This window comes from Pollicipes pollicipes, unplaced genomic scaffold, assembly GCF_011947565.3.
Source record: "Pollicipes pollicipes isolate AB1234 unplaced genomic scaffold, Ppol_2.1 Scaffold_7231;HRSCAF=8579_pilon_pilon_pilon, whole genome shotgun sequence".
Lineage (NCBI taxonomy): Eukaryota > Metazoa > Arthropoda > Thecostraca > Pollicipedomorpha > Pollicipedidae > Pollicipes > Pollicipes pollicipes.
Genome location: NW_023597034.1, coordinates 14,652,448 through 14,712,299, shown reverse-complemented (window position 1 = coordinate 14,712,299; position 59,852 = coordinate 14,652,448). Strand labels below are relative to the sequence as shown.

The 59,852-nt window shown below is 51.8% G+C and overlaps 1 protein-coding gene across 1 annotated transcript; it reads left to right on the top strand.

Moving 5' to 3' along the window:
- Window positions 1–17,693: 17,693 nt before the first annotated feature.
- Window positions 17,694–52,213, top strand: LOC119109753 (potassium voltage-gated channel subfamily H member 2). Its single transcript, XM_037233504.1, has 10 exons — window positions 17,694–17,718; window positions 18,599–18,748; window positions 29,981–30,041; window positions 30,103–30,180; window positions 37,408–37,603; window positions 40,293–40,434; window positions 45,596–45,664; window positions 49,136–49,263; window positions 50,637–50,808; window positions 52,131–52,213. The coding sequence occupies exons 1-10, from the start codon at window positions 17,694–17,696 to the stop codon at window positions 52,211–52,213; spliced, it is 1,104 nt and encodes a 367-aa protein (XP_037089399.1).
- Window positions 52,214–59,852: the final 7,639 nt, after the last annotated feature.

Here is a 59,852-nt window from a genome sequence, read left to right as displayed (position 1 = left end):
TCGGCACTGAGCTGTGCTCGTCGGCGCTGGGGTGTTCTCGTCGGCGCTGAGCTGTGCTCATCGGCGCTGGGGTGTTCTCGTCGACGCTGAGCTGTGCTCGTCGACGCTGAGCTGAGGTCGTCGGCGCTGAGTCGGCACTGAGCTGTGCTCGTCGGCGCTGGGGTGTTGTCGTCGGCGCTGAGCTGTGCTCGTCGGCGCTGAGGTATGCTCGTCGGTGCTGAGTCGGCACTGAGCTGTGCTCGTCGGCAATGAGCTGTGGGCGCTGTTGTCAGTCCCTGGCCTGTATTCGGTGGTGCCGTGTCTCGAGTGGTGCCCAACACCATCTGCCTTTCGAGAAGTCCTGTCCACTGCTCAGACGCCCTCCTCACACGCTGCTTAGCACAGCCAGCCGCGTATTTGAACTGGAGTGCGGTCCTTACGTCATGTGTGCGCGGACGGACGGCCCGGCTTCCCACAGCGAACTGGATGTAGGCTGCGCCGCCGTACTCCGGTGCTCTGTGGACAGTCGCCCTGTTCAGGAGGCCTGCGCGGTTGTGCTGCATGATCCGCTGCCTTGGTCGCGAAGGTAGCATTGAAGGTGTAGGCATGCTTTCGACCGTTTCGTACAAACTGCTGACCCTGAAGGGTTTCAACCGATTCGTCAGCCGCACGCCGGCTGATGAAATAATTGATGTGAAGGGTGACAGATGTCTTTTATCAAGACTAAGAAGCCCTTCGATTGCTTTGTTGTCGGTGCTTTTGCCTTATAAGTGCCCGGGAATCCCAACTGTAACGGCTCCCTTGCCTTTTATAGCAACCGTCCATGCCATCACAAATGCGGCTTGCGTCGCAACAATTAAGCCTTCTGAAGTATGTATTTGATATCAAGAGACCATTGCTTCGATTTCAGTAAGGCATTTTTTGCATGTCGCATTGTCGTATATTATTTCAATCGCTGCGACATGCCATAAGTTATTCATTTGGGCACGCTCCAAGGTGCCTGGGTACCTCAAACCAGAGCTCACTTTGGAGAAGTGGCCTTTAAGTAAACGCGATTGATAATGTGTGGTGATTTCCTATGACACGTACAAAGACTTCCAAAGCTACAGCCAGGCTTACGCACCTGGTAATTAGCCAGATACATGGTTTTAAAAAAGTTCTTGGTTTCCACAACTACCTTCACACATGCTACAAATTATATTTCCGTTTGGAAGGTTCCAGTGAATTTTACTTGAACATCCATGCCAGTTAAAAAACAGTATTTTCGTATACACACACACACACACACACACACACACACACACACACACACCCACACAACACACACCACCACACACACACACACACACACCACACCACAACACACACACACACACACACACACCACACACACACACACACAACAACACACCACACACACACACACATACACACACATACAACACACACACACACACATATATATATATATATATATGTATATATATATATATATATATATATATATATATATATATATATATATATCTCTCTCTCTCTTCTCTCTCTCTTCTCTCTCTCTCTCTCTCTCATCTCTCTCTCTCTCTCTCTCTTTCTTCTCTCCCCTCTCTCGCCAGATATGAAGAGTCATTTTTCCAACGTTAATGCCTTATTTGTCTTAAATCAAAATGCTGCACGAAGGTGCCTTTAATTGATGTGACATGTCATTCCTTACAAAGTTTAATTTAATTAAGTTTAATATATTTTAGCTCATTCTTTACTTGGAGTAACTGCGCGCTGACTACATAATGTTTGGTCCGAGAGGCCAAGGATGAGCCCAATTGAACCGAAGTTGGAAGCTGAGCTAGCTCTTGAATTTCATTGCAGCTAGCATTCGATAGCATAGGAAGCGGGTATTGGTGTCTAAATTGTATGACTTTGGCGTGAGCGTCCCCGTTAGTAAAAGGCAACCACCATTTGCAATGCGTAGGTCTAAGGACGTCGTATTGGGGCTTTACGACGCACTCAGCTGCTGAGGCTATATGGTGCCAACGCTCTCACACTGGCAGGAAGGGACGGACACCGCGGGGAATCGAACCTCCTGTCTCTGGTTTCCCAGACTCGAATCTTAGCCATTACACTATCGATGCTCCCAGGTATGAGTCCAAACCTCTGAATCTTATTTCGATTCCAATTCGATTTCTGTTGTCTGAGTGCGGGCTGAAGTCCCCGGATCAGCCTTTACACCTGCGGTATTTCAGGAGCAATCTCAAGAGCTTTTAGTGTTGATAGGATTTAAGCCTTTTTGTTTCTACGTCACACGGCTGCGAGTCTGAGTTTGAGTTCCACGAGATCGTGGCTGAATCCACCTTCAAGTGCATACACTTTTACGGATCATACGGAACGACTGCATTTTTGGCATCGGATTGTCAGGGACGGAGATCGCATAGGATACAATCGTAAGATACTACCATTTGTGGCTCTTGGTAACTCTTGATCCAGTTGAAACTAACCCAGCTTTATTTTGATATAATCTATCAATACCCTGGCATCTTGCCAAGTCAGCAGCTAAAACCTAAATCACTGGCCGTACCAAGTGCCTTCGGTAAAGCCGTCTCTTCCATACCATGTCTTTTGTCTAAAGCGAAAATCATACATGGAATGTTCAGCTTAAGTGGAAAAGTAATTCCAGCTCTGACTTATTCTGTGTGAATTACAACAAAGGTTACACCTTGGGGGCCTAAGGATATGCTGCTCTATCATTGTCTTGGAATGCCTTCAGCTCATTTTACATAAGTTTAGCCACACATTCACGGCCTATTAAGTAATCAGTCGACACAATGTGTCAAAAAAGCATTATTTCAATGCCGGTCAACGCCACTGAAACATGCCATTAGTACAGGCTTCCATCACATCAGGCATACCAAGCATGCACTAGACATATCACTGTTTGTGGTTATACAGGGAATAATGCATGGTTTCCCTTCTTGTTTGCATTGCTTTGACGCAATGCATGGACATACTTGACTGAGTTCCAGCCGGTGCTAATCCTAATTCATGAGCTCACAACAGGTCACAAGGTAATAACAGGCTCAACGGGCCAGGAGGACGTATTTGGTCAGCTCAAATGGGCGAACCAGAATGGCTTGTGCCATCCAATCGCAGTCATAGTTTGCAAAATAACCACATTTTCCCCACCATTGGCTGATAACCAGATCATGATAAGTCACCACAGGCCCTGTGACTCAAGGCCGTGAACAATTCATGCCCAGTGATCCGATCTGACTTGATAAGACTTGGCACTGGCCTGACAAGACCTTGTTAATGAGCGTTATCCTTGACCTGTGCTAATATGATAGTAAAGCTCTGACGGGGAAGGACGCACTCTTGTTAAGTGCCAATTAAAAAGCGTGACGACTTAATGATGGTAACCGTAACGACAGTCAAGCGAGCCAACGCTCCAATCGTTATGTAAATCAACAACATTGTCCAGAACAATTACCGAGAATTGTCATGCATTCGAGAAACTTACATACAAGCTTGACATGTCTGCTAACCCCTTTCACTCGGCCTCACTCCATCCTCCCGCTGCTGTCTGTCCTCTTTTATTTCCGTCCTCCCCCCACCGCTCCCCCCCATCCTCTGTCTGCCCTGCATCAGTTCTCCCTTCCCGCTTGTCATCCGTTCCTCTCCCGTCCCGGTCCACCGGGGGAGGGGGGGGGGGGGGGGGCGTCAGTCCAGCCGGGCTTCTGTCCGTTCACTCCTCTCCCCTCCCCGGTCCGCTGAAGGGCGTCAGTCAGCCAGGCTTCGGTCCGTTCGCTTCGCTCCTCTCCCCGGTCCGCTGAAAGGGCGTCAGTCAGCCGGGCTCCGGTCCGTTCGCTCCGCTCCTCTCCCCGGTTCGGCTGAAGGGCGTCAGTCAGCCGGGCTCCGGTCCGTACGCTCTTCTCCTCTCCCGCGTCAGCTGAAGTTCATCAGTCAGCCGGGCTCCGGTCCATCCGCTGCGCTGGCCCAGCCGGCCCTGTTTATGGCCGACCCGACCGATCGTCGACACCCGACTGCGCCGACCGCGGCTCCGTTTATTTAGGGGCCTCGTGAACCGGTGCAACATTGCCGACGCGCTCGTGGTGCCAGCTGTGGCCGGATGTGCCCGGCGCCCGGTGCCCGGTCGTCACAGTACCGGGAGCGCCCACCCCTCTGTCCGGTTCCGCGGGTGGAGGGAGGCGGCTCTGCGCAACAAAAAGTGCTTCACCTCTGCGCTGCTCCAGAGACAAGAGAACAATCTTTGCTACCGAGAGCTCGTCCAGGTCTCCCTGCACCAGGGTCAGAGGACAGGGACTCTCCTGCCAAAAACAGCAGATCCCTCTTCCCTTCAACAGAGTCGGGCGGAGAGAGTTTCAGTACCGGGAACACCCCACCCCTCCCTTGATCAGAGTCGGCGAGAACGATTCACCGAATCGTAGAAATATCAACACCCTCCAGTAGGGAAATTGCCATCCGTACGCTCTCCTTAATAAGCTCACGCTTAAATTGGCTGCTATTCCTTGGGATTCGGCTTGGTGCTGTTGTTTTTCACGTCCGGGGCTACAAAACAGCTGACGTTCAAGCTTATATCCTTGCACGTATACCATCCCGGCGCTGCTCTGCCAGGTCCGGTTGTATTGAATAGTGCCCGTCGACATCAGGAAACCTACAACTCCCGTCTTCCCGTCAAAGTCTGGGGCCGAGTGATTCTCAGAACTGACAGTGATAGGAACTCTCCACAGACACTGACCCAGTGTTCAGTTCAGAGCCCACCGGCTCAGGGTTCGGACCGGACTCGTCAGTCTGCGCACAGTCGTGCGCAACAGGTGTACTCCCTGCCCGAGTCTGGTCACCCGGGCCGAGTGTCTGGTCGCCCGGCCCGAATGTCTGGTCGCCCGGCACAAGTGTCTGTTCGCCCGGCCAGAGTGTGTGGTCGCCCGGCCCGAGTGTCTGGCCGCCCGGCCCGAGTGTCTGGCCGCCCGGCCCGAGTGTCTCGCCGCCCGGCCCGAGTGTCTGGCCGCCCGGCCCGAGTGTCTCGCCGCCCGGCCCGAGTGTCTGGCGGCCCGGCCCGAGCGCCCAGCCGTGCGGCCAGAATGCTCGCCAGGCGCCCCTGACACGTGTTTGTGTTGTACCGGTGCCTGCACCCCTGCCGCGCGGCCCGCTCAGCACTGATTGGTCCTGCAGCGCGCCGGGGCGCTCCCAGCTCCGACGACTCGACTCGCAAACTAGGCCAATTTGAGAGCCGGTGAATATGCGATGCACGTCCCGTTGACAGCATAGCAGGGGTTTTAATGGCGACCCGCCGTGCGGATTTCAGCTGTCCCGCTGACGTTATAAATGTCGTGAGGCAACACGCTATCAGCTGTCAGCTGAGATTTGCTGACAACGTCCCTTCAAACGGATAAGACCACCTTTGGGACCTATCACAACCAGGGACGGTGGAGCATGGGCGGGTGCAGAGCGGGCAGTTGCCCCCTGCCTGCATGCATAGGCACAATTATGTTTTGCCCCCTCCAAATTTTAGGGGAATCCCTGTGCCCAAACTGATGGTTGCGTAGCTCACGCAGATTACCAAAGGAGGCGCAGTACAAAAGGCTCACGCAGATGACGATCGAAGAGGTCCCAATAACCGAAAGATCCTGAAGAGGCCTCAATAACAAATGACTAGAGCCGGAGCAGATCCAGGATTTCGTCAAGGGGAGAGGGACGGGGGGCACGAAACACTGTAGATAAATGGTATGCAACATATCTATGTATCTATATGTATATATACATCCATATATGCTTAATAAAACGGGAACACATCCTACTGTGCGCAGCCCTATTAGGCTAGGCGTGCTACGTTTGCACATGACTGGAGCTCATTCATTTTCTACAGATGATGCTAAGTCCTGTGATTTTAAAGCTAACTTTCGAAAAAACAGGCAAAAAATCTCAAGTTGGCTGTTACATACCAACAAAACCAAGAATGGACTTCATTTTTAGCTTATTTACGGATAGCCGGCTGGGCGATGTAATCAGTTGTTGGCTGATGACTAATGCAGAAATTTTCCTTTGTTACAAAAGAAGTGCACATTATCCCAACATTCAAAATATGTTAATGAACGTGATGCACAACTATGACAAGTCACACACTCATTACCCAAAGGAAACGACACATACGATGTCGGCGGCACATACAATTTTGGTCGACTTTTGCGCGTCAAAGTTCATCGACGCGAATTTGAGTGCTGCTCTAAGGCTAGGGTACCAATGCCAATAGGGACGCAACCTGAGCGATCATAGGTGCTACAGGAGGCAAACAAACAGGATCCTGTCAACAAGTGTAGGGTCCTCAGAGCAAGCAAAAAGAACCCAAGACCAATGTGGTATGTGCCTAAACGGCCGGTAGTGTCCCGGCAGGCCGGCATATAAGGCCCCGGCCACAGCACAGGACCCTTTGAGCAAAGGGGAATTACCCAAGACCCCTGTGCGATCAAGAGCGCCCAGGCAGGTTAACAGCAAGGGCCTTGACGTGAGCGAAAAGTCCTCCGAAAATGAGATCAAAGGGAAAGATCCCTTGTTCAAAGAAGAGGGGTCCTGAGCACCGAGTGTCTCGGCGTCTGACCTTATATGACCCCCGCACCAGCACAAGGCCCCCGGACAAGTGGAAAAAACCCGATACTAATGTGATGGGCCCCTGAGCAACTGAGTGTGCCCTGGCATTTGAGGCCCCGGAAAAAGTGTACAGAGCCTTTCGGGAGAACGGGGAAAATCCGTGGAGGAAGACCTGACCGATCAAAAGTGCTCAGGCATGGAAGCGGATGGCGTCCCATGGGCCCTACGAGAAAATCCAAAGAGATCAAGGGCAACGTGGAAAGCTCCTTGGCGATCAGATTGACCCGGCAGGGTGACATATGAGGTCCGGGCAACAGCGTAATGTCTCTGGACAGGGTAATCAACTCCCATCCTCCCCCAAGCAACACTGTCTCAATCAGCGAAGAATTAACTTTATCTGTTTATGAATTCTTTACTTTTGCCAGCAACCGTTCTCGGTCATATATAAGTCAAAAGACGTCCAATTGTGTTGTGTGTAATGTTTTGATATAAAACTGCGTCCGTTCGACCGGTTGTGGGCCCCTTTAGAGCCTATAGGTCCCCTCGGCATGGTTCATGGGAGGCATGGTCCCGTGCCCTCCCCCTCCCCGTCTGTATCCACCACCGGCCCGAACACCCTAACACGCGCCCGGGTGGCCGGCTAGATACCCTTTGCTCGGGTGGGAGGGGGGGGGGCGGCTTGGTCAATTTGACACCCCCTGAGATCTCGGGAACTAAGAGAGCTAGAAACACCAAATTTACAGGGCATGTTGACCTGTACGTGAACTCACTTCGGTCAAAGTCTGAGGTTCCTTGGTCATGATCTTTGGGTCAAATAAGGTCAAAAAGGTCAAATTCCAGGTTGGTCTCCAGTGCCCCAGAATTTAGGTTACCGTTTCTAAGCAAAAGTTTACATGCTCAGCGTAGGCCAGTGACCTTGTTTGACCTTTTGAAGGTCATGGTGATCAAAATCATAAAAGATTTCTCTGAGTTTTGCATTTGAATAAGCGACAAAGATTATGCCAGGCAGCATGCTCCTAACAAAATTATGCTGACCTGGGACATTTCAGGTCATTGCCCTATTCTGATCTCTAAGAAGTTCATGGAATATGTATAATGCGGTTCCTGCCATCAATAAACTCAAATGAGCACCAGCAACTGTCTCTTACAGCAAGCCATAAAGTAATAAAGGAGGTTGGTTTTGACCTTGGTCTGACCTTCATACCTGATCTTAGGTCAACGCGATTCACTCAGTGAATATTTGTGTTGCCTAAAAAAGCATCTCAGAGATGCATGGCTTTGTCTAACACTCCATTGTTGCATCAGATTGAACGATTCCATAGGAATTGACTTCGCTGAAACCATGGCCTGACTTTGACTTGCCATAGGTCAACGACCTTACAAGGTACATCTCAATTTGTGATGCCAAACGATCCGCTATTTAACTGCCTACAGCTATGCAAAATTTGGCGCTGCTGCGCCACGCCGTTCGGAAGTCATTCTGGAAAAACCTTCGAGGGAGATCAATTTGCCCCCCCCCCCCCAACCGAGCGCGTGTTAATAGATGGGGTCCGCCAAGAACATAGGGCTATCCATTCAAATAAGAAGTAGCCAAAACACGGAATGGAGAGCCTGGAAATGAACGAGCGTCTCTGGGCAGTTAACAGATGGAGGCCCCCGACAGGAGCGTGGGGTCAGTTCCGAGCGGGTCATTACATAGGGATCCCGTTAGGAACGTAGGGACCTCCATTCAAACTGGATGTCCCCAAAACCCAATGTAGAGTGCCCCCGAATGATCGAGTGTGTCCGAGCAGGTTAAAAGATAGGGCTTCTAACGAGAGCGTAGGGCCGTCCATTGAAAAAGAAAGCACCCAAGAACCGATGTAAATGATCCTGAACGATTGAATGTACCCCAGCAGCTTATCAGAAGAGGCCTGACAAGAGCCTAAATCCCTCCATTCAAATAGGAAGCACCTAAAACTCTGTGCAGAGGGTCCCCTAAAGATGGAGTGTGCCCGAGCAGATTATCAGACTACCCCAATAGGAACCCAGGGCTCTAAATTCAAACACCAAGACCCAATGTGCAAGGCCCCCGAACAATCCAGTGTGGCCCAACAGTAAGGCAAACAGGGGCCCCAGTTCAAAAAGGACGCACCCTAAACACGATGTGGAGGGCCCCCGATCGATCGAATGTGCCCGAGCAGGTTATCATATAGGCCCGACAAGAGTGTAGGGCCCCCGTTCAACTAAAACGTACCCAGGACCTAGTGTGGAGGGCCCCCAAAAAGATCGAGTGTACCCGAATAGTCTAGGAGATGGCCCCCGATAAGAGCGTATGGCCCTTCATTAGAATATTCAATATGCTGGGCTCCCAAACAATCCAGCGTGCCTAAGCAGGCTAACATATGGGGTCCCGACAAGTGTGTAGGGCCTTTCATCCAAATATGAAATACCTACGACATGATTCAGAGGGACCCCGAATGATCGAGTGCGCCAGAGCAAGTTAGCAGATGGGGCCCCGTCAAGAGCGCAGGGCCCTCCATTCAAACAGAAAGTACCCAAGATTCGAAGTGAAGGTCCCCCAACAATCGGACGTGCCCGAGCAGCGTATCAGAAGGGGCCGGGACAAGAGCGTAGGGCCCTCAATTGAAATAAGCAGTGCCCAAAACCCAGTGCGGAGGGCCCCCTAAAGATGGAGGGTACCCGAGCAGGTTATCAGATGACCCCCATGGGAGCGCAGGACCCTAAATTCAAACACCAAGACCCAATGCGCAGGGCTCCCGCACAGTCCAGTTTGGCCGAAGAGGAAAACGGAGAGGACCCCCATTCAAATAGGACGTACCTAAGACCAAATGTAGAAGGCCCCCAAACGATCGAATGTGCCCGAGCAGCTTATGAGGCAGGCGCCCGACAAGAGCGTAAAACATGCAAATAAAACGTGCCAAAGACCTCGTGTGGAGGGCCCCCCAAATACTGCGTGTACCCAAGCAGGCTATCGGACGGCCCCGACAAAACCGTAGGGCTCTACATTAACATACCCAATGTGCAGGGCCCCTAAACAATCCAGTATTCCGGAGCAGGTTGACAGATGGGGCTCCGTTAAGTGTGCAGGGCTGTCCATTCAAAACAATTACCCAAGACCCAATTTAGAGGGCCCCGACCGACCGAGTGTGCATAGCAGGTTCACAGATGGGCCCCCGACAAGAGCGTAGGGCCCTAAGCAAGTGACAGAATTGGAAACGCCCCAGACCAATGCAGAGGGCCCATAAGCATATCGTAAGTGTGCCAGTAGGTAAACCAAAACCAACGTAAGGGGCCCCCCGAGCAACCGAGAGTACCCCGGTAGGTTAACATATGGGTTAACCCCGGCTATAACCCAAAGAGCCTTTCTGGCAAATTGGAAGCATCCGTGGAAGGCCCCTGATTGACAAGAGCGCCCGGCACGCTAGCGGAAGGGCACGGAAAAGCGCAGGGGCGTCCGAGCAAACGCAAAGAAGTCAAGGCCAAGGTGGAAGGCTCTTTAACGATCGGAATAAAGCCTGCAAGAGGCTGTGTAGGCCCCCCGGGAACAGCGTTGGGCCCCTGAACAGCGCAATAAGGTTTAAAATCTTCAATCGACAACTTTGTAGTCATTGATTTTTCTCTCTCTTCTTGTTGGCCATTCATTTTTGCTTGCAACTGTTCTCGGTGAGCTGGAAATCCAAATATGTCCAATTTTGTTGCGTTTTGTGTTAAAAAATTGCGTCTGTTCGGTCGACTGTGGACCCTTCGAAGCTTATGGGCCCCTTGGGGGCCCAAGGTAGACATAGCCCCGTGGCCACCCTCTCTGGCTTCGCTCCTGACTAGAGGGCTCTAAATTGGGCTTAGAAGACCTTTAAGAAGCCCCAGGAGGTCGCTTTTCGTGAACAGAAGACCCCTTCCTTGTATAAGATAAACACAGTTTCGGATCATAATGTCCGGTGCTGGGATGACGATGCTCTTTGCTTGTTTTGGCGACCCCTGCGTAAATAGGAAACGTCCTGTTTTAAGTCCGGAAGTGCCTCCTTGCATCGGGAGGCCCTTTTCTGGAACAGGAGGCCCCACTTTGGAATAAGAAGGACCTTCTTAGGTCGATAATTTTCTTGTATAAGCCAGAAGGCCCCTGTTCTGGGTGGTTCGGTTATGTATCAGATTTCTGACTGCTTGAGTGATAGTTATACTGGTTAAGACCCCGCTGGTGCCAGCCTTTCTCACGAGTCCGCCATAAAGAGATCTTGTCAAACACAGCCTTTATTTTCTAGTCACTTACACGCACTAGCACTCACACCACAACGTCCACCTACACAACCAGCAGCAGTCTTGGGTCTTCGAGCCCAGAGTGAGTATGAACCTACATGGCCACCAGTGATACGGCTTGTAAGTATGCTCGTCGGAAGTGGCTCATGGTCACGGCATCCAGAAATGATGTGATAGCCAATGAGAAGCGAGTATGGTCGTACCATCGTACCATGGTCGGCTAAACCAATAAAGAAGTAGGGCGTCACCTCGCGATCCCAGAACTATCTGATGCAACTGACAGGTGGTGAGGCGCTGAAGGCGGCTTTTTAAAGGAAATACCGAACTGAGTTACGGAAGCCAGGCATAGTTCAGATTCCGACGGAACGGATGGCATGTGATAAGAGAACTCTTTCCCGGGAGGTTTGAATGTCTTCTGGTGTTTTTCGCCTCAGAGGCTTTTATGGTTGTAGAGAACTTGTCCTTTAAGCGTCTAGAGTGTTTTTAATTCCGGAGATATTAACTGTCATGAAATGTGACTTTGTTACAGGCTGCAGACATTGGTTTCGGTGGATATTCATATATGAAATAACTTTATAATAATCGAGCACGTGCCCTATAGTGCCATCCATATTAAATGCGACACTGCTCAGGAGGCAGCCGTGTGAGAAAACCCTATTTTGTCCAGGGACCCGCTGGAAAATCTCCCCCTATTTCGGAATCCGTGGCGCCACCCCTGACCACAAACACCCTTTATAAGGGTGTTTACAAAGCAACTAGCAACTAATATAACTAGTCGTTATCGTATATGATACCAGAAGCCAGACTTGTAGATGAATTCACGGATGGACTGAAGATCACATAGCGCCCCGTGTTAATGCGATTCTGTAACCGGGCTATGTGCATCTTTTTGGGGCTCCTGGGGCATATCTGTCAAAAGGTGTATCTAACTCATCCCTAAGTATGAAATAAGCAAATAGTTTTGATTAATTAAGGAGCAGACTACCTTCTTGCCGCTTCCTCCCCAACAAGCCCTACCGATTGGCTCCCCCAGTGCCCACTTAAGAGCAACGGAGTAAGCTTTTTCTTCGCTTTGAGGTGAATAAAACGATTGAATGAAATCCTCGGTACGCGCATTGCAGGTGGAAGATTTCATATTCTTTCATACGAAACATTCCATATCCTTTAAATTTTCGACGCTTTGTATAAGACGTGAGGCCGTCGTTGTGGGAAGTGCAGATCTGAAAGAAAAACGTCCGGTGTAGGCAGCATAGTACCCAGTCTGCACAGCCTGTAAGTTCACTTGGCAAAGGAACCGTGTGCGTTGGAATGCGTCCAATATGGTGTGATACACGGGGGGGAAACCTTAAGCGTGATGACGCGCGACAAGATGGCTAGGCTATGGACTAATCTAAGGCTAATGGGTAACTCTTTTATGACATTGAATTTCGCACTATAACAGCTGGTGTATGTAAAAGTTTAGGCATCATGCCGATGCATTCATTGAAATGTCATCCCTAAGCCCGATATCATGGTATCAGATCATGGTCGTATAATTTCATAGGATATAAAGCATGCACCTATGGAGCATGTTAATGTCTCATGCCTATCAGCGTACTCATACATATGCATATTTTCATATGTAGGTGGCTTACCGTGCTTTTTTACTTGCACCCGGGTGGATGGTGGTGGGGTGGGGTGGGGTGGGGTGGGGTGGGGGAATCAACTTCCTCTATGGTTTTTCCGAAGTAAAAAACGAACGTGCGCAGCATCACGAAGTTGTGAGCACCTGTTTATCGGTTGATTCAGCATTCCTTGTGCAAATTTGAGGTTGCGATCTACCAATATCAGTGACTTAGTTCAGGTCAAAGAGGCCCGTCTCTAATAAATTTTGGTCATGCATAACTTGTTTGTCGGCCATTCACCATTGCTGAATTTTTTTCTCAAAATGGAACATCATAGTGCCTACAGTTAGCATATTTCTGATTTTTTTTTTGGAAAACGCGAGGCCAGTGACCCGAAGTCAGGTCAATTTTTGCTATCTTTCGTAAAAATGCAAAAGTTACGCATGTTGTGTTGCTGTGGTGTTTGCGCGTCAGAAAAAGAGTACCAACTTACATGCGTAACCATAATATGACCATAGAGCAGGCGACCTTGGCCCAGGCCATGACCTACATCTATGGGTATCTATAGCAAAACGCATGTTGAGCTCAAAATAGGGAGTTTAATATGTAATTCTGGACGCAGAGATCGAATACTCTTCTGCCGACATGTTTTAACATTCTAACGCATATCAGGGTCACAATAGGCCACATGAGGACATGCTAGTTCCTATGAAGCCATCCAAAGTCAATGACCTATTTTTCCAGTAGCGGAAAGGCTAGTGTGGAGTTCTTGTGGTGGGCGTTCGTGCACTACGCTGCTGCCTGAACGCCGCTGGATGTTTGTGCGCCGTCGGCTGCTGCCGTCACGCCTCCCCCCACTCCCCACAAGGGTGAATTTATATTGAGGAGCCCATTGGTCAGCATACGAGCCAGATGATGTTAGCGCACGACTCGGCACGTTGTGACCCCGATACACCCGACATCAACACACACTCAAGTGAGTCACATAGTTAGGATGAAGCGGGTGACAGGGGCATTGGCGGAATGGTAGGTCCGGTCAGGCACGATGAACGGATGTCTCCCCGTGCATGGCTGTGCGCCTTTAACTACGATACCCCAACCCCACCTTTTCAGCTCATGGTAATATTTAAATGGGGCAAAAACAAAACCGGATGCATTGATGGTATGCCCAACTGGCAAAGGTCCCACGCAACTGGCGATAACGTTGGCAAGGGCCGCTGGATAGCAACCCTGGGAGCCCCCTCACCCTCAACTAATCCACGCAGACTCCACGCATTCGGCGCCCCACCACACTCACTCCAAGCATACACATCCGCTGGCACCCGCGTCATCCCACTGATTCTTGGCTCGCACACGGATGCGACCCCCCCCCCCCCCCCCCTATCCAACGCCTTTGCACTATAGTTGGCTCGCCTGCGTGAGTCCTCGTTAAGCTTAAATTTATTTATCACATGCCAAAGCCATATTTAAAATATATCATGATGATTTGTCAGCTCGGCACCGACGCAGCCACTGGGCCGACATCATGTGTCCGAAGCTGGACGGCGGCTCGTTCCCTCGCCCAACCCCCAGTGTGACGGCTGCCTGTTTGGACGACACTTCCCGCGTTCCGTCCATGATGGGCGGCCCCACCATTCATTGCGCTACGCCGACCGCTCGCAGCTTGCCGCTGCCGCGTACGCGCCCTAGACGGCGCCTCGTCCAGCTCGGAGGCGTCGCCTCCGGCGCTTCTGTTCCATCGCCTCCGGCCTGCCGGAGCGAGCTTTGCAAGGCAGCGCCCCACGGCGCGTCCTTCAGATGCCTGGAGGTAGACAGCGCGCCCCATGGAACGGTAGAGCCCCTCGGCAGACGACGAACGCCCGGCTTGACCTGCGTTCACGCCTTACGGAGTCGCGCTACCCACAAACGTACCTGTGCGTAAAAGCAGGACTGCGGTCGTCTGGCCCCTCAACCCTGCCATAACAGAGCCGTGCTGCTCAGGCACATTCCGCGCCTGTCGTTCTTCGGCTACGGTTCCCACATTATTCGACTTTCGGGAGAGGACGGCGTGTTACATATGGGACGGAAGTCTGCCAGTCCGGCGGAAGTCGGCCCCGTCGATACCACAGCAAAATGCCCCGCTTGAAACGGGGCAGTTGACCACTAAACAAAAGGAAAAAAAACAAAGAAACAGAAAAGAACGAAATACACGCGTACGAACACCATGCAAAATCAGATAATCAATCGGGCCGGGACAGCGATAAAGTAAAGGGAAGAAGCGCGCGCATGCTGAAATCATTGCGGGTATGCTGGGGAGGGTTCGGCAAAGGTTCCGACGCCCCGAGCAATCGGAAAACAAATGAAGAGAACGAGAAAAGCCAAACCGTCCAGCTAGCCAACAGACTAACGTCACAGCGAAAGGAAAGCCTTTATAGGTATGGTACGGTGGCCTGCCCCGTACGCCGCGCCTGACTGCGACACGGAAAAGATGAGGGCCATGGCGAGCCACTGCGCCTCCCCAGACCGCTTCCAACGACAAAATCAGGATAGCCTCGACGCGGGCTAACGGGTGGCCCGTCGCGCCGAAGCGCGTGTTGACGGCCTCTGTCACCATGCCTGCCCGCGCCGGGCGCGAGTGTCCTGTCGCCGTCTGACCGAAACACTCCAGCCTCGCTTCCACACTAAACGATGTAAAACTCAGACCGCTACCTCATTTACTAAATCACTAAGACATGGACGAACCACATGACCCGTCACGCTCCTTCCTTCCTTAATATGGGAGTGGGCCAGAGGCACATTGCTCGTCCGGGAGGGTCGTATGGACAGTGCCACCCCTCCCCCCTTCCCTAACCACACAGGAGGGAACAGGTGGCCGTGGCTCGCGTCCGCCCGGTGGGGACGCGATTCCGCTCGCGTCCGCCCGGTGACACGGGAGCACCAGCCGTCCGTGGCTTGATGAGGGAAGGGGGGGGGGAGCCTATTGACTCATACGTGTATTTTGTCGACGGTTTCTCGTTGTCCGCAGCGCTAGATGTCGCCGCCTGGTTGTCATCACCCTCCTCCGCGTTCCTCGCTCCTCGGAACTCCCCGGGAGACCCCATTCTCAAACGCCTTCCCTGGACTCTCCCGAAAGATTCCCCTCTTCTCCAGCGCCTCCTGCGGACTTTCCCGAAAGACCTCTCTCCTCCAGCGCCTCGCTCAGGACTCTCCACATTGACTTGGTCAGAGAGACTCCCCCGAAAGACTCCTCTCTTGTCCTCTTGCACCATCCGTAATTTTCCGTGATTATTCCAACTCGGTTGGCCCGCCTTCGTTTTTGCGCATGGGCCAACAGATTCGCCGCCTCGCCCCCTCCGTCCAATGTGTTGCCAGGTCGGTCTGCGCTGCTTCCAGAGTTCGGTCCCGAACGTGCTCCTGGGCCGGATCTAGGACGCTGCGTCGCTAGCGACGACGCAAGGCCCGCCCGCTCTCGCCTCGGGCGGGCCCTGCGCGTCCCCTCTGACCCAGTTCTCACGTGGCGTAGCGCTTCTGACGCCAGCTGGAGTGACGGCGGCGCCGGCGCGGCGGGGCTCTTGGAGCGAAACGGCAAACATTCCCACAACATGTCAGTTGAACATTCCTATGTGCATGTTGCATCGCCGGTGATCTGGCTTTCGCATCCATCAATCTTGATCGGCCGGCGGAGGGCAGGCGTTCCCCTGTGGCGTGATGGCCCATTTTAGTAGAAGAGACCACCGTCATAGCCGTTTCGGAGAAAAAAACGTCGGCTTACCCCACCTGGCCGGGCGACACACACCGTTTTCCGTAAAGATCCGGTCAACAATATGGGCCGATCGGCTGGAGCGTCGGACGGGTCCGCATTCAGCTCTCAGGCCTCGCTCGGCCTTATGGTCACGTTTGGTTAGGTGGCCGGATAAACATTGTACTGGTCACATAATCCCGGTTAGCGCTTCTTTTCTAATTTGGATGGTTTATAAATTGGGCTACCGAAGCTGACCTGAAATGACTTCTAGGTCAGCCTGAAAGGGCACTTTGGTGTCTCGAATGTTTTTATCTCACAGCTGCACCTAGAGTAATAATTTAGTCAGACGCGCATTGTGAAAAGTACCGTCCTTGTAGGTTACTCGTAGATCAATGTTGAACGGTGGCCTGATCTACCTGACCCTTGTGGACGACCACAAATGATCGGAATGAACTCCTCAAGTCTTAACGCTTATTTCCGTGCCCTAAATATCCGTCTTGATATCTTCATATGCGTTTTAACTACATCTATCGGGACGACCGTTTTTTAAGATTCATTACCATTAGTGACCTTACATTTGACCTAATACAAAAAGACGTAGTGTGCTTTCTTCATGGATCGACGAGACCTTCAAAACTGTGCCTTTGTTTTTCTTACACGGCTTCTGAAAGTTAGAGATCCCATGGGAAGTTAACTTGCCTGAACCGGCTGCCTCAGACCCGCGAGCTAGGCGCCAATTGCCTCAGACCCCTGGGCCGGGCGCCAGTTGCCTCAGACCCCTGGGCCGGGCGCCGGTTGCCTCAGACCCCTGGGCCGGGCGCCGGTTGCCTCAGACCCCTGGGCCGGGGCCGGTTGGCTCAGACCCCTGGGTCGGGCGCCGGTTGGCTCAGACCCCTGGGTCGGGCGCCGGTTGCCTCAGACCCCTGGGTCGGGCGCCAGTTGCTCGGGTCGCCCGCCGTTGCCTCAGACCCCTGGGCCGGGCGCCAGTTGCCTCCGACCCCTGGGTCGGGCGCCAGTTGCCTCAGACCCCTGGGCCGGGCGCCAGTTGCCTCAGACCCCTGGGTCGGGCGCCGGTTGCCTCAGACCCCCGGGCAGGGCGCCGGTTGGCTCAGACCCCTCGGCCGGGCGCCGGCTGCCTCAGACCCCCGGGCCGGGCGCCGGTTGGCTCAGACCCCCGGGCCGGGCACCGGTTGGCTCAGACCCCTGGGCCGGGCACCGGTTAATCGTGTACTCAAAATTGGTACAGTAATGGAACAATTAGAATTCATAATATGCAATAAATCTGTTGGAATCCCGCGGCATCCAGGGATGCCGGCATTGGTTTTACTATCGCGGGTTTTCGGAATGAGCATTGTTACCAGGACTGAAGTCTGCTTTTCCGGCCCCACCGGCGTCCGCTGAGCGCAAACTGTGAATCGCTTTGTCCTGCCGCCGAGCGCTGCCATGTGGTGCCCAACGTGCCAAGGCCACCCGATGGCCTGTCTGCGGTATGAGCTCAGTATGCTTAGCTTCCAAGACACCACGATTTAGCGCTAGTTATGCTGCCGCGCGGTCTGAAGCCCGGTGTGACCGCTGACGAGCTGTTTAGGCCCTGCCGGCTGCTTGATACCTGCGAGCACATTGCGCACGTTTCGGACTCACCTTGACTGCCAACAGCCTCATACTGTGGTGAGGTTTCGGGTTCTCATTGCGCGACTGATGGCTCTGCCGGAGTGTGGTCTCAGGTGTACCGTCTCGGCTAATGTAACGTGTGGTCTCAGGTGCACCGGTCAGCTACTGTGGCATGTGGTCTCAGGTGGACCGCGTCGACTAATGTGGTGTGTGGCCTCAGGTGGACGGTGTCAGCTAATGTGGCGTGCGGCCTCAGATGGACCGCGTCTACTAATGTTGTGTGTGGTCTCAGGTGGACCGTGTCAGCTAATGTGGGGTGTGGTCTCATGTGGACGGCGTCGACTAATGTGGTGTGTGGCCTCAGGTGGACGGCGTCGACTAATGTGGTGTGTGGCCTCAGGTGGACGGCGTCGACTAATGTGGTGTGCGGCCTCAGATGGACCGTGTCAGCTAATGTGGCGTGTGGTCTCAGGTGGACCGTGTCGACTGATGTGGCGTGTGGTCTCAGGTGGACCGTGTCGACTGATGTGGTGTGTGGCCTCATGTGGACCGTGTCGTCTAATGTGGTATATGGCCTCATGTGGACCGTGTCGGCTAATGTGGTATGTGGCCTCATGTGGACCGTGTCGACTAATGTGGTGTGTGGTCTCAGGTGGACCGTGTCGTCTAATGTGGTATGTGGCCTCATGTGGACCGTGTCGACTAATGTGGTGTGTGGTCTCAGGTAGACCGCGTCGGGAAATGTAGTTTGTGGTCTCGGGTGGACCGCGCTGGCTAATGTGGTTTGTGGTCTCAGGTGGGCCATGACAACTAATATGGCGTACGGTTGCAGGGTCGCGATTTCTCTGCATCCAAACGATCGCGCCCGTCTCGAACGAGGGCGGAGAGCTGCTCATGTTCCTGCTGAACTTCGATGACCTCTCATCGCCGCCCGAGGAGGACGACGACGTTGAGAAGGAGTTTGGACACATCCTCACCAAATGTACGTATACTTAGATAACATGTGAGGAAGTTACGTCTCTTTCCTGTGTGGGGCTCTAAAACGCACCTCATCTCTAACGCATTCTGGGTACGACCGAGCCTGACTGAGTGAAGCCTACCCGAGTGCACTTCATTGGGCTTGGATCATCGATACACTGATATATCACTGAAGCAATTCGCGAAGTTCGAAATACCAATGCTACAAAATATTCTGATGCCAATCCAACTTGAAGATAAGAGGAAATAGGAAGGGATTGCAATGGGACTCTCCCCAAAATATGCCAGAAGCCACGCCCCCGTTCCTTAACCTGGTGTACAGTGGACTAAATTTTCCAAAATAGGCCTCGGAGTGAGAGGCAAGAAATTCTCAGCGTGCGGTGTGCCCTCGGATGTCACAGCATGCGGTGTGTCCTAGGATGCCACAGCATGCGGTGTGTCCCAGGATGTCAAGGCATGCGTTGTGTCCTAGGATGCCACAGCATGCGGTATGTCCTAGGATGCCACAGCATGCAGTGTACCCTAGGATGCCACAGCATGCGGTGTGCCCTAGGATGCCACAGCACGCGGTGTGCCCTAGGACGCCGCAGTATGCGGTGTGTCCTAGGATGCCACAGCCTGCAGTGTGCCCTAGGATGCCACAGCATGCAGTGTGCCCTAGGATGCCACAGCACGCGGTGTGCCCTAGGACGCCGCAGTATGCGGTGTGTCCTAGGATGCCACAGCATGCAGTGTGCCCTAGGATGCCACAGCATGCGGTGTGCCCTAGGGTGCCACAGCACGCGGTGTGCCCTAGGACGCGCAGCATGCGGTGCGCCCGGGAATGCTACAGCGCTGCAAAGGCAAGTTTACGTGAGAAGTGGGGGGTACTTTTTATATGCTTATTTTCATGGAAAAAAGGAAACAGATGCCCATCTCAATAAAAGCAAATACGCATTAGCAGCCACATGAAAAAGGGCCACAAAAATCGGTGAATCGGAGCATTGGAATGCGGCATTCATGATGTTGGCAAGTATAAGTGCATACACATAATGCGACATCGTGCACGAAACACCACGCCAAGCGTTATCAATGTTATGGAACTAATTTTGCTATATTTCTTCTATTAGCTCCGTAAGAGGTATACACAGACTTACTCAATGTCAACAAAAGACCATCTTTTGTTGAACAATGGTCTCACTCATGTGATAACACTCGGTTCAAACTTAATCACGAAGAACACGCGCTCGGGTGGGAGCGGGTCAAATTGAACCCCCAAAGGTTTTTCCAGAATGGTTTCCGAACAGCGCGGCGCAGCCGCGCCAAATTTTGCATAGTCGTAGACAGTTGAAACAGCGGATCGTTCGATTTGCAAAATTTAGATGTACCTTGTAAGGTCGCTGACCTATGGCAGGTCAAAGTCAGACCATGGTTTCAGCGAGGGCAATTTCTAGGGAATCCCTCAGCCTGATCCAACATGGAGAGTTAGACGAAACCATACATCTCTGAGATGCTTTCTTAGGAGAACACAACAGTTGAATGAGAAACTAAATTGACCTAAGGTTTGGTATGAAGATCACACCAAGGTCAAAGCCAACCTGTTTTGTTGCTCTAGGGCTTGCTGTATAGGATAGTTTCTGGTACTCATTTCGAGTTTATTGAAGACAGAAAAACGCATTATACGTCTTCCATGGACTTTTTAGAGGTCAGAATAGGTCTTTGACCTAAAATGACCTAGGCCAACATTTTTGTTTTAGGAACATACTGCCTGGCGTAAATCTCTGTCGCTTAGTCAAATGCAAAAGTCAAAGCAATCTTGTACGATTTTGGTCACATTGACCTTCAAAAGGTCAAACAAGGCCACTTATCTTGAATGAGAATGTAGCCTTTTGCTTAGGAACGGTGATCTAGGTTCTGGGGCACTTTGGAGGACCAACCTGGAACTTGACCGTGTTTGACCTTTTTGACCCAAAGGTCATGACCTAAGAACCTAAAACTCTGACCTAAGTGCGTTCACGTGCAGGTCGACACACCCTGTAAATTTGGTGCTCTAGCTTTCTTAGTTCCAGAGATCTCAATGGGAGGGTGTTAAACTGACCCCCACCCGAGCGAAGGGTATCTAGCCGGCCACCCGGGCACGTGTTAAAGTATGATGAATGCATCAACATGAACAAAATGCTCAAACCTCTAGATATGCTGCACCAGTCAGGATAATTTGTACTCATGAGAGCGAACCGATTAGGACCAGAGATTAGGCAGTGCGTATACAGGATGAGAGGCCATATCGTTTGATAGCTGCAGTTATCTTGCTTTCGTCTAATGAGCAAGTGACAGCATATGCTCGAATAGAAATTTCGCCTCAGGCTAGCAGACAGATAGCAGATCTGCTCGAGACATGCAGGGATGAAGGAATGACAGAAGCGAACAAAACAAAAATAAGGTATTGGTTGTTAAACACAGCTGCCGAAACTTCATCCTCACTGTTTGGCGGTTTGAAAACCATTAGCATCGTAATAAGTCATTAACTTTACACTCAATCTTGGCACGCCTCCAGTGATTTCACGGCTGACAATCGGTACGCAAAATTCGGCAACAAGCTCAAAACTTGATCCACTTATGCCACCTGCAGGGTTTTGTTTAGCTGCATGAATAGTTCGCTCAGCTGGTGGTCAAATACTCGCTAATAGGCCTATTACAGGCCTAGCGCTATTGGTGGGCGCCAGAAGCCGTGGACTAATAGCCTCCATTTGAGCTCGCAGTTGGAGGGACCAGAACTGTAACGCTGTTTCAAGTGCTGTTCGAGCGACTGTTTGTCCCTTCGAGCCACCGCTTTTGCCCACGCTCCGGTTGTCCTGCAATATCAGCCAAAGAATCCTAGACATCGGGCGCAATTTGCTCCACGTTCAAGGGCGTCGTGGCTCATGATATAATGCTGTCCTTAAGTCTGTGTCTTTATATCATGACGTTGTTGTAAAATACCATCGGATCAAACTTCAGGGACAGCTCAATGCATATTTAACTGCGCAAAAAATTCATTTATGAGCACTGTGCCTCAGTTAGGTCATGCCAGGTCAGCCTTCCTTCAGTGGCGGTCCGCTGTGAAATATGCCTAATTACCATAACAATTACACGGATATGCCATTTGCTTACCGTATGATTGATAATTCAATTTTTTATTTATGTTCCTAGTTCCCTACCAATATGTAACCTATATACCTGTGTCATATACCAAGTGGGCCATCATGGCTGTCGGACAATGTGTCCCGATTTACGCTTCAATACCCAGGATACTCTACATTTGCAGCCTTCAGGTTGAGTGGTTGAGAAATTCGACATCGGCGTATTGTCTGTATTACATCTTACTGTTAACGTTGATGTCAGCAATAATGTTGATGTTTGTTAATTTTTCTCCGTTGGTCTTAAACAAACTATGTCAGTGACCACACTGACCTTTTTAATGCCTCAAATTTTTCAGTTTGCTATTTTTCCTTTTACTGACGTGTGGCGCGATCAGTGGCATTGAGGTCTTCGCGGCCGGTGCCACCTCACTACGGCTGATTTGTCTGGTGCGGAATACTCTGAACTGCTCAACCGATGCGAGTGCTGTGGTACCTGATGGTCGTTTGACTTAGTGCAATCGCCTTATGGCTAACGCAACGCCCGGGTGGCCGGATGGGTGACCTTCGCTCGGGTGGGGGCTATTTTGACCCTCCTAAGACGTCAGGAACTAAAAGAGCTAGAGACACTAAGTTTACAGGGTGTGTTGACCTGTACGGGAACTAAGTTAGGTAAAAGTTTGAGTTTCGCTAGATTATGATCTTCGGGTCAAATAAGGTCAAACAAGTTCAAATTCCAGGTCTGCTTCAAAGTGTCCCCAGAACCTAGATAACTGTTCCTAATGCAAAATGTGCATGCTCATTTAAAGTCAATTACCTTAAGCTTGACTGTTGAAGGTCACGGTGACCAAATCATAACAGACTGCTCTGACTTTTGCGTTTGAATAAGCGACAAAGAGCCAAGGCAGTATGTTTCTAAAACAAATGTTGACCTGGCTCATTTAATGTCATTGACCTATTGTGATCTCTAAGAACGTTCATGGAAGATATGTAACGACGGGTGTCCTGCTCGATAAATTCGAAATGAGTGCCAGAAACTATACCTCACAGCAAGCCATAGAGTTGATGATGTTATATATCTATATATATATATAGATATATATAGTATATATATATATATATAATATATATTAAACAAACTATGTTATAAATTTATATATATAAATTTATAACATAGTTTAGTTCATATAACATAGTTCTATATGCCATACATGTATTTATATTATATATATATATATATATATATATATAATAGTATATATATAATATATATCTCTCTCTCTCTCTCTCTCTCTCTCTCTCTCTCTCTCCTCTCTATCTATCTATATATATATATATATCTATATATGATATATATAATATTTATATATTATATATTCTATATATATCTATATATATATCTCTCTCTCTCTCTCTCTCTCTCTCTCTCTCCTCTCTCTCTCTCTCTATATTATATCTATAGCTATATCATATCGATCTCTCTCTATATCTACTATCTATATCTATATCTATATCTATCTATATATACTCTATCTATATCTATCTATATCTATATCTATATCTATCTATCTACCTATCTATCTATCTATCTATATGCATACATGTATATATATATATATATATATATATATATATATATATATATATATATATATATATATATGCATAATATAAGATGTAGAGTGACAGGCTATTTTTGACCTTGGTCTGACCTTAATACCTGACCTTAGGTCAACGTATTTGCTCACTGAATATTTCTGTTGCCTAAGAAAGCATCTCAGAGATGTGTGACTTTGCCTAACACTCCGTTGTTGCATCAGATTGAACGATTCCCTTGAAATTGACTTCGCTTAAACCATGGCCTGACTTTGACCTACCACAGGTCAGCAACCTGACAAGGTACATCCAAATTTTTGATGCCAAACGATCCACTATTTAAATGTCTACAGCTATGCAAAATTTGGTGAGGCTGCGCCTCGCCGTTCGGAAACCATTCTGGACAAACCTTCGGGGGTCAATTTGACCCCCACCCGAGCGCGTGTTAAGAGAATACAAGTGTGGACAATGATCGCCTCACAGTGTGTCGCACGCGGAAACTCGTCCGCGTGCCCCGGCTGGGCCCCGCATTACACGCCTGCCTGCCGTCTCGGCCACGTTGACACGCTGGATGGAGTGAGCATCGTGACCCGATGGCATGACCCCATGACCCGGCCGTCTATCAGCCTGCTGGTAGCCGCGGCCGGTGCCACCCTCTTGCGGCTGACGCGTCACGCAGGCCGTGGTCGGGTAAGCTTTTAATGTTATTAATCCGGCAACAGTGTCACAATTGGTTGGATGATCGAGTACGTGCAAGTCCGTAGCGGCGACGTAGCAACTAATCCGTTTTTATGAGGGAGTCTTTTTCTGCACTGTGCACTGAGTTCGCAAAAAATTCAGAACGCTTCTGTGTGAATAACATGTAGATACATGTAGGATTGCCTAAAAAACGCGACAGCATTGCTTTTTCAATATCAGGAATTCTGCAGGCCCTTATTTCAAGAACTGTTGCGTGCTTATGACACAAGAGATGGGAGAGTTGTTTGACATGATAACGCATAAAGAGGAATACAAATTAGGGCGGCATCATTCTACTGTCATTTTGAGGCAAAGAAAATTGTGAACCATGTCAAAAATTGGAAACAAAGAACCAGCGGCACCAACCAGCCAAACGATACCCAGACAGTTTACTACACCATTTGTTGGTGAGGGTCATGTCAACGCTCAGTGGAAAACGGGAACAGGTGGGGAAAGGGACACCATCAAGTCTGCACTGCAACAGAGTTAAAAACGACCTTATGCTGAAGCCACAATGATGGACAAATATCAATTGATTAAAACAAAATGATAAGGCAACAAGAGGAGCAGATGCGATGCACCACTGCGAAAAGAAAGGCAAGCGTGTAAAATTAATGATTTAAACTTGGTTATCAGATGAAGGTCAGTTTCACTTAAATGACATTGTGAATTCTCAACACCAGCAATGTTGGTCAGCAATCAGGTCCAAAGGTGTTCGCGGTAATGCCCTGCATAACAGCATGGCCGCGATTTCGCGTGTGCTGAGCGGCAAGGGTCTAATAGGACTATTGCGCTTTGATGACCTAGACGGCATCACGCTGACGGCACGGAGAGCGCTATCAAAGAATGCTAAACAAGTTGTGGAAGCGGGCCATGCTCCAGCATCCAGACCAAATGCCAAGCGCGTGACGTCATTAGGGTGGCGCCTCGCCTCATCCAGCGCGGAGCGGCCTGAGCTGGGCACATGACCGCTGTGCGGACAGGACAGTCAGACAGTCAGTAAAGGCCGGCACCCATGGCAACTCCACTGGCCAGAATTGAACCACATGGGCCTTTCCATATAGGGCTATCTAAAAGTCTGGCGCATGAGCATGATCCGCAGAGCCTGCAAGAGCTGGAGCATGCCATCAGTGCGACGGTGAGGGGAGAGACTTGTCCACAGATGTGCCAATCGCGCTTCTCTATAGTCGATACAATATATATATATATATATATATATATATATATATATATATATATACATATATATATATATATATATATATATATATATATATATATATACTTATTGGTGAAACACTCATGCCGAGGTTACTAACTACTAGGCATGAGTGTTTCACTGATGAGTCCGTGAAAATTCACCACATTCTTCTTAGTATGGTTTGCATGTCTGTCTCCTAGCCAGGTGTCAATACAATTCAATAAATTCGCTCTGCCGAGCCGCGATCGCGACGGCCCAAGCCTCCGCGATTGGTCACCGGACTTACTCTGCTCTACTCTGAGATGACCCCATGTTTCATCCCCTGCTGGCGGGTCAGCGACCCGTTGGGTTTCGCTCTCAGTGACCGCACGCCGGCCTTCCGGTCCCGGGTGAGCGGCCTGCGGCGGCCGTAGGAGCGGACCGGTCCCGGCAGCAGACCGCCAGCTGGGACGGCGGCCCGCTCAGCGGCCAGCGGCGACACCAGGGGCGCTGCATGCCGGTCACGCGGCGTTCGTCCCGGTCACGAACGCAGCGGAGGGAGGGGGGGGGGGGCGTCAGGGGACGGCCGGCGCTGTCGCGGGGCCGCTGTCGCCCGCTCGATAGCCGGGCCCATGTCTCATGACGGGCAGCCGCCGGTCGTGGCCACTCCGCACCGGTGGTTGCGAGGCCACTGAAGACAAGTCGACTTTATCGTCTCGTTTGGACATTTTTATCGCCCAACTTATCTCATTTCAGTCAAGGCTACATGTCGGCGCATGTTGGATTCGAGTTGGTGCTGTTTTATAGACGGGACTTTCCTCTGCTTTGTTAGGGCTGGGAATCAGGTGAAGTGGGGACAAGCAAACGAAACATAGACTGGCGGTGTAGTTGTTGCCTGGATGAGAATGTCCTTCATCTTGCGTCTTCGGGCAATGCTATCCAGTCAGGTCATGCTAATTCTTTTTCAGTTCTTTGTCGTGCCCCGGCTCCCTAAAGCAAAAGAACGTATGGTCCATGGACAGCTGTACACATCCTTGAGTTTTTATGCCTGCTGTGCCACACTCCTGTTCATCATTCCGCTGTGCGTAGAGAAAGGCCCATTTTTGCCTTCACGTGGTATTGTCTATCGCAGAAGAACTGCACAACGTAGTATTTCCACTGCGGGCGTCTTCATGTGTCCCCTTTGGAAGCAGAAGTAAACATTGTCAGCGTTCCCCTCCTGTCTTTCTATGGAATGAGGTGGCCGTTCGGTGAAGTTTTGGCCAGATCGCATCAAACGGAAAACATGGTCACATTGGAGGACCCTGATGTACTGATCTCAATTCCCGGACATGCAAGGACGTGCGGTAAAGTCAAAATTGCAAACTAAATCGCAATCACAATCACAAAAACGAGATGTCCCGATTGGACCGTGGGGCTATGCTGACCTGGGTTTAGACGCCATGCTGGAGCACGGTATGACGTTACCATATTGTCCCCTCTCACTGTCTGCATGCGTGGGGATGAACTGACTGACCCGGAGACGGTCCTCACCGGGCCTGGCAGCGGGGCAGCACAGGCCCAGCCCGATGGCAGTTTGTACTTGGTAGAGTCAAAGGATTTTGTTACTAACAATGCATCAGTTGATTTGCTGCCTGGCGTTCAAAAATAACCTGTGATTCTTTCATGCAGCATCTTTTTAACTTAACACGCGCCCGGGTGGCCGGTCGGATAGCCTTCGCTCTTGTGGCGGTCAATTTGCCCCCCCCCCCTGAGATCTCAAGAACTAAGAGAGCTGGAGATACCAAACTCACAGAGTGTGTTAGCCTGTAGGTTAACTCACTTAGGTAAAAGTTTGAGTTTTCAAGGCCATGGCCTTCGGGTCAAATAAAGTCAAACAAGGTTAAATTTCAGGATGGTCTCCAAAGGGCCTCTTGAACCTAAATAACTGTTCTCAGCAAAAGGTTACAAGCTCATCTATGATCAGTGACATTGTTTGAGCTTTTGAAGGTGATGTTGACCAAAATCGTGCAAGACTCCTTTGTGTTTTGCATTTGAATAAGCGAAAAATAACCCTAGACAGTATGTTCCTAAAATAATTTTGACCTGGGTCATTTTAGGTCGGTGACTTATTCTGACCTTTAAGAAGTCCATTGAAGGTGCATGCTGCGGTTTCTGATATCACTAAGTACGAAATGAGCATCAGAAACTGCCTCATACAGCAAGCTCTAGAGTCATAAAATAAGCTCGTTTTGACCTTGGTCTGACCTTTATACCGAATCCTAGGTCAATGTAATATATCAATTTAATTGTTGTGCTATCTAAGAAAGCATCTCAGAAATCATGGCTTTGTCTAACCGTTGTTGGGTCAGATTGGACGATTCCCTTCAAATTGCCGTCGATGAAACCATTGGTTGACTTTGACCTGCCACAGGTCAACGACCTTACAGGGTATATCAAAATTGTTGGCGCCACACGATCTGCTATGCAATTGTCTATAGGTATGCACAATTTGGCACGTCCGCGCCTCGCCGTTTTGGAAAACAAACTTGGGGAGGGTCAGTTTGACCCCCCACCCGAGCGTGTGTTAAGTTCGGCTCCACTCAATTAGGCTGAGTGTAGCGAGGAGAAGGTGGAGCGTTTGCTTCAGGTTTTGAATGTCATATGCTTCGAATGCAGCGGTGTAACATTTTATATCGGTTCCCTCTTTCTTGACTGCCGGCATCATGTACACTGACAATAATCACATTTCCCATCCGGTTATAACCATGAGCGAAGGGTGTTACGAACAATAAAGATGCGTGCAAATATGTTAATGCCAATCTTGTATTAGCATTCTAAAGCACCTATCCTTTGATGATCTGTCCGTTCTGTTGGCACTCTATCGCGTACGCTTAACAGTGGCGTACGCTACGCGTACGCCACTGCGGTAGAATCAACGAAGCTATCCTGTTTTAGTAATGGCAACTTCTGGGCATTAACAATGGTGTGCACTCATTGCGTCTAGCCTTGGACTTTGCGAGCGCCAAATTGTATAGCCTTTTGCATTCATTTGCCATTTGTGCGGCCTGCCTCCTATCGCATACGGCTGCGGAGATATGGGCTTGGCGAATGAATAGTAGTACAGCAGGCGAACGAATAGATAAATAAATCTAAATATATGTTTCCTGTAATATGCCAAATATCTGAGCAATGTGGCCATTCACAGTCGTACATCTATTAACACCCGCCCTCCTAGCCAAATAAAACACTTGGGCTATTTCGTTTATGGATAATTTTGAATATGATGCTTTGCATTAGTTCGATTTGCTAGGTGGACACCAAAGGCTTGCCAATGCTCATGTTGGTATAACATTGTGGATGGTCTTCAATTCAAAATTCGCCTGAAAAAAAAATGCAAGTGAACAGTACACGACACTTAAACAACAAACAAACATTTCCCAAAGGCAGACATCAATTCTATCCGAACTTGGAAAACCCTGATAGTGAAGGATTGACAATTTTTGTACTTGAATCCTTCCAGAAAAGCTATTACCAACGTTTTCTGAAACTAAAAAGCAAAGTTCCCAAACCTATTTTCACGACCTACAAGCTTTTGCGCCGTACTACGCAATACAGTGCACTGCGTAGATTTGCCTCAGGACTACTCTTCAAAAGAACTATGGAGTGCACTATGCTGGTAAAAACTTAAAGATATCCTTGATCGTGAATCACGTTAGTTGCGGATGAGGCAACCGGCAAATTGCTTAAAATATTTTTTCAACGTATCACACCCACATCATCCCAAAAGCCGAGGTCAGTGATCTGACGTGATGACAACATCGAAATCAATGTAGAGAGAAGTTATCTTGATGCTCATAATTGTACGGAGCCATTAATCGTTTCCCCAGTTTTCGAGGTTCAGGAAAGGAGCGGGGAAGGGTCTCCATCGCCCGATTGGCCATTCGCCACCATCTGGCCGAGGTTAACATTGTCATATGTAGCTTTTCAAGCTAAAGAGGTAAATGTCACTTCGCGGTTGGGCATGCCGTGCAGTAGCTGAAGTAGTCCTGTACATCAATAGTCAGTTTTGTTGCGTCGTGTATAGATCCTCATGGAATGGCAGATTGATCTAATTAAATGTGTTACCTGTATAATCGCTAACGGAGTTAGGGTCACCAAATAAGTCAGGTGGGTATGTCTGAAGCTGATTGGCCTCTGGTGCGTACTTGTGGTAAACTAGAGACTCCACTGCAGCAAAATCTTGCTTCTGCCCAAGCCTCTATACGGAAGCTATTTCGTGAAGAACCCGTATGGTCTTGGAGAGTCTGCTGCGTTTACAGAACTCTTAAGTCATGCCAATAGAAATCAAATCCATGGCTTGCCTTATGCTCTTGGCGAACCAGAACGACATTCATGTCCTTAGTGACTGTTTGTTGTGCCCTGCGCTGGTGACCGTGTCGGTGACTGTTTGCCGCGTGCTGCAGTCGGCCGGGCACGCCAGTGTCCCGGGATGGTGACTGATAACCGTCTCCTGCGCTGGTGACCGTGTCGGTGACTGTTTGCCGCGTGCTGCAGTCGGCCGGGCGCGCCAGTGTCCCGGGCTGGTGACTGATTGTCGTCTCCTGCGCTGGTGACCGTGTCGGTGACTGTTTGCCGCGTGCTGCAGTCGGCCGGGCGCGTCAGTCGTTCCGCCAGAGCATCCGCTCGTTCCGGAAGGGCCGCGGGCGGCCGGCCGGCGCGTTGCGCGGTCGTCGTGGCAGCGCCTCCACGCTGACGCCGACACCGGAGGCGAACGAGGCGGCCGAAGAGGAAGCCGAAGCTCTTACTGGGGGCCACGGAACAGCCGCCCGAGTCGCCCCACATCACGTGAGTCAGGCGGCCGCCCGCCGGCGGCTCTAACTTCTGGTGTGTACTGCTGATCGTGAACTCGGACCGACGACGGTCAGGCAGTGCTGTCGGATGTACAGCTTGTTTAGAAACCTAGCGCTCGACTCTGTGGGGACCCCTACCGCATGGGCTACCATGCATAATCAAACAGTGACAACCGTGTTAGGTTCGTTTTAGCGGTTGGTTAATGCTGAATTGTTGACGACGAATTATTCCACTAGCGAATTATTTCACTAGCAAATTATTCCACAGTTGAAGTGTTCCGCCATTGAATGTTAAAGACGGGATGGGCGGGAACACCAGCTACATCGTTGCATCATGTAGGCAGTGCAGGGTTACTGTTATCCCCGTATGTGTGGCGCGGGCACATTATTGCCGCGCACGTCCAAAACCGTGCAAGGTGTCACACACGAATCCACCATATGATGTGTCATAGACGTTCTTTTCATATAAACCAACTGGAACTGAAATCCGTGCTATTATGATCTTTCAATCAACAGTGTAACTGATGGCAACGGATGGAGAGGCTTAACGTGTATGAACATGCTAAAGGCCCCAGCTGAAGTGATTGAGCCCAAGTTGAAATTATTGGATGCTGGATCAAGCCTAAAGCAATACGTTCGCTCGTCGGAGCAAAATCAGATATTCGTCGTAATCCCCAGACTGTAATTTGTGGCGTACAATGCAATCCAAATAACAACCCCCGAGAGGCCCTGAGGTGTTCAGAGTGCTGAAATTGGACGCTGACTGCGGTCACACAGCGCGGCTCGGGGCGCTCGCTGAATGATGTCTGACGTCACACCTAAACCTGGCAGTCTCATCCAGACACTCGTCAGTTTTCACTGTTCGTCACGATAAGGTCCCTCCTTTCAGTCGGTGTGCATGTTCGGTGTAAGTATATTAAATCGTGACCCAATGATCCTATTGCTCCGCGATGCTGCAGGATTTCCACGATTTAAAAAAGACCGCGTTAAATTCCCACATTCAGAAGCGTCGAAGTGCAGCAGCACCACCTGCTTTTTACCGATCTTCATATTTAGCTGATATTTTTTCTAAGGAATTCTCCTAATGCAATTTCACGTCTATTACTGTGAGCACTTGCATTACGTCCTAAACTGAGTGAGCAAAGGAGCGTCAACTGAGTTCATGTGCGTATCAAATTGAAATGTCACGCTGGGACACTTGGTGCTGTCAAGAAAATCCATCCAGAGCAACATGCTGCTATATGGTGGTTAGTAGGACATGTCTACCTGAGCAGCAGGGCAGCTATGCTGTGCTGCAGCTGCCCTGCTTTGGGCAGCTGCAGCCGTTTCTCTGACTCCGATGTTCCGCTGGGCAGCCGTAACCTTCTCTCCAGCTCCGAGGCTGAGCTATGCCGTATGACCTGCCCTTGTCGTGGCCCTGTGCAGATCGCCGTCCCGTACAGCTGAGGATCTGCTCCAAACGCTGCCGGCTTGCTCGCGATGTGCTGGTTTGAGTAGTGAGGCACTGTCCGGCTCACGCTCTGGTCCGGCACGACTGCCTCACAGTCAAAGGTTTCGACACACCATTACTAGCCACGCGGGCGTTTCCGACACTGCTGCACATTTCAGGACGACTCTGGTTGTTCACGCCATCCTGCATGCTCATACTATGTTGCGACGAAGCGAAAGCCCTTTTGTATGTAATATATGGCGTGACCATGGTCTTCCTGCTGCTGATATATTCTAAGGCTGGTTAAGATTTTCCCTCACCTATCCGCCACGCTATTCTATTTCGGTTACTCTGTGTGAAACTTCGTAAGCTGCGTTTGCTTGGCTCTAAGCCGGTGAAATAACATGGATCAAAGTCGGAAATTCAGGAAAAGAGATTTCGTAGCCGACCCATCAATCTTCAAAGCGCCGGATCAACGTCGCCAACAATTCCCGCGGCGCCGACTCTCCTGCTGCCTCTCCGTCTGAGGGACGCGGGAGTTGCACAGACAGCTGGCGAGCACGCCGACTCTCCTGCTGCCTCCCCGTCTGAGGGACGCGGGAGGTTCACAGACAGCTGGCGAGCACGCCGACTCTCCTGCTGCCTCTCCGTCTGAGGGACGCGGGAGGTTCACAGACAGCTGGCGGGCACGCTGACCGCGGAGCTTATTGCCTTGAGGTGACCGGGTCCGCGCGCTCTGTACCGTTCTGACCCCAGAAGGGGTGAGGTCGGCTGGTGACCGGGTGAGCCAGAGTCTGCGGCGTGACACTCCTTTGCAGCGTCACGTAAACCCAAACACAAAGTGTTCTGCACGCCACGGGTGGGCCGTCACTCCAGAAGGACGCATTTTGGGAATCTTACGCCATGTAATTGCAGGTGTCCAGATTTCCATCCAAACGTCCCACAGAGAAGTTCAGGATATCCGTACGCAGCCAGGCACAATGGACCGGGATCACGTGATGCGTGCGGCGCTGTAGACACTCCAGCACTCGATGTGTTCAGATTATCAAAACTAATGGGATCGTACCGCAAAAGAAAATTGGTTATGTTTTTTTTCTCCGATGGCGGCGTTTTTGATTCATGATCTTTGCGTCAATGAACTCCTTTGTTATCAGTGGTGTCTCATGGCTGAGTCAAATGAGCATAACTGGCAGATCAGCCAATGTTCCTTAAACCTGGCAATTTATTGTTAATGGCGCGAGCCAAACAAGTGAGATCGCGATCCTAACATATCTACAACCAGCCATTGTATTTAGGACATTTACTCGCGCGGGGGAGACGGCCTTTGCGGATGTCTAACCATAACGTTGAGACATCATACGCGAAGAGCGCAGACTGTATTACGCACCTGTTGTCGATAATTGCACCCCGCAGTCGGATAAAACTTCATATTAGGCGTATTTGGTACCATATTCCTTGTACGCAGAGCTTCGTATCCAGATGGTCACATCGCTGTTTTTTTGCAGGCAATACTTTGAAGGAAAACAATGTAGACGAACCTTTACATCGCAGCTTTTTTATGGCAAGCTTTGTACGTATACCTTCCTTATCAAATTTCCATGCACACTTTTCGCATTGAAAATCCCGTGGCACGAAAAGTCGTACGTAAATATTCGTATCCACAAGGGCATCCACTTCACAGCCCACGCCGGCGACCCACCCCAGGGTCTGCCGACGCCTCGCCACTCGTTCGTTCGGCGCCTCGACCCGGCAGTTCCGACAGGCACGAGCTGGCCGGTCACCCGTGACACCCAGGCAGCCAGGAACACCCCCCCCCCCCCTTCTGCCGGTGGTTGCCCTCGACACCTAGGCAGCCGGGACCGCACCACCCGTCTGCCGGTGGTTGTCCTCGACACCTAGGCAGCCGGGACCGCACCACTGTCTGCCGGTGGTTGGCCCCGACACCTAGACAGCCAGGAACGCACCACCGTCTGCCGGTGGTTGCCCTCGACACCTAGGCAGCCAGGAACGCACCACCGTCTGCCGGTGGTTGGCCCCGACACTTAGGCAGCCAGGAACGCACCACGGTCGGCTGGTGGTTGCCCTCGACACCTAGGCAGCCGGGACCGCACCACTCGCTGCCGGTGGTTGGCCCCGACACCTAGACAGCCAGGAACGCACCACCGTCTGCCGGTGGTTGCCCTCGACACCTAGGCAGCCAGGAACGCACCACCGTCTGCCGGTGGTTGGCCCCGACACTTAGGCAGCCAGGAACGCACCACGGTCGGCTGGTGGTTGCCCTCGACACCTAGGCAGCCCAGACCGCACCACGGTCGGCCGGTGGTTGCCCCGACACCTAGGCAGCCAGAAACGCACCACGGTCGGCCAGTGGTTGCCCCCAACACCTAGGCAGCCAGGAACGCACCAGAGAGGCCGCCCGCCCACGCTACACTTCTATAGCTTCACGTGAATGTTTTGATTTTGACCGTATAGGCGCTTCTTTGGAGCTTTTGAATGGCATAACTCTCTGTTGAAGTCTGCCCGCTGTCGCTATAGCTCGGTTGGTGGTGCACTTGGCATTCAAGCCAACGCGTCACGAACATCCCACAATCACACAACACCGCATCCATGAAATCGGACTCCAAACGTCCGGGAAATGCAGCTGCAAATGTCTGGAGACAGTGGTTTTCAATCTTATCGAGCAGTTCTAGAAAATATTCCATCAGCTCTTCACGGATAGAGCAAAATGCCTCGAACCCATAGCCATGAGTATCGGTAACCCGGATCTTTTGTTGTTTGCTGTTTTGGGGTTTCCGCATGTATCTGAACAATGTATAGCGTTTTAAGTATTCTAAATTTTCACCCATCAACCCTGATAACTTGTCTTGGGTCGCTATGGAAGACATGCACCGATTCAACAGAAAATCTTGTACTCTCCCCATTGCGCACGGAGGGATCTTACCCGAGTTTGGCTAGGGGCACATGTTCCGCGCGTCCCTTCACTAAACCTGCCACTCGCTGCTATACTTGTTAAAACCAACTTGCAAGGTCAAGAGGTGTGCAGACGAAGGGAGGCCATTTGCAGCTGCCGTACTTACTTTAAGCCAATTAGCGAGCATCTAGTTATTAAGCACCGCACAGGGAATATGGCACACGGCGTTTAGCGACCATACACGTGAAAGCTGGACCGACATTTAATCATTTACCTTATCTTTACGTCATCTCCGTGGATAATTTTTGAGTGACGTTATCATCATCACCGCGGGTATCCATGGCAAACCAGCAAATCTAACTTTTCCTCACTTGTAGCGCAACTTTGGAGCCAGCACACGTTGAGCAACTCGCCTGGATAGTCGGAGGGGGGGGGGGGTTCGATGCAACCCCCTTAAGCTTTGATAGGACATATTTTGAAGCACTTCCCTCGCCATTTTCCTCGCCTCACCAGTTGCCAGAATGCGGTAGTAGTACCTGCAAACAAACCAGCAAGATATGCTCATGGCTTACACCCGCGCGTGCGACCACGCAAAAAACATGAAGTACCAATAGGTGCTCAACAGAAGGAATGAGATGCCTTGGCTCAAGGAATACACCTGACACGCATCACGCCCTGCCTGGCGTATGCGCCCAACCTGACGTATACGCCCTACCTGACGTGCACGCCCTACCTGACGTACACGCCCTACCTGACGTACACGCCCTACCTGACGTACACGCCCTACCTGACGCATACGGCCTACCTGACGTACACGCCCTACCTGACGTACACACCCTACCTGACTCATACGCCCTACCTGACGTACACGCCCTACCTGACGTACACGCCCTACCTGACGTACACGCCCTACCTGACGCAAACGCCCTACCTGACGTACACGCCCTACCTGACGTATACGCCCTACCCGACGTACACGCTATACGCCCTACCTGACGCACACGGCCTACCTGACATACACGCCCTACCTGACGTACACGCCCTACCTGTAGTATACGCCCTACCTGACCCAAACGCATTTGAACCGCTCGGCCGGGCAATTGTAAACTTGAATAAACGGAATAAAATGAAGTGAATGGGCCAATGTAGCGAATAATTGCGTGTCCGAGGAACCCTGTGCTAGGAATTAAGTACGCAGAGAAATGCGGTATGTATGAAGAAAGCATGTATACGAAGTCTGTATGAAGAACGCATGTATACAAAGTATGTGCAAAAAAGTATGTATACAAAGAAATGCGATGCAAAGGGTTGCATTAAAAAGACGCAAAATGAAAAATTTTGTACGGTATAAATGGCACACACGAAGTTCAAAATGAAGCAATGTGCATGCGAAGAAATGCGAACTTAGTGCTGCGTATACCGCGTACCATGTCGCATATACATAGTTTTACAGGCAGAAAACATTGTTTTGCGAATGTTGAACCGTGTGAAGATTTGCATTTATGGAAATCTGCGTACCACGAAATGTCGTGCATATAATCGCTATATACAGCTATGCGTATGAGTTTTGCGCACGAGCAAACGCAATGCGAAGCTCTGTTCCCAAACCATTTCGCCTGGTTGCAAGCCCTTGGTTAGTATTCACTACCACTACGGTTAATGTGGCTATCACCGCAGCAATCTGTTTCGCCTGTCACGCCGGCTGACGTGGACGACACGGTAACACAGCTCATGCCGATGAAAGTGAGGCATGTGTCCACGAGCTATTACATCAGCGTAGTCATCGATTTCCAGTAATGCATCGTCGCCATCAAGCGAGAAAGAGTGGCTTGGTTTTGGGCCCATTGAGCCCATTTCAACACCCTGACCTGTTTTTGCTGGCAACATCCACGAGGTTTTTCTGTCACCGATGTCATGAGACGAGCTATTCGCACCTTCGATGCTACCACAAAGCAACATGTCAGGCAATTCAATGCAGTATTCCGATGTGTATGCCAGTGATGAACAGCAGGATTTCCTTTGGCAACCAAAATATCTTTGAAGATAACGTTCACTCACATATATAATACCGCCTCATTATAGCATGTAGGGGTGCCATTGCAGCACAAAGAACTAAATTAGAAAAGCCATAAGCCTTCACAAAAAATTGCCACCGAACTCAGGAAGTCGGCCAACATTTCGTGGGTACTCGAGCGGCTTGGGCGGCTCAAACTGGACTCCCTGCTACTGGAATGGTCTCTGAACTGTTCATAAACTGCCGTGGTCGGAAGCTACTCCCGGGGAAGTGAGGTTTGACAATGTCACGCTCTGTTCTCACCACACGCTGTACGAGACGTTCGAAACGTCCCTCGCCGAAGACGCCCTGCGTCGGACCGGAGGCCGCCGGACGCGCCTCTGTTTGGCGAGGCGCCGGCGGCGCCGGGAGCGATGGCCCGGCCGATCTGAGGGCCACAACGTCATACGAGCTTTTCATTCATGCCGTGTGGGGGCTGGCTGCCGACGGATTAGGAGTGTTTGTGCTATTTACATGCTTGCTATGCTCCTCATATTCCTGCTGTATTTCTTTGTCCATAGCTTATATTTCTTGCATCGCACATTCGTCGCCATTATGGATCACGGATTCGTCGCCACCAGCGTTTTGCGTGATAGAGTGGTATCACACTCACCGCAGTGCAATATCGACCGTAAGCTCTGTCTTTTAACGTACAATGTCAAGACGGTGGAGTCATTTCGAATATTAAAGCTGAACAGAGGATGTCCTCTTCGCCTTTCGACACCTCCTTGTTTCAAGCAGCACGTGAGCCGTCTCTCCGGTCCCATGTCATCGCCCCGTCCCCACTCAACAATGCCGCACGTCTTCACACGCCTCCGTCGGCCGGCAGGGCGCCAGCGGCCGACGGCGGACCGGCGGCGCCGGACGTCGCGCCGCCCTTCAGCCGTCTGGCCGTGCCCGAGGAAGCGACGCAACCGCGCCCGCTGACGCCAGCCTCGGACAGCGCGCCCGACCTGCGCGTCCACCTGCTGGACGAGCCGCCGCCGGCGTCGCCCCGACTCAGCAGCCAGCGGCTCTCAGAGACGGTAACCAGCGACCAACGGAGCGGGGCTCGGCGTCAGCCTTTCCCGTCGCGTGGGCTTGGCGTCAGCCTCTCCCGCGGCGCAGGTTCAGTGTCAGCCTCTCCCGCGGCGTGGGCATGGCGTCAGCCGCTTCCGCCGCGTGGGCATGGCGTCAGCCTCTCCCGCCACGTGGGTTCGACGTCAGCCTCTCCCGCCGCGTGGGCATGGCGTCAGCCGCTCCCGCCGGGTGGGCTGGGCGTCGGCTACCCCCACCGCGAGGGCTCAGCATCGGCCGCTCCCGCCGCGAGGGCTCCGCGTCCGCCGCTCCCGCCGCGTGGGCTCGGTGCCAGCCGCTCCCGCCGCGTGGGCTCGGTGGTCACGGGCTCTCCGTGGAGAGATCGTGACGGCATCATGGCCTAAACAGTAGGATAGATATGTTGAGGTGTGTTGGCTACGTTTGATAGGCCGAACCTGTCTTATGTATTGCTGGATGACTCCTCAAATGACACTTAACACTCGCCCGGGTGGCCGGCTAGATACCCTCCGCTCGGGTAGGGGGATCAATTTGACCCGCCTGAAATCTCGGGAACTAAGAGAGCTAAAGACACCAAATTTACAGGGTGTCTTGACCTGTACGTAAAGTCACTTAGGTCAAAGTATCAGGCTCCTAGGTTATGACCTTCAGGTCAAATAAGGTCATAACAGGGTCAAATTCCAGGTTAGTCTCCAAAGTGCCCCCAGAATCTAGGCAACTGTCTCTAAGCAAAAGTTCATAAGCCCATTTGAGGTCAGTGACCTTGTTTGACCTTTTGAAGGTCATGGTGACCAAAATCATGCAAGACTACTCTGGGTTTTGCATTTGAATGAGCGACGAAGATTACGCTAGGCAGTATGTCCCTAAAACAAAATGTCGACACAGGGCATGTTAGGTCAATAACCTGTTCTGACCTCTAAGAAGTCAATGGAAAGATTTATAATGCGGTTCCTGCTGTCAATAAATTTGAAATGAGCACCACAAACTATCCCATACAGCGAGCACCAGAGTAATAAATCAGATTGATTTTGACCTTGGCCTGACCTTAATGCCTCACATTAGGTCAACGTAATTTGCTCATTCAATGTTTGTGGTGCCAAAAAAGGCATCTCAGAGATATATGGCTTGGTCAAATACTCCGTTGTATCGCATTGAACGATTCCATAGAAATTGCCTTCGCTGAAACCATGACCTGATTCTGACCTGCCATAGATAAGCGACCTTACAAGGTACATCTAATTTTTTAGGTCAAACGATCTGCTATTCAATTGTCTGCAGCATGGAAAATTTGGCGCCACTACGCCACACCGTTCGGAAACCATTCTGGAAAAAACTTTGGGGAGGGGGTCAATTTGACCCCCGAAGATTTTTCCAGAATGGTTACCGAACGACGCGGCGTGGCCGCACCAAATTTTGCCTCGTAGATAATTGAGTAGCGGGGCGTCTGAGATAAACATTTATATTTTCTTTGCAATTTCGCTGACCTATGACAGGTCAAATTCAGATCATGGCTTCAGTGAAGGCAATTTTAGGGAATCGTTCAATCTGGTCCAACAAGGGGTTGTTAGACGAAGCCATACAGCTATGAAATACTTTCTTAGGCGACACAGCAATTGAATGAACTAATAACATTGTCCCAGGGTCAGGTATAAACGCCAGACCAAGGTCAAAACAAACCTGTTTTATTACTCTAGCGGTTGCTGTATTGGGTAGGTCCTGGTGCTCATGTTGAATTTATCGACAACAGGAACCGCACACCACACCCTCCACATACTTTTTAAAGGTCAGAATAGGTCACTGACCTACAATGACTGAGGTCAACCTTTTTGTTTTTAGGTACATACTGCCTGGCGTAATCTTTGTCGCCTATCCCAACTCAAAACCCAAAGCGGTCTTGTGGGACTTAAGTCAATATGATCTTTAAAAGGTCAAACAGGGTCACTGAGCTTAGACGAGCATGTGACCTTTTGCTTAGGAGAGCTTTCTAGGTTCTAGTGACCCTTTGGAGACCATATGATATTATGAGACCATAGCGAGCCATAGCGAGCCCAATGTTATTGGTTGTCACAAAGAGCTGTCAACTTAATGGCAATGCAGCTGAAAACGCGGGGATTCTCAATCTGCCGCAGTGTTTACCTTGTCTACGTGTTTTTACGAAGAAGGTTAAAGGGACAGTTAACTGTCAAATGCGAGTAAAAGTTAAAGAGATCACCTGTTTTTCATAGGCGATCATGCTTATTCTGCGTAAGAAAATCGCCTGAAAACCCGTCGGGTGATATCCTCTGTGTTCAACGCAATTGGCGCGAATCAGAAGCGTATTTCACGGTAGAATGTCTCCAAAATATATTCGTATTTAGTTGACCTATTGTCATAATTTTCTGTGCTACGGCAGAAAATGGCCCCAAATTCCGAATGCCGGCTAGGACCTTTTGGGGTCGGAGAGCCCACGATACATGTAGGACTGCACTAGAAAACAATGCTTAGTTTTAGAATGCACAGTACGCGTTCATTTTGATGTATGATTATCTTGATGGAAGATTCTACCACACGGGTAACCGAGGCACAAGATTGTTTCTAAAGCACACCTGTGACCGACTAGACAGCTCCGCTATCTTGCAGTGTCCCTGCTACCTTGTGGTGTGGGGTAGATGCCAGGTTGACCGCCGGCTGTGCCGACAGGGCGGGGACAGGCAGTACCACTCCAGCGCAGCCGAGCTGGGTCAGCTGGGCAGCATGCGGCCCGCCTCCTCGCTGGACCCCATCTCCTTGCATCGGGTCAGCCAGCGCCAGGCCCCCTGCCGCAGTGCCACCATCGGAACCGGTCAGTATCATCCTTACACCCCTACCGACTGTACCGGCACCGGTCAGTGTCACATCCTCCACCCCTGCCGACAGTACTGGCACCGGTCAGTGTCACAACCTCACACCCCTGCCGACAGTACCGGCACCGGTCAGTGTCACACCCTCACACCCCTGCCGACAGTACCGGCACCGGTCAGTGTCACACCCTCCACCTCTGCCAGCTGTACCGGCACCGGTCAGTGTCACACCCTCACACCCCTGCCGACTGTACCGGCACCGGTCAGTGTCACACCCTCCCACCCCTGCCGACAGTAGCGGCACCGGTCAGTGTCACACCCTCACAGTCCTGCCCACAGTATCGGCACCGGTCAGTGTCAGACCCTCACAGTCCCCTGTCGGCTGTGCCGGCACCGGTCAGTGTCACACCCTCACAGTCCCCTGTCGACTGTGCCGGCACCGGTCAGTGTCACACCCCCACAGTCCTGCCGACAGTATCGGCACCGGTCAGTGTCACACCCTCACAGTCCCCTGTTGACTGTGCCGGCACCGGTCAGTGTCACACCCTCACAGTCCTGCCGACAGTACCGGCACCGGTCAGTGTCACACCCTCACACCTCTGCCGGCTGTATCGGTAACAGTCACGGTCCTTGTCTGTTGCTTTCTGAGGCTTTCGTACATTGATAAGTGTACTAATATATACTCATAGCCTAGCATTGTACGCTGGTATGCGTAATATATACTGATGCACACTGTGTATACAGTACGTGCATGAATGTATACATAAGCCTCCATGTGTGGCTGTACATGTATATGTGCATGTGTACACGTACATCATACATACCTGCATACATGGTTGTACATTATGCCTTTTTGTATAATACTTGCCCATTGTACATGATTATTCCTGTTTACAAAGTGCATACACCCCGTATGGTATGCGGGCTTACTAGCATTGAGCATGTAGAGCTCTTGCCAGCATTCTCGAGATTTGAATCCATGTGTTGTCATGCCCGGCAACGTAACTATAATTCCTGATCACGAATCTCGTCCTTTACGCAAATAAAAGAAGTGTTGGCTCTAGCCTTGAAGTATCTGTATCGACAAAGAGGTAGGAGGGCTCGGCCGGTACCTGTGCTGCTATGACGCCATTAATGTGTTCGGTGCAGCCCAACATTTGCCGATGCGGACACAACGCCAGCAGTACGCCAGCCGGGCAGCCTCGCACTGCATCTCCCCGTACCGCGGCACTAACATACTGTGGATCCTCCCACTACGGCACTAACATACCGCGTATCTGGTCCCTACCCCTGACCCCAAGATGCTGGGACTTCAGGCTACCAGTATGCATTTATCCTGTCCGAGGAAGCTCCTCAAATACACTCAACTGTTATTCAAATGGTGCGAGTGCTACACTGAACGGTGGCAAATCTCCCCAGCGATTAGGGGATGGGAAGTAGCAGATGGGGGTTGTGGGGTGGACGTTTGTGGCTGGGATAAAGGAGGATATGGAATCCATGCGGGGTTGACGATCTATTGGCTTTTGCCTGCGACTTTAAGCGATGCCATACGTGCTTCCTACCAGGGTACAGGTACAAGAAATTGTCAATTTCAATAAAAGAAAAATATCAATTTCAATAAAAGAAATTGAAATTGATGATTTGATGCCAGGCATCAAATTATCCTCCTAACCAACAGACATTTTCACGGCATGACGCGCACTCCATGGGTTTCTTGAAGCTCGCCAATCATGCTTAACATTTAGGAGGGCATCAGCCAACGTTTTATGGTTCGTTTTCTTAGGTATGTGACGTTCAAAATCCTGAGTAATGTAACTGTTCTAAAAAGAGCAGGGAAATGACTCAGTCCCGGTTGACCCACCTGGAAGAATTTCCTCACTGCTATCAATAAACAGCACCGTTATCACTGACCAGATTGAAGACTGATCATGATTCTTCTAAATCCCTCCACGGATTGTGATACCTTCACGGATCTGTCATTTTCTTCGTTAACCTCGGCAATATGTTTGCCTTTAACAAGCGGTCTGGGGGGGGGGGGCGGGGTCAACTGGACCCCTTCAAAGGGGTTTCGGGAATGATTTTTGGACAGCGCAGTGTAGCCACGCCAAATTTCGCATAGTTATAGACATTTGAATAGCAATCTTTTGGCATAAAAATTCAGATGTAGCTTGTAAGGTCCTTGACCTACGGCGGGTCAAACTCGGCTCATGGATTCAGCAGACAGTTTTTAGGGGATTGCTCAGTCGGATGCAACAACGGAGTGTTAAATGAAGCCTGACATCTCTGAAATACTTTCTTAGGCAGCGCAACAATCAAATGAACAAATTCCATTCACCTAGGGTCAGGTATAAAGATTTGAACAAGGCTAAAACCAACGCGTTTTCTTACTCGACAGATTGCTGTATGAGTTGCATTCTGGTGCTCATTTTGCTGTAATTGATAATAGGAAGCGCGTTGTAATGTTCCATGGGCTTGTCAAAGGACAGAATAGACCGCTGACATCAATTGCCCGAGGCCGACATTTTGCGTTAAGAGTGATCTGCCTAGCGTAATCTTTAACGAATATTCAAATGCAAAAATCGAAGCAGTCTTGTGTGATTTTGGTCACCATGACTCTTGAAAGATCAAACAGGATCACTGACCTCAAATGAGCACCAATGACCGTTGGCTTAAAACAAGTATCTAGGTTCCCGGTAGTTGCGTGGTATGGTCTGTTAGTACTTTGGGCATCATCTGGAGCTCAACCTCGTTTGATCTTGTTTGACCTGAAGGTCATAACCTATAAATCTCAAACTTTGACACAAGTGAGTTCACGTACAGGCTAATACACCTCGTGAATTCTAGCTTTCTTAGTTTTTGATATCTCAAGGGGTCAAATTGACCCCCGCCCGCCCGGTCGAAGGGTATTCAACCGGTCACCTGGGCACGTGTTACGTACGGCATAGGACACATGGCTGGAAGTGGGCTGGCAGCTGTCATGAACTTATTTACACAGCTGCCAGTGTCGGACACAAAGTCAGTTCATATTAACCATGTCCTCCTCGCACATCCTTCAGATCTGGCTATGACGCTCAGGTGGGGGAACGTGCATGATATATGTTTATTTATGATCCATTACTACATGACGAGAAAATCGAATTTAGTAAACGCATTTTCAACATGGAAAATAAGCTATCGATGTGTACCTCTGAAAAGACTGCGATGCTTTCTTGCATGCCCTCACAAGTTAAGCCTAGAGGTATCTAGAGCTAGTAGAGGAAACTGGTACCCTGGTAATGCAGGGTAACAGTTTTTATTTTGGTTCTGACCGATGACCCAGCATTATCAGCAGTGCAATGGCGGTCGGTACCAAGACAAAGCCGGAAAGTTTCGATGCGGATGGTCTGCAGCCTGTGGCTGGGATAACTGATAGCTGGGCTCACTGCTGATACCGGCTGTGTCGTGTCAGCCAAAGTTGCGATACAGATGATCTGCAGCCTATGGCTGGGATAACTGATAGCTGGGCTCACTGCTGATACCGGCTGTGTCGTGTCAGCCAAAGTTGCGATACAGATGATCTGCAGCCTATGACTGGGATAACTGATAGCTGGGCTCACTGCTGATACCGGCTGTGTCGTGTCAGCCAAAGTTGCGATGCAGATGATCTGCAGCCTATGGCTGGGATAACTGATAGCTGGGCTCACTGCTGATACTGGCTGTGTCGTGTCAGCCAAAGTTGCGATACAGATGATCTGCAGCCTGTGGCTGGGATAGCTGATGGCTGGGCTCGCTGCTCATACCGGCTGTGTCGTGTCAGCCAAACTTGCGGTGCGGATGATCTGCAGCCTGTGGGGATACCTGATAGCTGGGCTCACTGCTGATACCGGCTGTGTCGTGTCAGCCAAAGTTGCGATACAGATGATCTGCAGCCTATGACTGGGATAACTGATAGCTGGGCTCACTGCTGATACCGGCTGTGTCGTGTCAGCCAAAGTTGCGATACAGATGATCTGCAGCCTGTGGCTGGGATAGCTGATGGCTGGGCTCACTGCTGATACCGGCTGTGTCGTGTCAGCCAAAGATCATGCGCTTACGATGTTCACCAGAGCTCAGCAGGTATCCTGTCCAGGCGCACTGAGCTTCATAGAACAGGCTGCGGTGTAGTTCGGTACTGCGTAATAATGCCTTTTGCATCAGCCTACAGCCACGCCGGAGAGGTAGTGCCAGAGCTGAAAGCGGATGCGAGTGGTACAAATACATAGTTGATCAGGCAAGGGACTACGCCCCTGTCGTTGTTTAACGAATGCGCCGCCTGGAAGCAGCGTGTTTGGGGTCTGGCTTCGATACTGCGCTGTAAACTGGGACACGAATGTGTGTAGCTGAACAAAGGCCTTCTGGTAAATGGATGTGAATGGTTGAAGAAGCATCACGTAGGCACGATCAAGCACTTGCGCCTTTGATGCTACGAACCTGTAGTACCGTAATGAATGCATCGTATTCAAAATACCTTTGTCTCTTGTCTTATGCGGCGGCCAAGTCTGGTCTTCAAACATACCGTGCCAGAATGAGTAGGGAACTATGAAGGACTGTTAATGAGAAGGGAACTTTTGAAGAATTAATGTATCATGTCACCTTAAGCAAAATGGCACACTCTTGAACTTAACATTTTCGTTGCATGCCATCTGAATTTGTGCTCTTTTTCATGTGATTTGTTTGTTAGACCACTCAGTTATACCCCATCTGATAAAAATTCCTGATGCGTATGATTTTATGACCATCATTTCCAAAAACTCAGCGGAGCAACAAAAAGAAATGCTCCTGCTAATATTAAGATAAGAATATGTACTGCAGTATCATAGAAATTTTAGCCCTCTTTTTCTCGGATTTTCCCGCAGTGGGTTCTTAACTGATTCGTATTGATGCCTGATGTACCTTGCTGTACGCTACATTTATTTCTGTTGTATGCTCGTTATGTGCCAGCGTTCGCCCTGCTGTATGCGATAGAGTAGCCTGCGGTCTGTCGAGTCCGTGTGCGACTGCTGGGTGTTGTTTGAGTGTACTCTTCTCAAGTTGTAAGTGTACGTCATTTCAGTCATCGATGTGCGTGCTGTTTCAGTGTGCCCTTCTACGGTCGATAGCCAGACGTAGCCTTTGGCTGAGTCGCCACCGTACTCGCTGTTTCAGTGTACCCTTCTGAGATAGTATCTGATGCTCAACGCCCACGATCGCATACTGTTGACAATTTCTGCCAAGGTAATCGAGCAGCATGTTAGTTGGCTTGAGCTAGTGGTTGGCACCTAGCCTTCGTCTGGTCTGTCTTCACGACACGCGAGGTGTGGCACCCGGTCCGGCCCCCATCCCTGCACGCGACCCCGACAGCCGGGGGAACTGCAGCGTCTGCTGCGGTTGGTGAGACCACTCAGCCTCTGAGCAAGGCACCTGGACCTGAACCTGCCTGTTTGCCCGGTCCATCCACCTGCAAGCCTCTGGCAAGCGCCATGCCCTAGTGGGCGGCGATCAGTGACGTAACGGAGGCTGGTCTTTTGACCGGGCCGGCGAGGCTGTCTCCTGACCCGGCGCATGTGGTGCCGCCACCCGGCGCCAGTAAAGGTGGCGCTGCCCCGCGCACTGACGCGGCGGCGTAACCTCCCTCCCCAAATCACCTCACTGATGCACCGCAAAACAGCATGCTGAAGAGATATAGCCGGTTGCCTTCCTCGGGTACTGACTGGGTTGAGGCGGAAGCGTAGCGGAACTCCCTGATCGACCGAGATGCGTTGATTGTTACATTTAGGCATGCTAGTTGAAAACCCGCCAAGGGTTATTTATAGTCATCGTTCTTTTCAACGCGCATAACAAAAGCACGTTGCATGCATGATGCACGTGCTCATAGGCATTTTTCTAACCAGATTTCGCTTGTGTGCTTTAACACTTACCTTTCAACTCTGCTGCTGTCGGTCGTGAACGGATGCGGGACAAACACATGGCCATCTGGGTTTAACACGTCCGTTCCGGGTGGCACTTTGCCAAACTATCGCGTTACCTTACTGTCACATTTTAGTTTTATGCTTTCAGAGTGACTAGCAACATTGGTAAGGTTTTTACTAAAGTCTACCTGCTAAGTGTTTTGAAATACCCCGAAACATCTTCAGTTATTCTGACGATGCAGTTTACCATTCTTCATCACTCATTGGCATAACTTTCTTTTACTCGAACATTTCTTAAAATGTTGAGATTTAGATGCTTTTTTAAGTTTTATTTTTAATACTGGTTTTATTCCACAGAACATTAACTATCATCCTACGAGGTGGGGGGGGGGGGGGGGGGGGGAGGCAAAGAAATCCAGAGGTCTCGGCGGCTTCCGTTAGGACATTTCTTTAATAACTTCTGAATGGTGTCGAGCACAGCACGTAAATTTTGGTTAGCTGAGTTCACATCGCTTGTTAACATGCTATAAAAGTGTGAGGTTTCTGACCTTCAGGTTTCATAATATGCTAACTTTTTACATCATGTCGGTGTTACTGCTTAGAGTTGATAATCCCGTTACTGTATCCCAAGGAATGTACTTGAAGGAGGTATTCTAGGCTGCCTTTTTACCTGTATGACACTAAGCGCATTACTATCGCTTCTGGCTGCTCTTAAAAGGCCAGGTCGTCCAAGGTTAAGACGGGCAGCGACCTTGACCTTGACCTTTGAGACTACATTTGGCCTTTTGAAGGGATCACAATTTGAACATCAGCAACACAGAGCTTTAAAAGGTCTCTCTTATTCCGTCTGCACCATTTATGTGTTTTGTATTGTTCTTGATATTACCGGACGAGCCAATGCAACAACAGTCTTCACCTGTTGGACTTAACATGACATACCTCACCTGTTATATCAGTGGATTTCCACTGTTGTGTATCTGATTGGATTTTTAAGTGATTTTCAACTCCGTTTCCCACATTGTCGCGGCCCGTCTAGTTCTTGAGGTTACAGGGTAAATCCATAAAGTGATATTCTGCTTCCTCTGGACTGATGTCACATGCCAAAGGTCAATTCATCGTTGCTGACTCGCGCCGGTCTGGTGAAGTTTAACGAGAGCTTTTTATTTTGCGTTCTTCGTGGCTCTGATTTGCTTAGTTTTCGACATACGGGTGTGACCTGTGAGGCGTCCCTGCAGGGCGAAGATGAAAAATTGTCTAGGGGCCAGGGTTAACTCAGCCTTGAAGCGTAGTTTTGTACGATACGTGGAAGTCTGACGCGTGTGGTACAGCGCAGGCAGGATTCACAGTTGCTATCGAATCCTACTCGTTGGCAGCGACCTTGACCTTTGTGTTGGAGGCGAGGCTAGACTCTCGGCTGTCGCCTGGGAGAGCAGGACCACTGGACAGACCTTGACCTTTGTGTTGGAGGCAGGGCTAGACTCTCAACTGTCGCCTGGAGAGCAGGACCACTGGGTGGCGACCTTGACCTTTGTGTTGGAGGCGGGGCCGGACTCTCGGCTGCCGCCTGTGCGAGCGGGACCCCTGAGCGCTAACGGTGAAGATGCGCCCATATGAACATTGCATCCTCGCGTCAAACTGTGCTTGCGATAGTCATGTGCGGGGGCACATGTGTGAGGGTTTCGTATGATACATGACATGCATGCATTATGCACATGGAGAATATGCGCAAATTTGTTAAAATTACGTGCGATTGACAGCAAAGGACGACGGAGCCGTATTTTCGAGTCCCATCAGGGCGATTACGTGCGTCGTCTGTTACGATCGGGCGTCGTTTGTTGTGATCAGCTGGCGCGGTGACATTACATCCGCTATTTGTCATTTTCGAAAGGCGTTAGTGCATATTTTCATATCCAGGTACAGAGACATGGCTAGCAAGGGAGACTTATTTGGACAACTATAACGGATCGAAATCCCAGCATCACCTCCCGACGTCTAAAACGAGCCGCCTTGTACAATGCTGTAGCGATATGGGCTTCACCAAATCAGACCATAACATTGGGCAGGCAGCGCCTACCTACGTGCGGCAGTTTCTATCATCCAGGATTGGATGCACTCACACTGGACTGATGCGCGTATTGTAAGCAGCGCTATGTTTTAGAACAGCGCAGCATGTTAGACAGGAGCGAAACGTGGCACACATCATTCTCTGCCAGCCGTGGCTTACATTGAACGTTCCTCAACTGAGCATAAAGTGTTGTGGATTGCATCCATGAAATTCTCAGATGTGCGGAAATCTGTTTTTAAGATGTGCATTCCACATTAAACCCCTCATGCAGATACCTCTTTGCATTTATTCAGAGTAACGCATAGCTGGTCTTGTGTGCTAAACGTGCCGCTTGTGTTAAATATACTCGTGCACAAACAGATATGCGCCCGTTTCAGCATAGCCCCTGCCGCATGCACAGTCGCACTGCACCACTGTTTACTGCGAAGCGCCATCAGGTCACCCAGCGCTGTTTTGGAGCATCAATGCAGATGATTTCGGTTCGGTGTAACGTCAGTCGTTTCATAATGCACGGAATCATTTTTGATCGCGAATATAGGTGCTGTATTGAATACTACAATTGTTTAGAACCAGCCCACCTCTAGCTATTTGGAGGGAGTGGGGTGGGGTGTGACATCGTTTGGGAAAGCGAATATTTTTTCCTTGCAACTAAGTGTAGACCCCAGCATCCGGTGCATAGCTGGCAAATGCTAAACGTGTTCAGCTGGCTGACGAAAGGGGCGTGCTTTTCAGCGACACGGAACCACGTGCGGGTGCAGCAGGCCTCGGCCTCCTCCGAGTCGGACCTCAGTCGATACCGCACCCTGTTCGGCCAGAAACAGTCGCCGTCCATCAGCAACATGGCCGAGGCCCGGCTAAAGGTGAGAGGGCAGGTCTGCACTGTGCCCGGGACCCTCGGCTGTAGGGGATGTCGGGACGCGGCTCGTCTACAACGGCCGGACGAGGGACATGGCCCGCCCCCCCCCCCTCCGCCTGCAGGTAAGGGGGACGCGGTGCGATCAGATGCGAAGGTGTAGTGAACGCTACCAATCTGCGATTCGGGGGGGGGGGGGGGGGGCAGACCCTGCCGGCTCGGCGATGATTCTATGATTATCTGGCGCCTGCGGAGGTATGCTGGTCATAAGTGTCGCGACCCCGCACGGGCCCGCGTACGCCATACAGCCCAGTGAGAGGCACTCTGCGCGGATTTGAACATGGAGCTGACTAATGGGATTTGGACTCGTTGGTCATACCGCCGCGTCCAATGCGGTGAAACCATGGGGGACATGACATGAGGGCAGTTGAGCGTTCCGATGCCGCGATCACTCCCTGACTCGGGTCACAGGCTGTACCGGATTGTGATAGCTTGCCTGAAATACAAATTGATTAACGCAGTTTACACAACACATTTCATCGCTAGACCCGTGTCATACATAATGATGACATCAGGAGTATCATACTCACTCCTGTTCCTCCGCAGGTTTCAGTTGTTTTGGTTGTGTGATTGACATTCTGATCATGGTGTCTGCAATCCACCGTGCCGCCGCATCCATCCAAGGCCCAAGAGCGACACCTACTATTATTCAACGTAGCCAGTGGAGATCAGTCGATGAAAAAGAGACTGACGAAAACTCGCACGCAGCCAAGAATCATAATCGTTTCGGAAGGGAGTTAAGCCCTTCCAAACATGGCCAGTTTCAAGTCAGTAATAGGTGTCACCTTCGGAAATGAGACCATATGGAAAAGTAAGCTCATCTCGCCAGACTTTGTGGACCGCATACATCTCACTGCAATTTGTCTAGGCGACGGCAGGCTTGTGATGTGTAGGTGCATGCCGATAGTGCCGTTTGCGCTGCCAGGAGCCTGAGCACGCACGTTCGCTCTCACGGCAGCCCCTGGCTTATCAGAAACGTGGCAGCTTCTGGTCTTGCTGGAAGGGCTGTTAATGAAGCCGCCATGTCTCGGCTGCCGCCGGCCGATCTTGCCCGGCGGCTGCACCCCGAATTGTCGGCAGCGGCTCGGTGCCCGCCGGGCATTCAGCGAGGTGTGCGAGCCCGCGCGGCGCCAGTGCACCAGGCCTCCGCAGGCCGCCTCACGAATGGCATGCCGGGAGCTACTCCCCCACCGTGCCGAATGCCCGCTCGCACCGCCCGCAGGGCCGCCGCGCGCGCTCGCGAGTGCTGTGAGACCGGGCAGACTCGACGGTCGAATGCCCGCTGGCGGCAGCCTCTGAGAGTCGCCTCCTCTGATGCAGGACCCAGACGGATCGGGCAAGCACAAGTTTGAACACCTCAACGCCAAAAACAAGGTTGCACAGGTCGGCAAAGTGGTGAGTACACTTGCATCGTTCGGCTTGGCACGTGGCTCAGGCTTGCCAGTGCCGCAGCAGACACACGACATTGTCGCCGAAACACGATGTCCGTCCTGTGAGGGCCGAGTGCGGCGGAGCAGAACAAAGCTGTGCTTTTTTACGGACCGATAGGTGGCGGGTCCAACTCCTACGGAGCTGTGGTCGGGGCCTGTGTAGTCGCCAATGCGCATGAGGTGTGTACGATGAAGTCTGACAGCATAAGAAAGAAGTTGGCCCATCAGATGAAAAGTAGAAAGATTCAGATGCTGCTGTCTCGGCCGTCACATTCTTCTTACAGAGGGTTGGCTCTGTCTGAAGAGGCTTATAGGTGAGAGTCTGAGAACTTATTGCTTGGGCGCGGGTACGTCAGGGGCTGTCCTGGTGTTTAGAACAATCTAGCCATACCCTCCCTTGCGAGGCAACCATCTGGATGACAGGTGATGAGCAATATCAAAGCTGACGGGCACAACGCGGATCGCTCCGCGTTTCATGCGGCGTGTCTCGAACTCCGTGGGTCTTGGTGTACTCTTATGAGCAGGTCCTCTCCCGAGACAGTTCCTCCGTCGTAGTGAGGACCTGGGGAGGATATCTGATCTCGTCATTATTGCACCTGTGCCGGTTGTTTTGTATGTTATCGCCGATAAAGCGCAGCTATGATCCTCATTCGCGATGTCTGGAATGAAACCCATTCATGCAGCGCATCAGGGCCACAAACATTGACACTATCAGCTGCCTCGTAAAATGTCATACCTTTATGACAATTTCGCGACTTGCTGATGGTCTGCTCCCAGTTATTGGCCAGACAAAATGCAAAAGGAGACATTCGGCTTGATGCGCGAGAGAACTTATCAGCTGCCCCGTCCAAGTCCAACCTGAAATCTGGGGCTTTTAGTGTCAACAAGATCTTCGGTGCATCGCCTCACATTATATGAAAAAACAAACAAAAAGGGAACACTCAACGCCTGATGTACACGGGTGTCTGTTAAGCTACTGTTTATTGAAAATGAAGGTTCCTATGCAGAAAACCAGAGATAGGAATACCTGATGTTCCTGAAGTTCAGTTTGTGGGTCACATGACGTCATGACAACACATCATGCTATTTAAAGGATGCTCTGTCCACTGGTAGTTAAGACCATGACACGGAAACGGTAAATGAATTAACCTGTTTTATTGTAAACCTAGTTTTTCACGGGATGTCAGCTCAAAGTGAATGCCCACGTGTAAAACATTAAAAGTACCATTCCCACGGAAGAAACTTGAAACCTTGTAAGGAACGAAACGCGATAACCTGCTTTCTATTGAGCATTAGCAAATAATCATTGCCAATGGCACACACATTGTCACTGACGCGCCGAAACCGACACCGCGCGCGCGGATCCGGGCGCCGTGTCCCTCAGTGCTTCGTGGTCCGACGCGTAAGACTCGCGTCGACATCGGTGTCCTGTTGACTGAGGTGACGGACTCGACGCACGCCGAGTAACAGGATATGTCTGTTATGGGAAGATCAACGGCGATGGAGAGCCAACCAGCGACCTTTGTGGCAAGCCATGCCGCATTGGAAATCAAAGGCACAGCCACGAGCTGGCTTCTTTTGGCTGCTGCCCTCATGGGCCACCGGTGTGAGAACCGTGGTGGCCAGTGCCGTGCTGTCCGGGCTGGACGCTGAGGACACCGGCCGGTGTGAGACCTTCGGTGGCCAGTGCCTGTGCTGTCCGGACTGGACGCTGAGGACACCGGCCGGTGTGAGACCTTTCGGTGGCCAGTGCCGTGCTGTCCGGGACTAGGACGCTGAGGACACCGGCCGGTGTGAGACCTTCGGTGGCCAGTGCCGTGCGGTCCGGGCTAGGACGCTGAGGACACCGGCCGGTGTGAGACCTTCGGTGGCCAGTGCCGTGCTGTCCGGACTGGACGCTGAGGACACCGGCCGGTGTGAGACCTTCGGTGGCCAGTGCGTGCGGTCCGGACTGGACGCTGAGGACACCGGCCGGTGTGAGACCTTCGGTGGCCAGTGCCGTGCTGTCCGGGCTGGACGCTGAGGACACCGGCCGGTGTGAGACCTTCGGTGGCCAGTGCCGTGCTGTCCGGGCTGGACGCTGAGGACACCGGCGCTGACGCTCTCAAGTACCGGACTGGAAGTGACGGCGCTACGGGGGATAGTGTCTTGTCTTGGGATTACAGTCGATCCCACTTGGCACAGCAAGTGATGCCTTTTTAATGGATAACGGCACTCGAGTGTTGCAAAATAGCACCATTTCAAATATTTCACAGTAGCTGCTCCTTAATTTAGTTTAATTTTCTAGGAAAACACAGCAAAGCAGCTTCCGACGGTTGGATCATTGCGATCCCACCTGGAAACTTGGCCTACTTTAACTTAGGACATGCACAGGACATTATATTATCACACAATGTCCTGTGCATGTCCGCTGAGTATATTAGGCACTGTTCGGACATGGCATTAGCACGTAACGCTCCGGCAATGAGCTAGTTCATGCTATGCAGGATCCAACGTGTGGTCGAGTTTCCGGATCGTGGAGATAATAACGGAATACATGACGATCAGTGGCTACGCTTCAGTACGTCTTAGACAAAGTGTGATATAGACATATACTTAGAATATATATATATATATATATATATATATATATATATATATATATATATATATATATATATATATATGTGTGTGTGTGTGTGTGTGTGTGTGTGTGTGTGTGTGTGTGTGTGTGTGTGTGTGTGTGTGTGTGGTGTGTTGTGTGTGTGTGTGTGTGTGTGTGTGTGTGTGCATGTTGTAAAACTAGATTTAAGGGCGCGCCTACGGCAACTTCGGTTGAAATACGACACCAGCAGCGCACTGCTGCACATTGCCCTGCAGCGCAGAAACACCTTCCACTCGAGATCGATCAAGCACGCATAGTTTAATGGCCGCCTTCCAACTGTCCCAGCGCATCAGTTTGAATATGAGACCGCCCGAGTTATGACGAGATCTTGCACAAAACCAGCTTATTCTTTTGGTGGTGTGTAGCACACAAAGGGTTTCTTACGCCGGCGATTTGGCCGGCCCAGCGCGGTTCCAGCTCCAGCTCCAGCTCCAGCTCCAGCTGCAGCGTGCGGCCCGGCAGCCGGCGCTGCGACGGGGCGGCGCCAGCCGACGGTGCCCCAAGAGGGAGTCCGGGCTGCAGTCCGCCGCTCTGCCGGCGCCGAGTCGCAACATTCCCTGCGATCGGCTAACTTCGCTCGGTGGCGTCCCGCCGACGCCGACTGACCAGCCGGGCGGCCGCTATATTCAGCCGGGCCCGCCAGCCGCGCGCCGGCAGCGGCTCGTGCCGCCCGCTTAATGTCCGTGTCTAATGATACTGCCCACCGGCGGCGCCGCGCTCCTAACTCGTGCTGCCTGCTCAGTGCGCCGATAAAGAAACAAACCTCTGAACGCGGCGCCGCTCGCTCGGCGGCCAGCAGACGAGCGCTCGCGTGCGGCCGACGTCGATTTGGACGGCTTTCTCCGGTGCTACTACGACGTAGTCTGAGATTTGCGGTGAAGTGGAGCGTCGCTTGCATGTCTGGTTCGGTCTCGCTGCCGGGGAGGGATTACAGTATGGCAGCCCGGGGGTGTGTACACTGCCTGACTGCCGACTGGCTGGCGACTATTCTGTGGCTGTGAGCAATCCCTCGTCACACGAACACCTCTGCTCCTCACACTCGCTGCCGTCGGCAGTGGGCTGATTTGGTGTTCAGCGCTGCCTGCCGATGAGCCCACCATTGGGGCCACCGACGGGCTTCGGAGTTTGATTAACCCGCGCAGGCGTGACCCCCCGAATAAGTCGCCAGATTTTCCGCCAGGCAAACAAACAGGTTGCCAGATGCGCCCCTATGCTGGCGGGCGGTAAGCTTACCAGATGTGCTGTGAATGTCAATAGTCGTCACAGTCGTAACGCGTTTTTCAAATCCGGCAGCATTCCACATCAAAGCCGATATTCCGGCCATCAGCCATCAACCACTGTTTTGCGGTTTTTCGAAAGCTGGCGAAGTTCAACGCTCACAAGAAAGTCACTGATACTGATCCCGCGCCACAAGCCGTTCCAGCGGGGAGCTCTGAGCCATCGCAATCGTGGATGCCAACAACTGTCAATCTGTTTATTTACTGAAACTTAGAATGCTAGATTACATCCATCTTCTTTGTGCTTGCGTTACGGGCCCCGCTAAGGCCAAGGCCTCGTGGGGTCTTGCTGAGCTGCTACTGATTTCGACGGGAAGTACTCTGTTTTGAATCTGTTGAGACGAGTGCTTATGACGGAGATCAGTGCGTTTATAACGTACTGCAACATTTGTGCGTCATTGAAAATAAGTCTACCAGAAATTACATCTAGTTGTATGGTTGATCAGGACCCCGATACCAAATCCACCCCTGCCGTATGTTTGGTCAAAACTTCAACAAAAAAAAAGAAGAACGTATCATGGAAGAGGTCACCGGTTGCGGGAACTGCTTGAGCCTGCCCCGGAGAAATGGGCGCCAAAATGACCACCCGCCGTCGACGCGCGCGAAATCCCAATAAACAACAAAAAGCGCCCAGCTGGCACGTCCCCATCGCGGAGCGCGCAGCTCGGGGCGTCGCCCACGGCTCGGCCGGCGTCCGCCGCACGGGTAGATGTAGACGGCGGGTGGGCAGCTGGCGGGTCTGGTCAGCTCGGTGCGCCCTCCGCCCTCCGGCACGGGTAGATGTAGACGGCGGGTGGGCAGCTGGCGGGTCTGGTCAGCTCGGTGCGCCCTCCGCCCTCCGGCACGGGTAGATGTAGACGGCGGGTGGGCAGCTGGCGGGTCTGGTCAGCTCGGTGCGCCCTCCGCCCTCCGGCGCGGTGCCCCTAGGGCCGTGCCAAAGACCGAGCCTCCGCACGCGTCCCGTAGTCGGCCCCGCCTCGCGCCCGCAGGCGCCGTTGGGCAGGGTCATCTCGCGCCGCCAGCTCTCTCAAGTGTGAAATGGAATCAGTGAACGACCAGGCGGCGGTCGGTCGCGCCTGCTTGGTATTCTCGGCGGCTAGGGCGGAACTGCGGCCGCACGCTGGGCCCGGCCACCGCCGTTGTCACGGGACCGGGCTGCTGCTGCTCTCGGACAGCACCGCTGCTCCTCTGTGAGAGGACCTCCGTTGTTGTCAGCGGGGCTGGCGGTCGGACAGGCCACTGACGCCCGAGAACAGAAGCTGTGTTGGATCGACTGACGCTCGAGAACAGACGCCGTGTTGGATCGACTGACGCTCGAGAACAGACGCCGCGTTGGATCGACTCACGCCCGAGAACAGACGCCGTGTTGGATCGACTCACGCTCAAGAACAGACGCCGTGTTGGATCGACTCACGCTCAAGAACAGACGCAGTGTTGGATCGACTCACGCTCAAGAACAGACGCCGTGTTGGATCGACTCACGCCCGAGAACAGACGCCGTGTTGGATCGGGTCACGTCGGTGATGCGTGTGTGGGGGTTCCATTGCTGCACTCGTGGTGGTCTGGACGTCGCAGTGCCGCAGTAGATGGTGGTCGAGGTGATCAGACGGAGGTGAGCCAGCATGTCGCATTATCCGCGCTGTCAGTCACCGTAAAGCTGCTTTACTGATCTCCCTGCGCAGCCATAAGATCAGCGTTGCTTGAACGAACCCGCAGCAGTTGACACTTATAACCTCCGACCCCTCCCCCCTTCCCACCGTCCCCCTTCCGCAACGCGGAGCAGTGGGCGCCATTGTTGCTCTGGTCGGAAATTGGCACCATGTCGGGGGACGGACACCAACGGAGGGTGGGCGGAGGGGGGGGGGGGGGGCAAGATCTGGCACGGTATCTGGAGCAGAACCAATTAGTATGTCCGAATGTGACCAACGCCCAGGGTGCTCCCTTGTCCCGCGCTCCGCCCTTTCCCTCCGGCATCATTTGCATCGGATTAGGTGCACCGGCCAGAGGTTCCTCTGGAATACCGATGAGACCGCACTGTTCTCGGCTGCCAAGGAATACGGCAGTGGTGACACTATCCCACTTTAATAATTACACGCCGTGCTGACCGCCTTTCCGGGTGCCAGGGACACTTGGCGACGGCGGTGACACCGCTCCTGTGGTAGCAGTGACGCCAGCACTGTAGGAACAGTGACGCCGCCACTGTGGGAGCAGTGACGCCACCACAGTGGTAGCAGTGACGCCACCACTGTGGCAGCAGTGGCGCCGCCAGTGCACTAGCGATAACGCCACCACTGTAGTAGCAGTGACGCCGCCACTGTGCTAGCAGTGACGCCATCACTGTAGTGGCAGCGACTCCGCTCCGGTGGCAGCCGTGACGCCGCCATTGTAGCGGCAGTCACGTGATTCCGGTGACCGCGACGACATCACCCGCGTTGCTGCTGGTTATTTGGATTACGCCTTGGTATCGGTGTGCGATGACAACGGAGGTCATCATAGATGACGCTGTCCCTGCCTGATGAGAACATGGAATGTAGGTACAAGGCCGCCAGCTGTGACTCTCCCCCTTTTCGATGCAAAAAAATGTTTTCCTGCAAGTAACGCAGGCAGCTGACTTCCTGAATATCGTTCTGCGTTGAGCAAATGGTGCGCAACAATAAAGAACGTGACAATGCGACTGCACTGTCATTCTACACGGCGCGTACTAGCTCCTGGCTGCATGGACGTCTAATCATGGTCTCGCCAAGGCCATCGTGCGCCTTTCAGTCAGAAATTCAACGTCGGGTTAGTTGCTCATATCCCTAGGGGCTCGCGCATCACTCAGCTCCTGACAGCACGAACAGCACATCCTACCAGACTGTGCTGCTGACTACGGTACGTGGCGTCTGGCCGCCGCCGCCGTCAGTTCACGTTATCGGACTGGGACAGTCGACCGAGTTCAGACTTTCACTGGCATTTCAACGCGCGGATCTGACTAAATCAATACGGATTACCGTTGCCACCACAGTGGGTCAAACGAACCGAGAACGCCCAAAGGGCCTCTTTGCCAACTGCACTGCAAGCGGCGGCCGGTGGTGGAGGCGGACACGCTTCGTCCGTTCGCCTATGCAGTGGCGGCCGGAGAGGCTGCCACAACGCGGCCGTCCGCGCCATCGCCAGCCGGTCGGGCGCGCCGCCTGCCGAGCAGCGGTGGCCGGGTCTAGTCGCCAGAGCGCGCCGAGCCCGAGGTGAGGCCTGGTCGCCAGGGCGTGGTGAGTTCCGGTAACCGGAGCCGGTCGCCAGACCGCGCCGGGTCCCGGGGGCCGTCCCAGTCGCCGGAACCCGCCGCGCCGCCGCCGAAACCCCGCAGCCAGCTGGCCGGCGCGGCGGCCTGATCAATGCTGCAGCATTGCCGGCCGGCGGGCGACGGCCGCCAGGTCGGCCCAAGGACAGACAGGTCTGGCTTCGTGCGGCCTCGTGGCATGGCGGCCCGCCGGAGCTGGGGCATAGCAGGCCGATGCCGCGCCGGGGGCGGTGATTCAGTCCCGCTTGCTGCGTGCGCCACGGGCTGTCCTACGCTGGAAGCGCGGCTCGGCCTCCACGACTCTACGCAGCCCCCGGTGGCGGAGCAGTCTCACAAGTTCGCTGTACGCTGCTGCGCTAACACTGACCGCAGAGAGACCCCAGTCGCCATTGGCTGCGTGGGCCTTAAGCCGGTAGAGCCCATCAATGGCGAGACGAGTCACAAAGCCTTGACAGCCAACCCTACCGCTGGCGGCGGCGGAGTCGGGCGTCTGACCCGAGCATGCAGTCTGACCACACTGCGGACACGAGGCCAGCGCGGCGGCGGAGTCGGGCGTCTGGCCCGAGCATGCAGTCTGACCACACTGCGGACACGGGGCCAGCGCGGCGGCGGAATCGGGCGTCTGACCCGAGCAGGCAGTCTGACCACACTGCGGACACGAGGCCAGCGCGGTGGCGGAGTCGGGCGTCTGACCCGAGCATGCAGTCTGACCGCACTGCGGACACGGGGCCAGCGCGGCGCGGTGTCGGGCGTCTGACCCGAGCATGCAGTCTGACCACACTGCGGGCACGGGGCCAGCGCGGCGCGGTGTCGGGCCGCTGGTGGCGCCGTCCGGGCCGGCCGGAGCGGGCGCACCGCTGGACGAGCGTGGCGGCGTCTGCCCACGTCTGATCCAGAGCTGCCTCAGACACTCGCTCAGGTGCATCAGGTCCAGTCAGGTCCAGTCAGGGTTCTGCCCATCAGAATGTTTATCCTAGCCTTGCTCGGGCTCATGTGAGCTTTTAGCTTGGTCCTGCTCGGGCTCATGTGAGCTTTTAGCTTGGTCCTGTCCGGACTCACGTGAGCGTTTAGCTTGGTCCTGCTCGGGCTCATGTGAGCTTTTAGCCTGGTCCTGCTCGGGCTCATGTGAGCGTTTAGCTTAGTCCTGCTCGGGCCCATGTGAACGTATAACTTACTCTTACTCTGGCTCATGTGGATGTGTCATAGGCTGCTGGTGCCGCTGGCTCCTCCAAAGCTCCTCTCGCTGTTCTAATGCATTTTAAGAACTTGCTTGCCGTCTAGTGCGTTGTCGTATTCCGCTCTGTCCATCTCCAAGTTAGTGTTCGAGGGTACGTGATGTGGCGGCGAACCATTTGACTTTTGAAGGGGATCAAGCGGCGTACGCCCCCGTCTCGGCGAGCTTTTGAGGCTTCGAGCCGTCGAACCTTCTTAAAATGAGCAAGGAAGTCCTTCAGCTCCTGGTTTTAGCTGTTATTTGTCCCTTTACGTATCTGACTAATCTTCAATATGCCAAGAAGAGGTTATGGTTATCATTTATCAAGCAATTATTCATGCATGCTACGAGTGACTCCTTTTAAGGCGAGTCGCGAGTCATGACTACGTCGATGACTGGGACATTGTATACTGTCTTGAAACGTATAGTTTTGCATAATGGATATCAAAGTTTGCTTGATAACGTCGCTTAGCCAGCACCGCGTGGCAAGTGAATTCACATGCGAACATCACTAGCCAGTCTTTGATAATGAAATGACAACAGCTGGTTTGGTCTCCGCCAGTATTACTTGAGCATGGAGCGGGTTCGGCGTCAAATAGACCCCTGATCTATAAACGCAACACAATAATCTGAACATCCCCTTTCAAGGTCAAGTAGGAAAGATGGCAGTGATGTGAAAACAGCAGCAGCAA

Excerpts from the sequence above, each read along its gene's own strand:
- LOC119109753 (XM_037233504.1), top strand. The coding sequence starts at position 17,694 with ATGCTGCCGCGCGGTCTGAAGCCCG. Across the intron at positions 18,749-29,980 it reads TGGACACATCCTCACCAAAT|TCGGCCGGGCGCGTCAGTCG; the intron begins GTACGTATACTT and ends CGCGTGCTGCAG. Across the intron at positions 30,042-30,102 it reads TTCCGGAAGGGCCGCGGGCG|GCGAACGAGGCGGCCGAAGA; the intron begins GCCGGCCGGCGC and ends CCGACACCGGAG.